The sequence below is a fragment of the Sceloporus undulatus genome, chromosome 2, assembly GCF_019175285.1.
Source record: "Sceloporus undulatus isolate JIND9_A2432 ecotype Alabama chromosome 2, SceUnd_v1.1, whole genome shotgun sequence".
Taxonomy (NCBI): Eukaryota; Metazoa; Chordata; class Lepidosauria; order Squamata; family Phrynosomatidae; genus Sceloporus; species Sceloporus undulatus.
The window spans coordinates 325,530,671-325,598,705 of NC_056523.1; the positions used below are offsets into that span (position 1 = coordinate 325,530,671).

Consider the following 68,035-nt stretch of genomic DNA (forward strand, 5'->3'; position numbering starts at 1 on the left):
CTGGAGAAGAGTTCAGAGAATATCATGGATGACCAAGAAAACAAACAAATGGGAACAGATCAAGCCAGAACTCTCTCTGGAAGCCAAGATGATTAGATTGAGGCTGTTGTATTTTGGCCACTTCAAATAGAAAAATGAATCATTAGAAAAGACAATGATGTTAGGAAAAGTGTAAGGCAGTGGAAATTGAGGAAGACCACATGTCAGATGGTTAGACTCAGTCAGGGAAGACACAGGCCAGCAGGACCTGAGCAGAGAGACTGAATACAGGGCATCTTGGAGATGTCTCATCGACAGGGTTGCCATGAACTGAAGTCAACTTGAGGGCAGTTAACAACAACAAACCATGAGAAGTCCTCCTGAGATGAAGAAGAGAGCTAGGCAATTTGGCTCCAGCATCAGGAATTTCAAGGGGATCTGCAAGTTTCAATTGCTAGTCTCCTTCTGAGTCCTTTGGAAGAAGCACTCCAAGGGAGAGCCATGTCTCCACCATCAAGAAGCAGAAGGAAGTCCCAGTTGCTGAGCTGCTTCGTCTTCATGAAAGACACTGGTGGAAATGACAGCTGCAAAGAGGCTGGATGCAAAAGAATTCCAGGATTCAAGGGAGCTGACAAGACCAAAAACAACAAACAAACAAACAAACAACTACCTCATAGAATCATAGAGTTGGAAGAGACCGCAAGGGCCATCCAGTCCAACCCTCTGCCATGCAGGAAATCTAAATCAAAGCAGCCCCGACAGATGGCCATCCAGCCTCTGTTTAAAGACCTCTAAGGAAGGAGACTCCACTACACTCCGAGGGAGTTTGTTCCACTGTCAAACAGCCCTTACTGTCAGGAAGTTCCTCCTAATGTTGAGGTGGAATCTCTTTCCCTGGAACTTGCATCCATTGCTCCGGGTCCTAGTCCCTGGAACAGCAGAAAACAAGCTTGCTCCCTCCTCAATATGACATCCCTTCCAAGTATTTAAACAGGGCTATCATATCACTTCTTAACCTTCTCTTCTCCAGGCTAAACATCCCCAGCTCCCTAAGTCATTCCCTATAGGATATGGTTTCCAGCATCATCAGCATCATCTTCATGTCCTCAGAGTTGGAGACATGGTTCCAACATTATTCTTCCTCTCTGTGTTATCTTATTTTGACTCATGATCTCTCTTGGCTTCTTGACCCTGGTTTGATCTTTGGATTAGTCTTAGGGTGCATCTACATTGTAGAAATATAGCAGTTTGTCACCATGTTCATACTACAGCTCCATCCTATGGAATCCTGGGATTTGCAATTTTACAAGGTCTTTAGTCTTCTCTGCCAAAGAGGGCTGGTGCTTCACAAAACTACAGAACCCCAGGATTCTATAGGATGGAGGAATGCCATTTGAAGTGGTGTCAAACTGCATTGTTCCTACAGTGTAGAGGCACCCTCAGTCTACCTCCTTGATGACTACTCAAATTGGTAGGGCTTGTCTTTTGTGTCTGAGCCCAAAGCTCCTGTTGACCATCCTCCCTACCCACTCCTTTAATGACTGTTGCTTTGTGACTCCCTGTGATAAACACAACTGGTTTTGATTCATTCCCCAACTGTTCCCTATACAGTATTTGTTTGGAATGGGCATTTGCTGTCCTCAATCAGTGGTTCATGAACCAGATTATATTTTGCCATAGACCCTAATCCCCTCATAGATGCTTAGCCTTGATGTCCTCCAGGTGGTCATAAACAGAACAGCCCTAATCCATCTATTTAAACAAATGTATGTCTTCTTAATGTGTTTCTAAAGGAGAGAATGGGGAAAAAAGGTGAACCCTTCCAGATGTAGCCTGCAGTAAAGCATTTCTGGCTGTTAGTTCCAGTAGGTCATTACTGCATTAATTTGGTGTTTAATTAAATGCCTGTGCAACAGACCATTTATTTGTTATCTAATATTAGCTTTACTTCTTATCAATTAAATGCTAGCTGAGGGCTTGATTCACTAACATTTTATGTCCCCATATGCATTCTCTTTTTCACATTCTCTCTCTCTCTCTTTTTTGTTGCAGGCAACAAAACAGGGATTTAGTGTATATTTAGTCAAACAAATTTCACCAGGTGCACAGTACAAAAACAAAACAAAACAAAAAGCACCCTGGCACTGAGGTACATTTGCAAACTAATGGGCCAGAAAGCTGAGTGCTCCTCCACAAGTTACCTTTCCAGAAGCTCAGGTCCATGTTGACAGACTTGTGATGTCTACTTGCTATTTTTTTAAAGGAATAATATTTGAAGCTACTCCCAGCTACACTTCAACCTTAACCCTACCCCCCAAAAAACCCAACGCCACACCCGTTTATAAATGTATCAGTTGCTCTTCCATGCATCCACAGACAGCAACACACTAACCACGTTTTAGAAAGGCAACCTTTACAAACTACACAGTCATTTTATGAAACTGTACAAAAGGACATTATGCTTTCCTGCTGGGGATTCAAGGAATGGATGGAAAAGAAATTCAGATTAACCTCTCTGTTTTACATATATGAAAAATATATATATTTGTGGTCTATTAACTAAAGGCTATTAACTAAAGTGTGTGCACATCTTCTTATTTGCACATCATTCGACAGAAAACACAAGTGGCAAATTCTTTTTTGTTTTCCTTTCTAGTTATGTGCAAATAAATATGGTTAGACCTCCGTATCGACAGATTTTGTATCCACTGATTCAAACATCCATGGCTTGAAAATATTTTTAAAAATATATAAATTCTCAAAAGCAAACCTTGATTTTACCATTTTATATAAGGGGCAGCATTTCACTGGGATTAAAGTATTCACAGACTTTGGTATCCATGGGGGTTTCTTGAACCAAATCCCAGTAGATACTAAGGGCTCACTGTATGGCCAACAATGTATGACTGAAATTGGGTGTTAGTGGGGCTTACCCTCTGTCTCTGACACTAGCAGTTTTCCTTGTTGCTCTCTCTCTGTTTCTCTGAGAATTCACTATTGTTGTCAGAGAGGCAGTACAGACAGATGGCTCCATGCCCTGTGTCTGTGCTGCAGCATCCCCATGCTGTAGCACAGACGCGCCACAAAAAAAGAGCTGCCTAGAGTGGCTTCTTTTTTGCAATGCTGGAAGCAGGAAGGGGCGCCACCATGCTGCCACTTCCTGCCAGCGACGTCTGGCTGCTGTACAGTGGTGGTGGCATCATGGTGACCTCCATAGGATGGGAGGCCGCTATGATGCTGGCAGCTGTGCATGTTAGGATTTGGGTTGCTGCATGCTCCCGAACCCTAAAATGGCCACCGCCATGCCACCATGTGTACCAGGCAAGAGTCTGCATTGGGGTAAAGGAGGCAGGGCATGACAAATGAAGGAGGGGAGGGGAGGGGAAGTATACAGTAATAAATGTGAATTTTTTTTAAATGAAAAAGAAGGTGGCGGCGGAGGAGGAGGAGGTCTCTAAGAATGACTCTCCAGAATTTCAGGCAGGAGTCTTTGGTGCAGTACACACTGCCCAAATGTGCTGTGCTGGTGCCAATTTTAGGGTTAGGGACCGCGCGGCAACTGCACGGTCTCTAACCCTAGCACAGCACGGTGGTGTAACAATGGCAGTGTCCTGTGTACACAGGTGCCGCCATTGTGACATAAGCGCCGCACGTCACTTACATTGCGAGTGTACCATTGGCGCACTCGTGACGTCCACCTTGCAGTGCAAAAACCATCCAGTTTTTCCGGGTTCTTTTTCCTCTGAAGGGAAGCCGCACAGTTTGGCAGTAGCAGTTTCCCTCTGGATGGAATTAGGCCGCCGCCAAACCACCCTTTTGGGGTGATCTGTCCCATGCCTTTCAGAGCCTTGTCTGGAGATCCCACATATTCCTTGATGGTCTGTCATCTATTGCTAGACTCTGCTGTTTTATTTCAATGTATTATTTGAGGATTTTGCTGTTAATTTCTTTTACTGTGTATCTGAATGGATTCTTTATATTACTAATCTTAATACATTAAAATTCACATTTTTTCTATCTTCTCAATGCCATCAACAAATACCAGAAAAAATGGTGAAAAACACTGTTCCATCAACACAAGTTTTTCTTCAATTTCTTCCATTTCATATGTCTTGTGGTATAATAGTATTGTATTGTATTGTCCCAACTGTACTACTGTTTCAAACATGTACATTACTTCTCCATGGTTTAACATAAAAAATGGTGAAACTGGGGGGGGGGGGGGAGAAGAAAGTGAATACATTAATAAATTATGACCCTGGACACTAGAATTCAACTCCCAGCTCATCTATAAAACCCACTGGGTGACCTAGGGCAGGTCATATGCTCTCAGGCTCAGGGGAAGGCCATGGCAAACCTCCTCTGAACAAATCTTGCTAAGATAATTCCATGGTAGGTTTGCCTTAGGGTCATCATAAGTCAGAAATGACTTGAAGGCACATAACAACAAATATTATTAAAGCGGGTTCAAATGATGTGCAAAGAAAGAAAAATGTGTAGTAAAATATACACACATTTCCATGGAAAATCAACTTTCTTTGGGGGTTGGAGGGAAGACCAGCATGGAAATCTTCAAGCTAACACAAAACACATTGGGGGGAGGGGTGGGACAGTGGTGGTTGATGCTTCCCATGTTAACTGTCATCTTCCGGCCTATGAGGGAGTTGACCAGGCAGGCCCAGCTCCATCAGGGCTAGCCTGAAGGAAGAGACTCCTCCCTCCATAACTGTCACCTTCCGGCCTGCGAGGGAGTTGATCAGGCAGGCTCAGCTCCACCAGGGCTAGCCTAAAGAAGAAGAGCCCTCCCTCTAGTCCATCTGCCTTGGTCCAGGCCTCAGAGGGAGAGAAGAATGCTGGACCGCCCCCCCACACACACCATTCCCTTCTCCTTTTGTGTCGTGTCTTTTTAGATTGTAAGCCTGAGGGCAGGGAACCATCTATTATTTCTCTGTTGTAAGTCGCCCGGATTCCCAGTGATTGGGCGGCATATAAATAAATCCTATTATTATTATTATTATTATTATTATTATTATTATTATTATTGGGGTAGTTAATGTACTCTGGATTTGAATTCAGTCTTTGAAAAGCCATCCACACCTCTTTTGGGGCTAACAATCAATACCCCTTACAGCTTCTTCAAAGTTATTGCAGAGTGGATCTGTGCCTCTAATGATGCAGCAGTCACCAAACATCACTGGAAGAAAATGTAAGTGAGATGCAGAAAAACAGAATGAAACTGAGAATGAGAGATTGTGAGGTGAAAACATGTTAGAGGAGGATAAAGGGACTGGAGTGAGAAACCGGACCTTGTGATATAAGTGTGTATATATGTAATGTGTACATCGAAAGCAAACATAAGGTTCATGTCTTTTTATAGCCTTCCTTTTTCTCCAGACCTGGGACTCAGGGTGGCTTATAAAATATATAATAATGGCGATCATCACACGGAAGATAAGGATGGGAGCAGAGCTGATTGCTCCTGTCCCTATCCCATCCTATTTATGCAATCAGGGAAAAGATTATTACACCCCATGGGCTTATCTCATTCTTCTCCTGTCCATGAAGTATAATGGACCCATCATTTGGTATTAACGGAAACTCCTGTTAATACCAAATGATGGGTCCATTACACTTCATGGGCGGGAGAAGAATGGGATAAGCATGCAGGATGTGATAACCTTTCTCCTTATTGCATGAATAGGACAGGATAAGGACAGGAGCAATCTGCTTTGCTTCCATCCTTATCTTCTATGTGATAATCTCCAGACACAGCTATAGACAATGGGACATTCTGGGTTCTATGAGCACAACACAGAGAAATGCACAAACTTTGCTGCCTCCCTCACATCTAACTGGGCCTATAGTATTGTGAAGAATGCCTTAAGCACACAAGATGTCTGATACTGCTTCTAAATGTTAAAGGACGAAATCAGCAAATCTCCAGTGGGGCATTTTTGTCGAGCCCATTGCTTCCCCCTGAGTCAATAGGAAAGCTGACAGCCAACTTCTCATTTGCCATTTCAAAAGCATACCAATTTATAGCAAATGAAATAGGGAATGTTAGTGGATGAATAGTCACCTTGATCACATATTAGAAGTCCGGCAAGACAGAAATTAAATAAGCAACTGACATTTTAAATATATGTTAGTAAATCATATTTTTGGCTGTTTTGTGCCTTCCAGTGGCATTGGTTTTGTGGCACACAGAAAAAGGGATGAATTTATTCAAGAGCACAGCTTCCTGGTATAATGGTTTGAGCACTGGATCACAACTTTGAAGACCAGGATTTAATTACCTGCTCAGTCATGGAAACCCAGTCGGTGATCCTGGGCAAGTCATATTCTCTCAGCCTCAAGGGAAAGTTGTGGCAGCCCCCCCCCCCCCCCATGAATAAATCATGCCAAGAAAATCCTGTGATAGGCTCAATACACAGTTGCCATAAGTCAGAAATGACTTAAAGGCGCACAACCCCAACAACACAGCTTTCTAGATGACATAGTCCAAAGGGCTGCCAGTCCATTCAAAGTGCTGATTATGAACTATAAAGTAATATATGGCTCAAATCCAGGTTCTTTGAAGCATCTTATTTCTAGGTTGGTCCATCTCTCTGTCCCAGCACTCTCACACATACATGTGGTAGAGACACAGGAAAAGGCCTTCTTGGTGATGGTTCCCAGGCTTTGGTATTCCATTCATAGAAAGATTATATGGACACCTTCCTTGTTTCTCTAAGCAGTCAAAGTCTTCTCCTTCTCCTTTATAGAATCATAGAGTTGGAAGAGACCCCAAGGGTCATCCAGTCCAACCCTCTGCCATGCAGGAACACACAATCAAAGCATCCCTGACAGATGGCCATCCAACCTTGGTTTAAAGACATCCAAAAGAAGGAGTCTCCACTACATTCCAAGGAAGTGTGTCCCACTGTTGAATAGCTCTTACTGTCAGGAAGTTCTTCCTCATATTGAGGTGGAATCTCCTTTCCTGTATTTTGAATCCATTGCTTCGATTCTCCGGAGCAGTAGAAAACAAGTTTGCTCCAGCCTCAATGTGACACCCATTTAAATATTTGAATGAAGGCTATCATATCACCTCTTAACGCTCTCTTCTCCAGGCTGGACATACCCAGCTCCCTAAGTGTCTCCTTATAAGGCATGGTTTCCAGACCCTTTTTGGTTGCCCTCCTCTGGACATGCTCCAGCTTGTCAACATCTTTTTTGAATTGTGGTGCCTAGAAGTGGACACAGTATTCCAGGTGAAGCCTAACCAAAGCAGAATAGAGTGGCAGTATTACTTCCCTTGATCTAAACACTAAACTTCTAATGATGCAGCCTAAAATTGCATTAGCCCTTTTAGCTGCCACGTCACACTGTTGACTCATGGTCAACTTGTGGTCTACTTGGACTCCTAGGCCCTTTGCACTTATAGTCTTGTTAAGCCAGGTGTTCCACATCCTATATCTATGCATTTTCTTCTCCCTCTCCCTCTCTTTCTACTGTTCCTGTTCTTGCCCCCCCCCCCTTTTTTTTCTGCTTTGGTTGGCTTTTTAGGACTTATTGCTCAGGAGGAAATAGCCTTTCAAAATATGCTGCATTGCCCTTATTTCTTGTTTTCCTTTTAAAACTTTCTGCTTTTAACTGTTTTAATTTTATGGATAGTTTAAATAAAAGTCCAATCCTGGGAGACTGAAGAGATTGAGGTCCACAAAAATAGGTTTGGGGCCACATACTATGCCACAATTTGCCAAGCCCTGCGTTATGGGGATTAGTCTCTTGATAAATTGGGACACCGTTTCTGTTCCTCTGCATGAGAGCAAAAAGACTAACAGTTCCTTCCCATCTTGATCATGCAAGAAGCTGCTACTTAAACCAGTCTCCCTTTCTTTTGTTAATCAAAAGACAACATGTAGCAAGAACAGAGCACCAGGATTATTGATCAAAAAGACACAAACAACCCATCTAATGTTTCTGCTTTTAAGAAAGTCTTTTGCAAAAAGGCAGCCATTGTCATTTGAACAACAAAAGTCACACTCAGAACAAAAACCTTTTTCACACAGTTTGCATAATGTGAAATGTAAAAGTCATGTAAATGTGAGAAATGCACAAAAAATCCCTCATATTGCCTATTTTTGCACAGAGGGGTGGCGGGGGTCAAGGTTTTTCCTTTCTTGTGCACAAGAACAAGGTAAATGAAGGTTGACATCCTTACTTGAAACACAGTGCAAAATTGTACAGAGATAGTTTTAGTTCATTTCTAACTCTGAGCTTCTTTGTAAAAGTTCTGGGGCACCAAGAAGGAACTAGGGGTGAGGAAGGATTTTGACATTTTGACACTGTTTAGAGCCAATAAATTTGTCTCTCTGGAATGCAAGAGTTAAGTAAAAAAAATTTTTTGGGGGGGGGGTTCTTTGGCCTGTTGCCAAGACTCAGTTTGGAAATGAAAAAAGTATTGATCATGTTATTTTCTTTTCACCCTCTGATAAAGAAGGAACCCAGCCAGGCAGTAATTCAAGTATTGGTGGTGTTTTGTGAAGCAATTTATTGCACATCCCACATAAGACATTCTGAGAGCTTGCAAGGGTTTGTGGGGTCTTTTTTTTTTTTTTTTGGACTGAATTGGGCCGGCTAGTGAAATAGGGTCTCTTATTTATTCATTTATTCTACTGAATCTGTGAATTTATTCTGTTCAAGGCTGTGTCCTGCAGGGAGTACTGACAAAGCTTAGTGGGATCATGGCAACTCAGTTGCTCACTTATAGCAGGGCCTTGGAACAAAGCATAATCAAAACTTGGGAACTTACTTTTTTGGACTATAAAAGTTGGGTTCAGGCACTGTTTTGGGCTACAAATCCCACAGTACCATCGACCATACTTTCTGGAGGATTCTGGGAGTTGTAACACTTGTCAAAGTTTTGCACAAACACGATCAACAAGCTTAAATGTTGCTTCAGCAGTAGTCTTGAACCAACTGGGTTTGAAGGCTTAAATCAGGCTTAACTGGTTTAAGCCTGAAAACCCTTGGGTTTGGGTCATAAGATATCTTGGTGCTGTTCCTAGGGCAGATATGATAGCAGAGTGGACCCTTCCATGTTGTCATGTGTTCCTAGATAAAGTCCTTGGAATCAGAGAGGCCATAAAGCTGAAAGCAATGTTGCTTTCTGGGGATCTCCTCACACCAGTCTCTGAAGGGATGCTGCTGTCTTGCTGAGGATGCTTCCTGAGCCAATCTTTCTTGTCCTTTGTATTGCCTTTCATCATTTTTCAGTAGCAAGATGCTGACCCCTGCCTTAATTTTCAACCTCTGATGGACCAATTCTGTGTTCGACTGGTGGTGGCTTACAGAATCTGGTTTGAAGAGCACAGTATTAGTGTGTTTAGGAAAGTTAAGCCTTAGCACATTTGCAGGAAATCATGTGGGTTGTATCAGGGATCTCGGAGCTCAAGCTTAAAGATTTAGAAAACAACCCAGGAATATGTTAATAAGTGCTAGCTTCAGAACCCTCATTAGACATGCAGCAGAATATCAGTACATTTCTACAGAGGTCCATTCATATATATAATTGTATGCCGTATCATATATAAGCACGGTGCACTTAACCAAAATGCATAAACAAATCAATTTCCTAGAGGGCTTAAAAGAAGGTTGGGGAAAGTTTGGCCTGTGGGCCACACACAGTCCCTGAACCCCACATTTGTAGCCCCCAAATCATCTCAACTTGCAATCCTACAAAATCCTGGAATGAAAGACCTTTCTCAAGAACCAGTCATCAACTTGTTGACCCTGCCACAAAGGGAAATCAAGAAGTGCTAACTTTCTTTACATGTTCCACAGATCAAAGAAAATGTGGAAATGAGTACATGACTGTGCCCAAAACACCTCCTCGTTCTCTATAGGGCTGAAAACATTCTTTATTTCAGTTAGTGTCAAAGGTGCTACAAGATCTCTCTCCATATTGGTAGTTTAGTGAAGAGAGAGGCCCAGACTCAAATTCTCCTGTTGTTTTCCTAGCCAATGTGATACATCTTCATTTGTTTAGGTCGTGGACATGCTGTGCCATTACACACATTGCCTATTGAACATTCATGTACACCATGTGTGGATATGTGTATGCATCTTGTTTGTGCACCCTTACACATTTGGCATCTTGGTTCAGTTGCACAGTGATGCCAATTGGCCCAAGAGGTGTGTGATATAATTAATAACAATTTCAAGTGAAGAGCCCCAACACAGACTCTCATTCAAAATGTTTGCAAGTGACAAATATTCAGGGTGCAAACAGGATATGATTGGCCATTGTATTCTGTCTGTGGATATGGCCCATTCCCTCCCCCCAGCACTTACTTGGATCCTAAGCTCGCCAAACATCACACAATGGAGCTGCCACTGTCACCACAAATTAATGTGTAGCCACTGTGCCTTTCTCCCTGCAGACTCCTTCCATGGCCCATAAGGGCAGAAGTGGAGTTCCTGGCAATGGGACCTTCAAGGAGAATCATGGTGATGGCAGGTAAGGGCATGCATGACCATCTAAACTACTGGCTGTCATGTAGGGGTTTGTGGGAAACCATGCCACAAAAAGCCAGTTGGCCTGCATTTGGGCTGGATCTGCTGAAATGGCATTCAGTCTACCTATTCTTGGCTTGCATCATCTGAACAGGATGACACCAGGTCAGGAAGAAAACAGACCTTTTGGCCCATATATACAGCCCCTCAGTCATATTCTATAAAAATACCACAATCTTTCAAAATGAGACTGAGAAATCTGTTTGGTTTGCATATTAATATGAAGTAACTTAACTAGCATTTCCCAAATGAAACAGCATGAGGACATTAGCCGTCACTTTTTAAACATTTCCAAATTTTTGGTGCTGTTTTTCATTTAAAAAATGGGTACACGGAGTAAACTGTAAAGGTAACAATTGTAGGAAGAGCTATAATTGATATGTTACAGAAAGCTGCCTACAAAATGAGGGTGAGTTTTCAGTCAAATGAAAATGCATATATTTTTACAGTTCAAAGGTAATGCAAAAACTGGAACAAACCTGTGCCTGGAAGAAATGTTGATGTTACAGAAAGAAAAACGGGCAGATTTGTCCATCCTTTTCTCAAAACCCTGCCTATCACATTTCTATCTCAGCCTTCCTCCAAGAATTGTGTGGCATACATGAGAACAAACCAGACTACAACTGTTTGTAATAAGAGTCAGCAGAAAGATGGCAAGTCCAAGTTTACTTGGAGAGCTTCATGACCACCCATGGATCTAAATCTGGATTCTGACCATTGAAGTCCAATTAACTACCCACTCATGCACAATGATCCATCCATCCATCCATCCATCCATCCATCCATCCATCCGTCCGTCTCTTGCCATTTTTATATGTATGGTATTTTTTAAAAATTAGATGGCATTTTTTTTCCCAGACTGGGACTCAAGACAATTTCCAGAAAGGCAGAAAAGTACTATAAAAACACATATAATAAACATACAAAATTAAGATTTAAACCATACTAAACAACAACAGAATTAAAACCAATAAAAATCTTACTTTTAAACAAATATTAAAACAGAATAATACCACAAAATGTTCCTTTCTTGTTAGGAAGCTTGCTGGAATAAAGGGTCTTAAACTGCCACCAAAACATTGCAAGGAACATTCTAGCTTCCTTAGGTTGGGATTTTCCAAGTCAAGGAACCACCATGAAGAAGGCTTTCCCATTTGTTCTCATCAACCATAACTGTGAAGATAAATAGTAACGCTTCTCCTGCAGATCCTAAACCTTGGGTAGGCTTATATGGGAAGTCACCTTAAAGAAGTCTGTTGGTAATTGAAGGTGAATGCCATGTCTCAAGTGCACCAATATGAAGGTGAACATCTTGGGCAGGGGCTTTAGAACATAAATTTCTGCATGCAGAGTTATTCATTAATTGTGCTACACAGCCCTTGTGGTAACTTTACATAACTGAACAAGACAAAAAATGTACTACTGAATTCATAACCGCATGTGCATCTTACCTCTTTCTGGGTTCTATGGAGCCAACTTTAATTCAATATTGCAAACACAATTTCACTTTAAATCTCAATATTAACAACAATAAAATTATTGTTATTAGAATCATAGAATCTTAGAGAGGGAAGAGACCACAAAGGCCATCCAGTCCAACCCTCTGCCATGCAGGAATGTATTGTTTCTTACCCTATGGATCAAGATCGGGAACAATAACAAATGAAACATATGTCACAGTTAAAAGAGAAATTGTTGTTTGTTGTTGTGTGCTTTCAAGTTATTTGCAACATATGGTGACCCTAAGCCTCATGCTTAGGGTTTCCCCACCAAATGAACCAAACCAACATTAATTGGGGGTGACTGATACACATCCTTGTGCCATGAGCAATGTGCATCCATGCACAGTGGTACCACATGCACAATTCCACTACCACAACCTTGAATTGAATATGGCCTTTTTGCATGTGAGAATCATGTCCAACCACTTCCACAGGGGAGCTGGCACATGCATAAGACACCAATAGGATTCCAGCTGTAACAAGTAGCCACTGAAACACTAGAGAGGGGGAAAACACTCCACAGTTTTGGTAAAGATCTTTATTGCTTCCTCCTCCTCCTCTTCACTCTCTTCTTTCCTTCCTCCTTCTCATCTCTTTCATGAGTTATATAAGTCCCATCTGAGTGAATTTAATTCAGATTGACATGGAGATGAACACTATAATATCTGGTAATTGCCTGGAGGTCTGTAAACAAAGGGTAATAAAAGATCAAGCTGAGAAGAAGGTGATTTCTACAGGATTGGCTCCTATTTAATATCTTCACTAATGGTGTAGAGAAAGGTGTAAACATCACAGTAATGAATACTGCAGGAGATAACAAACAGCTCATTTTTTTGGGTAATTGCCTCTTCTATGTCTTCTTGAACTGATGTGTGGGATCATTATTCCTTAAGTATTTTAGAAAACTGGAACATAGACCCTCCTGGTCCTAATATGCTGTTCTTCTGGATGAGAAGATCTTGTCTTCTTCCGCTAAAATGATAGCCAAGGTCCTACATCATGTAAATCTATATTCAAGTAGTTAAGGGGTGACTTTGTTATGCCATCCTTCTACTAAATACCAACACCGTATGCAACTGACTGCATATCTGCAAATGTGTTTGGTTTTTCTTTAAGTGGTCCACTGAAAGCACTCATGTATAGTTCTGCATCATCAAAGGATACACAACTGCATGTAAAAGTTATGCTTGCAGAATTCCACTTTTGCAACTGCGAACTTAGTACAACCAGCCCCCCATATCCACACATTGTTTATCTATGGATTCTACCATCTATAGCTTTAAAATATTCCAAAAAGATATAAATTCCAAAAAAGCAAACCTTGATTTTGTCATTTTATATAAGCAACACTATTTCACTACCCCATGGTATATAATAAAACATCTTCAGTTTTTGGTATCCACGGGGGGGCTTGGAACCAAAACCCAGTGGATACCAAGGGCCCACTGTACAGACGTTATGCCATGGACAGAGAAAGTACAAACTCATACATACACCTACACATAAAACAACAACAGGGTGCAACCAATGTGTTATGAGAACAATGTAAATATGAACCAGTACAACATGCATCTATTGTTTTGTTTATGTTAAAGATTTCTGTTCCTTTCTATTAGATCTTAGAAATGAACCTTGCCACTTCCTTGCAGTTTTCCTTCTTTTCCTCTGGAGACATTTCTGTTTAATGTGAGCTGCGGGACTTACCAGCAGCACATGCACAGCCATGGCTGCTGACGTCGGGCCTCCTTTATCCCAACAGGTCCTGCAGTTCTCGGGGGCAGGCCTCCCAATAACTAATTGTGAGCAAGCGCCCTGCTCTCGCCTAATTGGCTGCAGGGCTGTGGACCTGAGGGAAGACTACTATGTATGATCTTCTCTCAGGTCCATTGGAGTGGCATGTATTGTTGCGCTGCTAGCCTGCCTAGCCAGTTGCTTCTTGGCATTACCCCTCCCTCCCTGTTTGCATGTCTTGTATGTCACAACTCTGATGGGCGGGGCATGGAATCAGGATCTGGGTAGGATGTCAGTACCCTGGAAAGGGTACAGGCAGGAGGTCCCCTCATGAGGCCTGGGAGGGGAGTGTGCCAGAAAAGGCCGGCCCAGCCAGGGGCTGCAGGCATTTATGGCACACTCCAACTCAAGTGGAGGCACTGGGGGTCTTGCCTGGTTGGAATGCTGGCTAGGTGACCCCAGGGGGATCCATGTCCATTCTCCAGCAGAGGCTGGAGGTGGTTGGTTTCATCGGGCATCAGGTGGGCTGGTTAATACCTGGATCTTATCCCATGAATGTGTCAACTAACTGCAGCTGTAATCAATAGAGTTATGGCCTTTTCTCCTCCAATTTCTGTGTTGGGTCTACTTTGGCATAGCAAACGTGCTCACAATACGGATTCATTTGTTTCTACAAACTCTCCCCCCCCCCCCCCCCCCCGCCCACACACATATCGATGCATGCATTTCTAACCACACTTCTCTCATCGCAGGAGATAATGGACAACAGAAGTAGATAACAGACCAGTTAAACTATGTACAAAAAGCCAATGAAATGAAAAAGAACAATAGAATGAGCCAATGGAACCAATTTAAAAATCCAGTAGAGATTCCATTCAGTAGTCCTGATCCAGTTAAACTGGAACAAATATATTTTCTTGAGCACAGAGGCTTGTATTTTTAAATGCTTTCCCCTTCTTTCAGGAAGCATGGCTTCCCCTTCTTACCCTGATGTTAGGTGGTATGGAAGATAGTACTCCGAGCACTAAATGACCACCTTCCATGTAAAGCTTTATTAAGGAAGGACATAATAGAGAAATAAGAAGGATGGAGTCTACCAACAGTGACCACAAAAGAGAGGAAGAGGTTGTGTATGTCTATGAGAGAGTGGGAGGCAAATCCTGAGATTATCAGTCTGTAGACAAGGAAGCAACAGATTGCAAAATACAAACAATGAACATACTAGGGCACCCTAAGCATCTGCTTCTGTCTCTGCCATCCTTTGTAGGCATATTTGTATATGTGCCATCCTCTGCAGGCATATTTGTAAATGGTTTTCCATTTCTCTACTTCCAACAACAAAAACCCTTGAGCTGGATTGTGCTGGTATGTTTATAAGAAAGAAAGAGAGTGTGTGTGTTTCAAATTCTAGTCCAGTCCTGGTGCTATCAGTTGTGGCTCCCATGTCAGGGAGATCATAGAATCACAGGACCTCTTCACACGGGGCTCGTGGAATGGGCCCGGTGTGAAATGAAAGGGGGCAGGAAGGGAAGGTAATGGGGAAAGGACCCATTTTACTGCACGCTGGAACGCCAGGTCCCTGTTCCATTCCCCATCCGTCCTACAGAGGGTGATTTTCAGGAACTGTTCAGAACAGTTCCTGAAAATCATCCTCTGTGGGACGGATGGGGAATGGAACAGAGACTTCCAGCAATGTTGGCAGCATTTTGGCGTGCAGTAAAATGGGTCATTTCCCCATTACCTTCCCTTCCTGCCCCCTTTCATTCTGTGCCAGGCCCATTCCACGAGCCCTGTGTGATGAGGTCCACAGAATCCTTCACTTGGAAGAGACCTTAGGACCATTAATGCCAATGCCCTGCCATGCAAGAAAACACAATCAACCTTCTCTGCCAAAGGTGCTGGTGCCTCACAAAACTACTAATCCCAGAATTTCTTAGGATGGAGCTATGGCCGTTAGACTGGTATAGATGCAGCCATATTTTTAGACTAAACTTTAAAGGAATTGCCTGAGGTACTCAGACTTATTTTGGGGAAAGAGTTAATGCCTTGGATAAGTCAGTTACAACCCATACTAAAACCTGCGGTGGGTTCACTGTCCTGCTGACATGCAACTTGCCAGCTCCTATCAGCAAATTAACTTGCATTTATTTGATTGAAGTTCATAATTCAAGACAGGCATAATTCGAGACAGGCAAAAAGAGAGAAAGAGAGAAAAAGACAGACAGACAGGTCCTATGGTTTGCTTCTGCAAATAGTCACTGAAATTGGATCTTCTGTTCTGTTTTGGAACTTTTTTTTCTAAAGCAAGCAAAACAGTTTCTCCAGTCTCTACACCTGCCCTCCAATATTTCCCCTTTCCCCAGTTCCTCATCCTGGTTTAAAGACACCCTAAGAACTTTTCCTTTAGCTTGTCTCTCAGACTTCCCTAGAAGTCAAAATACAAACCTTATCTTAAGACAACAAAGCAACAAGGCTACTGACAATTTTCTTCTCTTCGTCCTTTCCCCATGTAATCTAGTAAGTTTTCTCAAGTTTGCCTTAAACATGCTTGCTCACCAAAAGGACTAAAATTACTTTTCTGTCTGTTCTGATTTATTTTCCCATTTTAAGTTGGAATTTATCTTTTTTTCCCCTGCATCTCTGGTGACACATTTTCCTCTCCGACTGCCCCTTTTAATTGTTTGACACATACTCTCTTCCCACTCTTCTGCATGGCTTCAGCCTTCCCCTTGTCATAGGTACTCTTCACACTGACTCTAGCTCCAAATTAAGTTGCAAGTAATTTTGCACAAAACTAACAAACATTTCACCCGGTGTTCCTTTTGGTTAAATCAAGACATTGGTCAATACCTTACATTAGGGTTCAGTAGCTTAAATCACTGCATGCAGAGTTACACATTCATTGTGCACCACCGTCCTTGTATTGAATAGCATTTTCCACTGCTAAATAAAGATCTCATTGTGTAACCAAATTTCATAGAAAGATTTCATGGAATCATAGGCACGTTCCCGACGGGCCCTATTGGGCGCCGTCGTTCCGCGCGAGGGGTGGCCCTTCCTGATACGCCTTGCCCCTCACACGTCAAAATGGCGGCGCCCTATACAGATGGGTGCCACCATTTTGACGTGACGGACGCCTAGTGTCCGCAAGTCTCGGCGCCCTTGTGATGCTGCAAGGGCACCATTGGCGCCTTGCGACATCACAATGGCACTGCAAGAAGAAGCCACTTTTTGCAGCTTCTTTTTACTGCATGGAGGAGCCACATGGTTTGTCCGCTGCGGCTCCTTCGTGCAGCAAACAAGGGGGGCGGCAGACCACCCTTTTGGGCGGTCTTTAAAGCGCCATAGAATCTTAAAGCTGACAGTGATAGCAATCTAGTCCAAATCCCCTGCTGCACAGGAATGCACAACTAAAGTACACCTGAACTATGCCCATCCAATATCAGTTTAAAAACTTCCAAAGAAGGAGAATCCACAACCTCTGAGACAGTGTGTTCCACTATCAAACAGCTCTTAAAGTATAACTTGCAGAGCCAATCATTTCATCCAAATGAAAATAATAAAAATATCCAAACCCAGTTGGCTGGTGCATTTTCACAGAATCATTGAATCAAAGAATTGTAAAGTTGGAAGAGACCACAATGGCCATCCAGTCCAACCTCCCTGCCATGCAGGAACTCTCATTCAAAGCATCCCTGACAGATGGCCATCCAGCCTCTGTTTAAAGACCTCCAAGGCGGGAGACTCCACTACACTCCTAGGAAGTGTGTTCCACTGTCAAACAGCTCTTACTGACAGGAAGTTTCTCCTAATGGTGAGGTGGAACCTCTTTTCCTATAGCTTGCATCCATTGTTCTGGGTCCTATTCTCTGGAGCAGCAGAAAACAAGCTTGCTCCCTCCTCAATATGACAAAGATTTAAACAGGGCTATCATAGCACCTCTTAACCTTCTCTTCTCCAGGCTACACATGCCCAGCTCCCTAAGTCGTTCTTCATAAGACATGATTTCCAGACACGCTCCAAAGGATTAAGATTTTCTTAATCTTACTCACAAATCAAATGACATTTGTAGTCCTTCATGTTCATTGAATAACTGGGAGCTGGGACTCCATTGTCTGGCTTCAACCAGGCTTCCTGAATCCAGAGCTCTTGAACTGGTTAGAGTGAGCCAGACACAAAGAAGTTCATGATGGTTCAGGCTTTTAAAAGCCTCTCATCAGAACCATCTCAAAGGTTCAAGCTTCTCCACAACTGTCCATGTCATTGGCCAGTTGCTATCCTGTCACATCTGTGATGCTGCCTCATTAAAATGTAACAGTATCTCCTCCCACGTTTAATCCTTTGCTATCCAGGGAGAAGGCTCTGATAAATGGAGAGACTCCTATTTATCACAACTTCTTTCTAGTTGGGCTTGCCCAACTCTGAAATCTTCATGGGAGGTGCTTCTCTTAATCCCACCACCTTCAGAGGAATATTTGTTTGTTGGGAACATGGAGAAGTCTTTCTCTATGGTTATTCCTAGACCTTAGAAGTCCCTTTCTAGAAAGGCTAGGGCCCTGTCTCTGTGGGCCAAATATACCAACTTCCCCTATCCTCTTGGTGGGTAAATCAGATGATGCAGGGTCCAGTCGCCAAATCTGGCACAAACAATCTGGACAATGTTCTGGCCATTAAGTGCCAAACCCAGGGTATACACCCAGTTATAGATTTTAAAAAGTTCCTAGCTGCTCCAGATCTTCCTGGAAGATCTAAAGCCCTCCATTCTGACACTGGGCAGCTGTTCATATGGGTATAATGCCCAGTATGGTGGCTACTACAGGTGATAACAAGGCACCCAGCCATGTACTCAAGGCTGGGTGCCTTGTTCTGACCTCAGAAGCCAGTGACTTGCTGAAGTGGTGGATATGCTGGGTGGCACAGTGGGGGGCATGTGTAGATAGCCATTTGGTATCAGAACAGAATGCTAAAGTAATGCGGAGATTAGGGCAGCTCTTGGGCCAGGATACGCCAGGCTGCCCCCAGAGTAACCTGACCACTGCAGACAGGTTCTAGGCTAGCTCCCTATCCTTTCATCATCATATGAAGACCTTACTATTTCAGTAGGTGTTTGGGAGTTGATTGTTTTATCTAATTTGTTGTTTTTGTTGTTGTTTTGGTGCTAAACTATTTTTAAGATATGCTTTTAAATTAATGTTTCATATTGTTTTAATTCTTATAGATAGTTAAATATTATTTTAATCTTAACTTTCTACATGGTTTTAGCTGTATGTATCTCTTGTTATTCTGCAACCCATCTTGAGTCCCACTCTGAGGGAAAAGGCAGGATATAAATGATGTGATGGATGAATAGATGGATCGGTACAACCTCTTTGTGGAAAGCTGCTCTATGTATTAGTGCACACAAGACTCTGGACTACCTACCCCATACTTCTTTTGGAGAGAGTATGATTCTTCCCTTGTAATCAATTGGATTTCAAAGTACAGAACTGTGTCTGGTTCATGCCTCAGTTCCTCATTTTGTGTCCTCCTAGGAACTGAAGCTCCCAAGTTTACTTTGTATACCAAAGTTCCATTGAAACTGCAAACATTTTTGCTATGGATTTGCCTTCGTCTACAATTTGAGTACCAGTCATTTTCTCCCAGGCCTATATTTGATTTCAATTAAAAGAAAGATGGGGTGCTTAATCTTTCCCCAAAGTTGATGTGCTGTATACCTGAGTGAACTGTCCAATTTCCCTTATAAATTATGTATAAAACTTACAACCACAGACACACACTCTCTGTCTCTCTCTCTCGCTCTCTTTCGGTGATATGCGCAAAGAAAATTCAATTTCTCTTTTCCTTTTTTTCCCTCTCTCCCTTTTGGTTCTTGGGATATTCATTTTCAATTTCCCCCCCCACCCCTTGCTCATTTTTATAAACGTCTTATTTATTCAAGCTCTTCATAGAAGGAAGTAATGCCATGCATTGCTGATTTTATTACTTCGGACAGCTTACAATATCTCCTCAGAAGCTAACATGTTAATTGATTTTAAAATTTCTATAAATTTGAGCGCTGCTATCAGAGTCTACATACTGATGCCAAAGCCAACTCATTTGCATGTCCTCTGCAGACCCTTCGGAGCTACTTTTAATAAACACAGTTGAACTTTGGGAAAAGGGAAAATGGTAAGAAGTGAAAAGAATACACTTTCCTTCATTTTGATATCAGCAAAACTATGGGAAAATCTGGCCTCTGTAGGAGACCTCTGTGGCTGCCATTTTGATTGCTTTACTTGTATACACTCCAACTGTCCTGATTTGGCAGGGAGAGTCCCAACTGAACTTAGAATCATAGAATCGTAGGGTTGGAAGAGACCACAAGGGCCACCCAGTCCAACCCCATTCTGCCATGCAGGAACTCTCAATCAAAGCATCCCCGACAGATGACCATCCAGCCTCTGTTTAAAGACCTCCAAGGAAGGAGACTCCACTACAGTCCGAGGGAATGTATTCCACTGTCGAACAACCCTTAATGCGAGGAACGTCCTCCTAATGTTGAGGTGGAATCTCTTTTCCTGTAGCTTGCATCCACTGTTCCGGGTCCTGTTCTCTGGAGCAGCAGAAAACAAGCTTGTTTCCTCCTCAATATGACATCCCTTCAAGTATCGTATTGAGGAGGGAACAAACTTGTTTTCTGCTGCTCCAGAGAACAGGACCCGGAACAATGGATGTAAGCTACAGGAAAAGAGATTCCACCTTCCAGAAAGCTCAGGCAAAAGTAAACTGCTGCAGCCTCCCTTAGGTTATATATTGCTCCTCACAAAATACATTTGCCAACTTGACCACATTTTGATGTTGTTTGGCCACACAAATCCTAGTTTTTGTTTTTAAAATGTTGAAGGGTATGACCTCAGATTGTTCATATGTCCATCAGAGTAGAATGAGAAAGCAGAGAAAAGAGAGTAACTATAATGTTCTTAGGGATGATAATCTAAACCATATTCAGCTCTATCAGGAAGCCTGTACCTCCACATATGAGCATGTCTGAGACTTAATTCTTCATGGGAGAGCTTTTTCTGTATCCCATGTTCCTTCACAGGTTTATCCATAGCCCGAAAAACCCACAAAAACCTTTTTTTATTATTATTTAAAAAGGCCTCCTGCCTTTAACTGATTGGAGTAGAATGATAAGCACTGAACATGCTGTTTTTTAAAATATGTTATATGTACTTTATACATTTTTAAAATAAATATTTTAATTAATTATCAAATATTAATTAATATGTTAATTAGCTAATTAATATTAATCATTATTGTTTTAATTGGATTAAATATACAGTGCCTTTAAAACTTGGTGGAGAGAAAGGTGTTTGAGGCTGTAGAAAGGCTTGCAAGACTGAAGGTGGTTGGATGCAGGTGGAGCTGAAAAAAGAAGGAGATGTCTGATGGTACTGTGGAGAAGAAAGCCAGGATTCTGGTCAAGGGGTACTGTCAAGAAAGGCTGGGTGATCTGTGTGTTGCAGCCAGGGATGAGGATGAAATCAGGCTGGTGCAAGATGAATTAGCTAAAAGGTTCAAATTGAAGGATCTAGGACACCTGAAGAGTTACCTAGGAATTGAGGTAGACAGAAACCCCGATAGGAGGTTAAGGAGGGAAATTGACAAACTGGTAGAAAGGATTGGACTGTGTGATGCCAAGGTTGTCAAAAGTCCCATGACACTGGATTATTCAAGCCTGGAATCAGACGAACTGTTTGATAGGGTGGATCTGTAACATTTAGTGATAGGGAGTCTGTTGTTCATAGCCAACTACATGAGGCCCAATATCAGCTATGCTGTGGGTATGTTGAGCAGGAGAGCTTACAAACCCAGGCTAGTTGACTGGACAGCAATGAAACACATGGTACGGTATTTGAAAGATATCGGGGAGCGATGTTTGATGTTAAATGGAGGCTTGTCAGAGTTGGAAGACTTTGTGAACAGCTCATTTACATTGGAGACAAAAGTAATTGGTTGACCAGCTGAAGCCAAAGGGTGCTCATCAATGGCTCCTTTTTATCCTGGAGATAAGTGACCAGTGGAGTCTCACAAGGCTCTGTCCTGGGCCCAGTGCTATTCAACACCTTTATCAATGACTTGGATGACATAATTGGGGGCATACTTATCAAATTTTCAAATGATACCAAATTAGGAGGAATACCTAATACTCCCAAGGACAGGATCAAAATTCAAAACAACCTGAATGGACTAGAAAGCTGGGCCAAAGCTAACAAAATGAAATTCAACACAGAGAAATGTAAGGTACTGCACTTAGGGCGAAAAAATAAAATGCACAGATATAGGATGGGGAACACCTGACTTAAGGAGACTACATGTGAAAGGGATCTTGGAGTCCAAGTAGACCACAAGTTGAACATGAGTCAACAAGGTGATGCAGCATCTAAAAAGGCCAATGCAATTTTAGGCTGCATCAATAGAAGTATAGTGTCTAGATCAAGAAAAGTAATAGTGCCATTGTATTCTGCTTTGGTCAGGCCCTACCTGGAATATTGTGTCCAGTTCTGGGCACCACAATTCAAAAAGGATGTAGAGAAACGTTCAAAGGAGGGCAACTAAAATGGTGAAGGGTTTAGAAACCATGTCCTATGAGGAACGAGCTGGGGATGTTTAGCCTGGAGAAGAGAAGGTTAAGAGGTGATATGATAGCCCTGTTTAAATATTTGAAGGGATGTCATATTGAGGAGGGAGCAAGCTTGTATTCTACTGCTCCAGAGAACAGGACCCAGAACAATGGAAAAGAGATTCCACTTCAACATTAGGAAGAACTTCCTGACAGTAAGGGCTGTTCGACAGTGGAACACAATCCCTCGGAGAGTGGTGGAGTCTCCTTCCTTAGAGGTCTTTAAGTAGAGGCTGGATGGTCATCTGTCAGGGATTATTATTATTATTAAACTTTATTTCTAAAGCGCTGTAATTATACACAAAGGGATGCTTTGATTGAGAATTCCTGCATGGCAGGGGGTTGGACTGGATGGCCCTTGTCGTCTCTTCCAACTCTACAATTCTATGATTCCATGATAGGAAATCTGTGACCAAGATTAAAGTCCTCTTTGTGAGTACTCAGCAGTCCAGCATTTATTTATCTGGTCAACAGCTTCTGCATGGGAGGAATTTTCCTTTGCGGCCTGCACAGAGCTTCACAGCAGAGACCTTCCAGTGGCATTCCTGTTCCATGCGTATGTCTTCTGCATGTTGCATATTGAATCCTGATTTTACATGTCTCAACAGTTAGAATAGTCCAAGCGTGGAATAATCAAGGCCTGGAAAAACATCAGTAAAAAATCATTATGTTCAAAAGATGGAAATTATATGCCTTTACAGTTGCCCCAATAAAGGGGTGTAGTGACAGATGATCATCCAGCAGGACTTCAAGGTTCCAAGTGACTGAGACAGGGACCAGTGTCTAACCCTTTAAACACACTGAAGGACATGAAAGTCAAGCTACTGGATGTTCAGACTGAAACACTAGGATCTCTGTTTTATCCATGTTCAGCTTAAGACGGTGAGTGGTCTTTCATGGACTACCATACAACTCTGTTGCCTCACTGATCTACAACAGCTCCTCAGCACATACCTGCCATAACTGAAGTGAGGGCTCCTCACCGAAAGTATCTGTAGTTACTATACCTGCTCTTGATTGTTCAGGTTCTGGGGAAGGACTGTTTTATGGAGCTGTAAGTCCTTCCTGGTCTGACTCCCCATGTTTGAATCCTCAGAGGCCACAGAGTGAGTTGCATAGGCTGTGGTGGAGAGGTTGTGGTTCAATACATTTTCTGATCCTCTCCCTTCTTTGGAGTATAGCTTGTGGAAGGACTGGCCCATGTAGAGCTACTAGGGTCTACAGAGGGCTGAACTGGGCTCTCAGGCTGTGGGGAGGTGTTGTGGGTTAGTTAGCCTTCTGCCTATCTCCCTTCTTTGGGAGGGGGTGACATAGATTTGGAGAAGGATGAACCAGATAGAGCTAAACTAGGGCCTGAAGGAAGCTGGATGGGGCTAGTGAGGGTGTTCCTGATTTAGAAGCTGTGATAGTCTCCTTCCTCCTCCCAAGGTACCAAAGATTGGCAGCATGTTTGTGTCCATTGACTACAACTGTTTCTTCTTTTCTTGAAAACTCTCTGGACCATCAGCAATAGCTTGTTGACTACAACTTGGACAACATTGCCATAATGTAGGAAAAATGGTGAGCAATAATCAATCCAAAAAAATAATGCTGATCGACTTCACACAATTTAGGAACTGCTACAACAGCAGCTTTAACAAGATTGCTTTTGGGTGCTTTCCAAAACTTTGCATCTGTAGCAAGTGGGTTGGTTTAGAAACCTTTGCAGTTGAGGTGATTTGATGCTGATCATTCTTTAAACTCTCATGAGAGTTTTAGCTGCCCGGCTGGTTCGGTAATATTCCAGCAAACTTATATCACTACTTGCACTTCATTCAGTAGTCTCAATTTCTGCATTGTGCTTTGCTAGTGAAAATGGAAGAGGGCAATTCCAACATTCAGGCTCCAGTGTCGTTCTATTGTGCATGCTCCATTTAATTAAAACTCTATTTTATCCCTGAACACAGCATTGGCTCTATAATGTCTTGGCAGCCACCTTTAAGTCATAGGATGGCCTTTCCCCCTTCCTATTTCATGGCTCTGCCTTCTCCATTTGTTCCTGGTTGACCTAGGAAATTGCTGAACGCTGAGCTTTCAACTGCCCATAAATATTGCTGGTCATCATGTAGGAGCAGAGAGTGGCTCTAACTGGTTGCAAGTTCTTGGAGTATTAAAAGAAGAAATTCAGTTTCACAGGCATTCTGCTGTGGATTTTAATTTGGCAGACAGTTGCCAGGTATTAGGGGGGCATATTGCCTTCCTGTAGGATCCTGCATGGCCCACCCCTATTGACACCCTTTGCATCCTCCACCCACCAAAATCCTAGGGTTGAAGAATGACTCATAGCTTTCCGAAGCTCCAGAAGCTGGAGATTTTTCAGATGTTTTCATCTCCCCCTCTTACCTTTCCAGACCTGTACAGGACTTTTCCACCACTACCACCTTTTCTTTTCATGCAGCCTACAGATAGGAGTTGGGGCCCCTCTCTATCTGGGACATCATTTCCATAGCCTGCCCTAAGGCTCTCAGTATCTGTCATTTTGGCCAGCTTGTACAACAGGAGCCTGTTTTAAGATTCAAGAGGCTCCTCCCCTAACCCAAAATGATTTGGATGTGCCCATCAGCTTTGGAGAAAAGGCTCTGCTGAACAGAAACAGATCTGAGGACTCAGTAGGGCCCAAATTGGCCAAGTGTGCCTAAGAATGGCTTCTGGCAGCACAGGTGGCTCTCTCTCTCTCTCTCTCTCTATATATATATATATATGTGTGTGTGTGTGTGTGTGTGTGTGTGTATGGAATATAGTGAACTCTAAAATTTCCTTTCAGAGACACATACAGTCTACAGATAGGTTGCTGCAACACTACAATAATAAAGCAATTTCACACCATTTTAATTGCCATGAATCAATGCTATGCAGTTCTAGGATTTGCAATTTGTTTGGACACCAAAGCTTTTTGATAGGGAAGGCTAAATATCTCACAAAAGTACAAATCTCAGCATTCCATAGCACTGAATCATGGCAGTTAAAATGGTGTCAAACTGCTTTATTTCTGAAGTGTGTCAACAACTGCAGACTGAAGATATGAACTCTCTCCTCTGTCATGAGTTTTGCAGTTGGAGATGATATGAAGTCTTTGGTAAAATGCAGGCCATACTGTACCATTCTCACCTTCTGGAATGTGAGGGAAAGGATACAAAGGAGTTAGATTGTGAACAGTTTGGGGTTCCAGACAACTCCCTCCCTGACTCTCAGAAGCTGGTGGCTGAAGCAGCAGAGATGTTTTCTCCTCAGCAGGAGTTGATAGGTGGTGAAGGGACATCCCTCGCCATGCTTTGAGGTCTAGAGAAGACAGAAGTAGAAACTCTGTGAGAACATTGTGTTGAACACAGGATGCACAAATCAAGCCCATGGCATCCAAAGGCAACCATCTATAAATCTCTCAACAGCTGCTGGAAGTGTCCATTGTTTGCAAATATTGAACTCCTTTGACTGGCTGGCCTCTTCGTATTCCTATGTTTCCTTGAATTCTTGACCTTTAAACTGGCTATGTTTGATGACTCATTTCTTTAAATATCCGGACTACTAACTTCATTGAATAACCTCTAGAATGGCTAAGACCTTGCACCTCTATTTCCCTTCATTTTCTTGGACTACCTGTGCATGACCTAGACTGGACTGACTTTCCTGTAGCCGTTTCCCTGAAGTTCATAGACATAGGACACATTAGTGTATATCTAAATATCATGTTTACATTGGTGTAGAGCAGAGACTTGGTGGGTGGGATTACATAAACCCATTCATACTTGCATCAGGGCCAAACAAAAGATGTTCTTCCCTCCAAGTAGGTGGGCTTTAGTTTCTAGGATGCTTTATCTTCTTCTTACTTTACACCAGAATGGAAGATTATCATGGACTGGATAGGTGTATTTGATCTTCCCACCCAAAATACTTTGATGGGCCACTCCTGCTGCCTCAACTCTATATTTTTCAACATATGGTTTTGTCTCAAAATGTCCATAAAACTACTAGGAGATTGGGTGATAATTTTTTACAGAGGAGGTGATTTTCAGGAACGCTTCTGAACAGTTCCTGAAAATTGTTTCCTCTGAGATGGATCATGAAAGAAATGAGAACTTCTGGCGGCGGCGGTGGCGTTCTGGAGTGCGATAAAATGGGTGATAGCCCCCATTCTGTTCCCATCGTATCCCCTTTTGTTCCACCCAGATCTCACCCCTGGAGGCTGTGGAATAAACTCCTAGGTCTTTGTCTGTTACCAGACTGTTTTAGGTTCAGGAAAATCTTCTTCTGCTGCTACTACCATTGTTGCTGCTGCTGCTATTAATAAGAAGTAACCTGTCTGGGGGACTGGGGGACTGGGGTAGTTTGGAGGATACAAATGTGTTGTGCTGTTATTGGGGGGAGGGGGGAAGAACATATTATGTAGGAATTGGGTTGATCACCATTCAGGGAGGGGTGAAAAAAAAGTGTGGGGAATAAATGGTTCCATACTGATCCCCCCCCCCTTTTTTTTTGTTTGAATAGCAACTTTCCAAACTACAGATTAACCTCATCTTTTGTCTAAGTATGCTGACCCCCTCTTGGTGGAGGAGGTTCAGAAAGTCCTGCATATGCATTTATCATCAATTCATATTGAACGTCTCACTGGTATGGACAAGATGTGTATTCACAAGATGCCAGAGTCAAATCTGGTTTCTTGAATATTGGAAAACAAAACGTTTATTGGACAGATTTCCTTCCATCCCTGCAGTGGTACATTATATATTAGGTTTCTTTTCTTTGTAAAGAAAACAGTCAGAGGGGAACAGAATGAATAAGAGAATCAAGGGGATAGCGTCCTACTGACTGGAGCACATCAAAGCCCGATGAATCGTGCTCGCACACCTGACAACAACATTATAGCTGGAGGCAAAGACAACCACTAAGAATGTTTACTGACCCACAAACTGTTTAGCATCCTTGAGGGATGTAGCAACAGCCCTGGAGATAGTTTCTGCCTGGTGAGCCACTAGTTACGGGTGCAATGAAGTGTGACCTGCTGTCTTATCTCTATCCCAATAAGTTCTGGTCAGATTTCCCTTTCACAGGATGATTTGGTGAAGCTCCTTCTTTCAGGCATATCATGCTAGATGAATTTGATCTTTCTGGACAGTCCATCACAGCAGCCATCTCAGAGCTGACATGTGATGGTTGATTTTGTTCATCGCATGGCAACATCGAGGTAGGACCTCTTGTGACCTAGGAGAGATAGCAAGATTGAAGAAAATTGCTGTGGAAGTGGAGTCATCACACGCGTTGCCAGATGTCTAGAAAATAATAACCCGAGATTCCTCTGAGTGGGTTGCCAACTTTTTATCATCTCTTCTTTGTCTCTGCTTTCAGCTGTAGCAAGGAGGGGGGAAGAGACATTATATAACATGGAGACTGGCATTATCACTTGCTCAGCACAGAAGATGGGATTGGTAGAATTGGCAATTCTATGACAATCAGCCTCATCACCCCCTTTCCAGATTTGATCAAACATAGTGGCTGGCACTGACTGTGATATGTATTCAATGGGCTTTCTTCCACCTGAGCCCAGCTTGTACAGAATTCAGTTGCAGTGGGATGGCCCTGTAAAGCATCAACAGTTAGAAACCTGTTTGTGTGTTACAAATTCACAAGTTCCCCTAAGTAAGTAGTTGGGCATTTTAGTACCATGTTCAGTTCAGTTCGAGTTTGCAGAAAGTGGAATTCTGCATGTGGTGGTGTTATACACTGTACACAGATGTGCATCACATATTGTGAAAGTTGTATCTTAATGCACAATGTATATTATCCCTCAGTACATATTGCATATGTCCATCAAGCTACAATGAGCATTTTATTGCACAAAGTCACAACTCTCTGGTGAAGTGATTCTACACAACTGCCACATAACTCTATGTGTAAAGTTACACTTCATCTCATAAATGAAGAATCTTGACTTTCATGTTCATTTCTTCCTCTCCTTCTCCACCCATCCTGCTTTGTAGAAATATGAGGAGGCACAACTGAATCCCATACCCAATTTTATCTAGGAAAGGCTGAGAAGTGTACTGGGTTCACATTTTAATGCAACATTACCCAGTTCACCTTTTGGAAAGCCATATATTCTGATGCAGAGATATTTTTAAAAAGAGTTTAAAAAGTGTTTGTATCATAAAAGGCACATGGAAATATGTATGTCTTTGAGATATGCACTCCTATAGGAGAATGTGTACAAAATATGTGTATTTGAAAAATGAGTACAAACACATGTACAAAATTCGATGAGGAGTGGGACAACTTGCACTGAAGTTTTATGGCTCTTGAGTGCTGCTCTGCCCCCTGGCCACTGATAGTTCATGAGGGTGAACTCAGTAACTGTAGGTCTAGCCTTAAACACTCGGGGAAGAAGAATCATACAGCTTACTACTGAATAAATTAATTTCGAACAATGTGGGGGAGAGGAGGAACTTGTACATCAAAAGATGTTTGCTATTTTTTTCATGACGGCTATAATTTGGTTAGTATATTCTGGGAGCTTTATTAGGTCCCAGTTATTCACATCCTATATGCAACAGAACTGCTAAAATATTTAAACACTGTTATAAATGAGGAAACAGTTTGCAAGTCTATCAGTTCCATGTAGGCAGATGCAAAATCACTGCCAATTTTGTCTCCCTCATTCAGTCTCTGCAAGGCTGAGGCTGAACAAGTGGTTTTGTTTTGTTTTTTGCAACCATTCTGAAGGTCTTTCAGAACAGGATTTGCAAAACTTGTATCCCACCACTTATGCTGTGAGTAGCACATATAGAGCCATCCTACAGGAGCTGGACAATGGTGGTGGGGATATGACCATAGTATGTGGCAAATGGTTGGTTGGATCATGTAGGGTAGCCATGAAGTCAGAACAACATTGTGTAACGTCAGTGTTGGAACACCACTTCCAGCATCACAGGAGGTAAAGGAGATAGGTCCCCCATCCAACTCTTCTACACACAGCCATTAAAGACAGTCTGGCAAGCCTGTCAGGTTTAGACATAGGAAACATTCTACCTCATAGGAATAGCCTTGAGAGTGAAATAGAAACTGATGGGATCTCTTTCATTTAATTTTTTTAAACAGACGCGAAATGACCAGGGTGCTTTGCCACTGGAATGAAGTTGGACAAGATGTTTCTTGTGGTTTGTTCCAGGTTTAAGATTCATTGCATGTGGATGCATCGGCATTGTAAAAATAATGCAGTTTGACACCACTTTAAATGTTGGAGCTCCATCCTGTGGAATCCTGGCATTTGTAGTTTTACAAGGTTTTTAGGCTTCTCTGCCAAAGAGTGGTGATGCATCATAGAGCTACAAATACCAGGATTCTGTAGGATGGAGCCATGGCAGTTAAAGTGGTGTCAAACTTCACTATTTCTTTAGTGTAGATGTACCTTATAAAACCAGTTAAGATTCCTCCAGTTTCTCCAGTTTGAAGTAATAAAGTCCTGGAAAGGTTCTGCCATTTGCTCTTCAGAGGCAGAGTCTGAGAGGGAGAAAATCTGGGCAAGATTGCTTTAGTGGAACCTCTATTCATATCTACTCAAATTCTTCTCTTCCTTCCTATTCCCAATGTCTATTTGATAGCCCCTGTCATGGGTTCCACATTGTACCTCCTGCCAGATGGTAAGGCATGTCATTAAGCAGTTAATGCTACTTCAGACTGTTAGTCCTTGGACAGAGTGAGGCAGAAAGCTCAGGTGAGGATACAGAAGAGGTGGACAACCGTGGGAGTCTAGGGGTTCACATTATCCCACCATTAAAACCTGGAGGGCCATATCAATTCAAAGTGCTGGTTATTTGATGCAGCTTCTGGCCTCTTATGAATGATTGTATTTTATAATTGTATTACTTGTTGTATTACTTGTTATTTGATGCAGCTTCTGGCCTTCTATGAATGATTGTATTTTATAATTGTATTACTTGTTTTTATCTATTTTTATGAGATGTTTTAATAGTTTTATAGTCTGTAAACCGTTTTGATCTAGGGAAAAACAGTCTACAAATAAAATTTATTATTATTATTTATTATTAAGATGTGTGTGTCATTTAAACAGCATACTTCCAAAGTGACCCAAAGCAGCTTCATTTTGGCCTGTCTGTACGGGTCCTATATCTCCATGTATGATTTGGCCCAAGTTCGGAGATCACCAAGAGATGTCCTTCTTCCAGTTGTCTTCAAGGTGAGTTGCTTTCAATCCCAATTTTGGAGGGAAAACAGGAAAGAAAGAAAGAAAGAAAGAAAGAAAGAAAGAAAGAAAGAAAGTATCATCCTCACTACACAACTCTTGCAAAAAAAAAAAAAAAAGTGATGGATTCACCATAAATCAGAGGTGGCTTGAAAGCATATAACAAAGCATGAGGGGGAGGGATGGAGCCCTACAGAGTCCCAGTGTGAGAAGAAGAGTGTGGTTCAAATAAGTCAATCAATGCAAAAAACATATATCAATATATAAATAGTTGGGCTGGAGAGGTTTGGGAAACAAAGGTAGGACTCAGATATATAAATAAATGAAATACTATGGCCTTGAGGCTGCAAAGGCAGCAGTGCCAAAGTAGAATACTAGCACAATATAAACTGTATCACCAGGCATAACAGAACACAAAGTAGTCCATATGGTTTTTGCTTGGGCTGCAAAGAGTGTGTTTTATCTTCACTCCCACCTTCCATCACAGACCCAGAATATTGTCTGCAGTTATTTTTGTCCGGCTTACCTTTGTTAGGCTTCCATAAGGCTGAGGGTGGGGGAGGCAGTTTGAAAGAAGGCAATTAATATTTCACTAGGCTTCCTTGTAAAATAAAGGTTAAATCAGGAAAAAATAACAATATAAATAAAAGATGATTTTTTATCTTGTTCAGGCAAAGCTAGCCCCATGTAAATTTAAAGCTAGCATTGTAGCATTTTCAAGTTGCATTTGACACTCCACTGGGTCTTTTCCTTGACTGCCTAAGTTTGTTTGTTCCATGAAAGAGAAAAACTGAATTCATGCCAAGCAGGGGGGCAGAGTGGCAGAGGGAAAGATTCGCAAAGCACTGAAGGTTTGACAAGGAGGAAATGACTGAGAAGCAAGTTCTCAACCAGGCATAGGAAACTACACTGGGCATGGCTGGAGGAATAAAAGGACGAGTCTCAAGATACTGGAGAAACAAATAGAAACAACTTTATTGATTAAAAAAAGGACTACAGGCAACAATTTAAATAACCACATGATATGCGGCTTTGTCATCAGATGATCAAAAGGAAACTATTGTATGCTAGGTGGCACTGTTGTTACATCTACCCCAATGCCGATGTTATGCAAATGTGCTAGTTCCTCCATTATCCTCATCCTCATTTTCCATTTCGGGATTCAAGTCAGATGAAATAGTTAAAAATTTACAAAATACAAAAGTTAAAAACTGATTAAATTATCAAAATAAATAAATAAATAAATAAAAGCAGTTAAAACAGGAACCATGGCAGGAAGGAACTCATTATATGAAAAACAAGGGAGGTTCCGTTATGGTCTGTTTTTTTTTTACAAGAGTGATATATATAAAACTGATTTATCTAAAATGCATTTCTATGTTTTAATAGGTTTTAGCTGAGGATTTATGCGTGCAGCAAGACCATATGCAATTATTACATGATTACTGCCTTATTTTAGAAGAAGTTAAAGAAAACATATTCAAGGGTAGCTGTGTTGGTCATACAGTGAAGTACAATAACAATCAAAATCCACAAAACAGTGATATCTTTAATCCACCAACCAAAATGCACAAAATACAGAGTACAGAGTTAGATAATGTAGTGTGGATAATGTAGATATTGCTGGGGAAAACAACAATAGTCACATATGTTGCAAGCCATTATTTCCCTGTCTAGTCTGTTTAGTTATGTTTCTTTCTTGTTTTTGGTAGTTGGTTTATTAGTCTTTTTCAATTTCTCCGTGTGTGTGTGTGTGTGTGTGTGTGTGTGTGTGTGTGTATAATGTTTATTTGTATGTGTATACTGTTATGTTACTTTGATTGTTTTATTTTAAAAAATATTACCAAAAATGGAAAAAGAAGCTCAACAAATGACAGAAAATTCAATAGGCCCATCCCTCCAAGCATTCAGTCCTCAGAGACGTGTCAAAAGAAGGAAACCTTCACCTGTTTATGGAAAGAGAGTAGGAAGGATGGTAGTCTAACATCTCTGGAAAGTGCGTTCTAGAGCCTGGAGGCAACCAATGAGAAGGCCCTATCTCCCATGTTCCTACCAGGGGTACCTATGAGTTTGGTGGGAGAGGCAGTAGGATCTCTCTAGCAGATCTCAAGGGCAGGTGCATAATAATACCTCCCATCATGTATTTTCTGGGATGACACATCCCATTCATTGCTTCATAAGTGGAACTGCAGAAGCGGTAACCATTTTGCATATACAGTCAGCCCTTCTTATACACAGATTCAAGCATCCATGGTTTGAAAATGTTCAAAAAGAGTATAATTTTCAAATAACAAACCTTGATGTTCAATTTTTCATAAGGGACACCATTTTGCTATATTATTATTATTATTATTATTATTATTATTATTATTATTATTATTATTATTAAACTTTATTTCTAAAGCGCTGTAATTATACACAGTGCTGTACAAAGTGAGTAAAATTAAAGAGTATATAAAAGCCTGCCCAAGGCGTACATTCTAAGATAGGGACTTGAGCATCCATGGATTTTGTTATCCACAGGGGTTCTTGGAACCAAACCCCAGCGTATAACAAGGATCCATTGTATTTGTTTATTCTTAGATAATGCATAACTATTTATCACTGCCTTCAATGTAGCACCTGATTCATGAAGACCCCATTGCACAGTGGTAAAATAAGCTAAAACAATAGCAGATACACAGATAGCTGTACAACTGTGGTGTAGCATAACCACCACATAACTAGGGGAGTATTGTTATACGCTATGCAAGCATGAAGTTGCAATACTATCTATGGCGGGTTATAGACCGCCCATTTGGGGCGGTCTGGACCCGCCCCTTTCCCCGGAGTATCAGGGCTTCAGTGGGTACACCGGCAGCCGCTGAGGCCCCGATCCGCTGCTTTTCAGGCTGCGGGGAAGCAGCAAAACGGCGCTTCCCCGCAGCCTGGAAAGGGGTGTCCCTGGGGCTTCAAGCCCCAAGGACACCCCGCAGCGGCGGGGAGAAGAGAAAGGGGCCGCTTGGCCCCTTTCTCTTTTAGTCCGCTGGGTGCAGCCATCTGAAAGCTGCGCCCAGCGGACTAAACCAGGAAGGAGCTCTGAAACGGAGCTCCTTCCTGCTCCGTGTTCAGGGCGCACTAAGCGCCCTGGTGCGGAGCAAGGACATCACGTCTGCGCCGCCCCATCTAGAGGCGGCGCGGCCGTGACGTCCTCATGGCGGCGGCCATATGGAAGGGCCGCCACCGTTTAGTGTGTGATGGGCACGCACTAGGGTTAGGGCGGTGCGGAAGCACTGCCCTTTTGTAATCCTAGTGCGTGCTCGTCATGCACTAAAGTGCCGGTGTGTAACCGGCCATGGTCTGTTCTGAATGGCAGTAGCTTCAGAGGTCAGAGGGAGAAGACTTTCACATTTTTTTAAAATCTGAGGTGCCAGAGGTTCAAACTGGAATATTCCCAGGGAATATGGGAAAACTTTCTCTAATGAGAATCATGCTATTCACCACTGATTTCAATATCGTAGATGAATATGTTGTTAATCCCAACTAAAATTGGTGGTGTACAGACTGCCCCTTTGGGGCGGCCTGCACTTGCCCCTTTCCCTGATGGATCAGGGCATCAGCTGCCACAGCGGCAGCCCTGAGGCCCCAATCTGCCACTTTTCCAGGCCGCGGGGAAACGGCAAAAGGCTGCTTCCCTGCAGCCTGGAAAGTGGTGTCCTGGGGGCTTCATGCCCCAAGGACACTCTGACAGTGGCAGGAAACAAAAGAAAGGGGCCGCCCAGACTCTTTTTCCTTTGTGTTGCTGGCGCAGCCATGTAAAGGCTGCGCCAGCGACACAAACAAAGGAAGGAGCTCCATTTCGGGGCTTCTTACGATGCCACTGAAAGGGCGCCAAGATCTCTCATCGTAATGGCGGCGCTCATCTAGAAAGGGCACTGCCATTACAACGTACTAGGGTTGCGGGGCATCTGGAAAGGACACCCCGAGGCAACACTAGTACGTTTGCAGGCCGGCGCAAAGCACTGGTCTGTACAGTGATATAATGTACAGTGCTATAGACTCCTTGAACCAAAAAGATTTAGCTATACGCCAACTCTTTATTCAACAGTTGATTCAATTGATCTGCTCTAGTTGGGACTAACCAATACTTTCAGGCTATGATTTCCTATTATAGATGCAAATCTTCACTTATTTCATTGTTTCACGGGAGAATGGAGGGGGGAAATGAGGGCATTTTTTCCTCCTTACTGGTGAGATTACAGTGTTGGGTTTTTTTTTTTTAAATGCCTCTTTTCAAAATCAAATTGAGTTTATTTGAAGGAAAACAATGTTTTTTTGTACAGACCCCACCGATGTACAAATTGCTGCTGGAGTCCATGCAGAAAATGCAGCATAATGGGGCCGGGGGCGAAATTGTGAAAAGAAACAACTGTCACCAGTGTAATCATTTCACATGGATTGCTTTCGCCTCAGAAATATTATGTTTCTCTCTTACAAAAAAAAGCTAGGGAGGTGACAAAGTTATCAAAAACTCTTACACATGGGAAGAATTTTTTTGAAATTATTTGTTCTTGTGTGTGAGATTGCGATTAACAAAGATTTCCATCCCTATTTACCAAGCACAGTCTGTCCAAGGCCCTGCTTGCTCATTATCTGAGAAGCTTATAAACACGCAAACAAAAATAGAGATAGAGATAGAGATAGAGAGAGAGAGAGAGAGAGAGAGAGAGAGAGTTAGAATCCTGTAGTATTCTACCAGATGTATTCTACTGTGGATGCTGGGGGGATGGGTTGCGCTTCGCATAGTTTGTAGAGATGGTGATATGGAGTACTAGGTTGGACCAGGTGTGAGTTATCTAGTGTCCTTGAGAGGCTGGCCTGCAAAGACTTGGAATGCAGTTTCGTTTCTCAGGGGATAGGGATGGAGGATGGGAACTAGTGCTGGGAAGGAGGGGTCCTGTTGCGCAGGCTTTTGCTAGGGGTGGAGTGCTTTGGCTTGGGGGGAACTTATGCATTGCTTTGGCTGGGAGGGGTCAGTGGAATTGTTGAGAGTGACTGGCAACTGACTAAATGTTTGGATGGGATGTTCAAAAGGCAGATGTGTTGGACAGTCAAAATGTAAGATAAGGGTTTATCAGAGTTAGTAATGAGAGATAGTAATGGTGGGGGAGAGATTTAGTTAAGTTCAGGACAATTGGTTAGGTTCAGCTAGGATTATGAGATAGGTGATGAGTTAGTAGAATCAATTAGGATTTAGAAGTGTTAAATCATTAGTCTTTACTTGTATGTCACACTTCTGTTTAATGCATTATTTTGTATTGTGCCTCTGAGAAGTTTACAATAGTACTGTTGGCTGACACATGGCATCTGTGGTGGCAGCACTGGTTCAAGGAGCTGTGGTGTCTAGTTGTGGGATTATAGGAAGAAAGAGTCTCACATAGGGAACAAAGGTTTTGATAATAATGGGACAAGTGGTGCCATAGAGGTAATCTACCTCACAACTCTCTAGGTTTGGATCCTTTTCTCTGGTCTTCAGGTGGAGAGGAAGGAATCTCACAACAAAAGCATGTTGTTAGACTTATATTCTGTGCAGCTGTGGTAGATGTGTGGAAATTCATGCTTAATGGCATCAACAAGGGCTGGACTGTTAATATCACCTTTGCAATATCATCAGGATCCACCCCCTCTGCAACCCCCAAATCCCCTGGAGGCACCAGATCACATTTTATCTTGGAAACTAAGCAGGGTTAGCCATGATGAGTACTTGAATGAGAGATGACCAGGGAATATCAGGTGCTATAGGTTATATTTCAGAGGATGACAATGTCAATCCACTTCTGAGTATTCCTTACCTTAGCACATTCTATGAAATTCATGGAGTTCTATAAGTTGAGAGATCATTTAAAGGCACATACACGCACCTCACCATCTCCACCCCATGATTTCACAATGGCGCTTCCATGAGTCTTAGGTTTTGGCCCTGCCTTCTCAGAACCTGAGATAGTCCTGACATGGCTACCTTCAAACAGACAAAGGCTTCATCTGCACTCCAGAATTAAAGCAGTTTGATACCACTTTAACTGCTGTGGCTCAATGCTATGGAATTCTGGGACCTGTAGTTTTGTGAGATATTTAGCCTTTTCTGTCAGAGAGCTCTGAGGCCACAACAAACTACAGATCCTCTAATTCTATAATTCTGCAGTTAAAGCAGAGCCAAATTGCATTATGTCTGCAGTCTGGCAGCAACCAGAGACACCTACTTTTCAGAGCAGAAGAGTAAAGTGACTCTCCAGCTTAAGTCCAGTGACAATTTTGTGAACCAACCACCAAGGAATAAGAAAAAGAGGGAACACAGTGAAGAGACAAATTCCCATCCCACTGTGTAAACTGGGAAGTGTCCAGCTAATGCTCCATAAAAAATGGGGCTTAATCTACAGTTATTACAGCGCTTCTGATTTCTGACAGATTAAGTGCTATTAAATCACTTTGTTCTGAAGGCACAGAAAGGTCACAAGATGAATAGATTTGGCCTGTCTTTAACTTAGTCCCAGCACGGTGCCAGTTCTCAAGAGAAACTGGGAAGGGAAGGGGGAAAGGAAAGGAAAGGAAAGGAAAGGAAAGGAAAGAAAGAAAGAAAGAAAGAAAGAAAGAAAGAAAGAAAGAAAGAAAGAAAACTCAACTAGAAATTATGGCCCTCTCCATGTCTACAGGATCTGAGGCGGGAAAGAATGACAGCCCCCTGTCAAAAGCAAGCAGATCAGCTTTTATCAGCTGGAAGGGCAATTTTGTACCTCTTCTCTTTCTCATACTTAGCTAGTTTCTCTATCTTTCCCCTCCCCAACTGCAGTCTCCTCTCTGAACTTACTCCCTTTCTTCCTCTGGAAGTGACTGCTTTCCAGTAAAGCAATCTCATCTATAAGGGATGGAGGGTGGCAAATGTAGTCCATTTAAAAAAGAAAGAAAAAAATAGTTTCCACATGGCTTTCACATTGAAAAAAGGAATAGACACACACACCATCTTAACTTTATTGCTTAGATACTGCAACTGAGATAGTTAATCTGACCAGTAGAACCTACAACAAAACATTGCAGGGGTAACAGTAGAACTAGATACATAAAATGAATGAATAAATGAACTATGGGAGAGATTTGTCAGGTCTGAATATTTTTATGAAGTTGCTTCACACTGTTGCGGATCAGGGCCCTAATTTATCCTTCAGGCTTCTTCCAATTTTGTGACACAGTCCTGGTGGCTCCTAAATTAGTGGAATTGGGAATCCACACTATTGTTGTTGTTTTGTCTGAAATTTAGAAAAGTTATCCATGGTGATGAACTTATTTGTGGGCAGCTCATGTAAAATTAATATGAAAAGTTGGACTGCTTTTGTTACCCCTCTGATACTCTGGAACCAGTTGCCACCAGTTCCTTGGCTAAAAACAACGAGTCTGAAAATGCTTTTAAAATTCATAGGTTGGAATAAAATATGTGAGAAGATGCACACTTTAAGAAAAATGTGTTTTAAAAGTTTATTTAGTGAGACAAGTATGTTAAAGTATATACTTAAATATTTCAGCAAATATTCTACATCAGCTGTTTAGTTAAATATACTTTACTAAATATAGTTAAATAAGGGGCGAAACAGACCACCCTGAAGGAGAGGCTTCTGGCCGCCCCTTTGAGTACTGGATTGGGGCAGTGGCAACTACATGCCACAGCCCTGATCCAGCATTTTCCCAGCACAAAAAGAAGTGGGAAATAGTTGCTCCGTTTTGCTCCAGGAAAAAGGCACCTTTCTGTCCTGGAAGCATTGACCCCCTCTAGTGTCTCATCCATCCAGCCTTAAGGATAAGCACCAAGAGCTATGTGTGCTGGAATTTTGTAAGTTCTTTGACATTGTTTTGCTTTTCTTCATCCTTTAGATCCTTTGCTATATGCCCCTAAGTTTACCCTCGACTTCTCCATGGGTCATGACAAAATCCTTAATTTTGTTCCCCAAACTTACCCTCAACTTATACATGAGGTTGACTTATAGTTGAGTATATACAGTAGTTATTATTGTGACACTATTGCCAGGATCTTAACACACATACACAACTACTTTACTGGGCATCAACTGCATGAGAAGAAGGAGGACCATTCTGCTAATATTTGGAACATACGACTCTGGAGATCAGGGTCTGATTACACACTTGGCCATGGAAACCCACTGGTTGACTGTGGGCAAGTAACACACTCTCAGCCTTAGAAAACTCTGTGATTGGTTCAGCTTAGGGTTCCCATAGGTCAGAAATGACTTGAAGGCACACATGAACATAGTTTTTTGTGGGTTTTTCGGGCCATGTGGCCATGTTCTAGCAGAGTTTCTTTCTGACGTTTCGCCAGCATCTGCGGCTGGCATCTTCAGAGAATGAAGATATCTGAACAACTAGCTGCTATAGAATACTGATGTTCCCTCTTAACTCACTTAAAAGAGAGGGAAGGGGGGGAAGAATAATTCATGAATGAATTCATGGTTAAAGGACCCAGGCTATGGCCACTACCTTGATAAAGGGGGGGAGAGATTGTATCTTATAAGTGCACTTTAAATTCTTCCTTCAGCTCCACGGGGCAGGAAATCTTTATATTTCTGAGCTGCATCTTTGAGTCCTAGTACCAAACATTTCAGAGAATAACCCCCTATTAACTTTTGTGGGGTTGTAATTATTTAAGTCTAAGAAGAAAAAGTGGGGAAGAATGAAGCAGGGTCCTTCACAATGTGGATGTTCTTTCCATTTCTGGATCTATGTCAGAACAGTCACTTCATTTCAATGCAGCCTGGTTTTCCCACCTGGTTTTCCTCCTTGTGCCTTCTTTTGTGGTTCTCAATTTGGAGGCTTGAAAAAGTGGCCTCCTGCTGATCAGCAAAGAATTTCACAGAAGCTTCCAAGAGCCCCTAGAGGCCTATTGTAAGCTCTTATGCTCACTTTCTGTAATTTGGTCACTGGCTGCCTGGACTCCCTTAGTTCAATTTTGTAATTGTTTTGATATGATAACATCCTCTTGGTTCTGATGTAATTAAATTCTAAATTTGGGGAAAGATTATGGGCATGCACCAAAAATTATGGAGTGGGGAAAAGATACACTGTTGTTTAAAACCCCTAGGCTGGCATCCTGTTGGTGACATACCCAGGTATTACTGAAAGTTACACAACATGTTGAAATTTTTTCGGTTGTGGCAGAAAGAGGCATTTACTACCCCCTTCAAGCAATGACTAGAACCTGGGAAGTATTCAGCTTCTACCAGTACCCCCAACCCCCTGGGCACTTGGGAAGCATGTGGCTATCTTCCTAAAGCCAGACACAAAATGGCAAAGGCATCCTTTGGTACCTCCTGGGGATCTGCTGTTGGTTCTGGCGAATGATGTCATTGTTTTGCTTCTGAGGATAGGGACATAGCCACTTCTTCAATGCCTCTTGCTTTCCACTATTAACTAGATGATAATGGAGGGGAGCCCTGCAGGAAGGTGAGTGGGGACAAACTGCGAGTGTAAATTTACTCTCCATCTCCTTGATGTAACAACTTTGACGTTGTTCTTCATATGGAGAAACCTTACATTCTTAAATTGGAACCTTCTTAGGCACTTATGCCAATGTAAATACCATTATATGCATCAGATGTAAACTGAACTTGCACAAGGGTGGCATCTTATTCAGAGCTGGGGTAGCTCTTGGATGTCATTGCATGAGCCTAGAAATTCTGTTTAGAAGTTTTAGTGACTGTGATGGTGGAAAGAGAATTGTGGCATCTGTTAAAAGAGCATACATGGCTGTACTACCCATTGCATGGCTAGTTTTGCAGTGGTGCAGCCCAGTACCACTGGGGGCAAGTCTAAATGATTAAAATCTTCCACATTCTATGTGTCTAGAATGTGCTCCCCCCTCCCACAGTTTATTGGAAGCTTTTGGGGTTTTCACAGCGGGATGCTGGTGCTCAAATTCTGCATAGAATGGATTCACAGCTTTTAAGGGTGTGCATTATCAGATATGTGACTGTCCAATTCGTATGGCAGCACATTTCAACAAATGGCAGGAGGATGGCTGGGCAGATGGGCATTACTATGAACAGATGTTTTTGTTGTTGTTGTTGTTTGTTAGTTAGGTGTGTATAGGGCTTGCCTATTCTCCTTGGCATTTAAATGTATTATTTTTTATACTGAAAGTGGCAATTTGAAATTAGTATTCAGTTTCCATATTTAAATATTTAAAAAGTTAAAGGTCCCTAGCTATGTGGTTCTGACAAGAAACTTCACACTATGGAAAACTTGTGATTATGAAACAATGATTATGGCATGATAGTTTGGCACTCTTGCAATGTTGCAGAGAATGCATATATGCAAGCATAAGCATGCAAACATCACACCAAGTTGAGGTCCAGGGACATACACAAGAAAGGACTGGAGGCTGCACTGAAGAAAGCACAAGGGGGGGAGTGAAATACATTAATAAATCAATTTTGTTTTCAGAAACTTTGGCTGCATAGAATAACAAAAGAGATGCAAATAGTAGGTGATTGGAGAAAAGTACAATGCAAACTTGTTGGGTGGATAGGGAAAGGGACAGTTCACAGGTTGTTTAAATACCAAGAAAGGCTTTATATGTTTTATTGTTCTGAGAGAAAAGGTGAACATTACATTGCTGATCAAAACTTTATTTAAAGCCTGTAACATCACTAGCTATGGTGTCATTGTGTGCAGAGGGCATCGGGGACTGAGGTGGGGCAGTGCCCAATTGCCTCCTGCTAACTTGCTTGCCTACCATCCCCAGCCCAGTCATCTGCTGCATGGCTAGACCCTGTAAGGGTTGTTGGTCTGTGGCATACTTCCTTGCTTACTGTCCCCAGCTGCTGTATTGCCCTGGCTACACAAGTGAGGCAGCAGGATGGGAGAAAGGTTCACCCCTTTTGCTCCTCCATCCCTGAGCTTCCTCCCCAGGAAAAAAAGCCTAGAAACAGAGCAGCTGGGAAGGGGATGTGTTCACCCCTCCTGATTCTCCATTGCCAATTTTCCTCCCCAGGAAAAAAAGCATGGTGATGGAACTGCCAGGAAGGACACACATTTGCCCCTCCTGCTTCTTGATTGCTGATATTCCTCCTCAGGGAGAAATCCTGGCCACAGAGCAGCTGGGGAGCACATATTCTTTTCCCCATGTTCTCCACTGCTGATCTTCCTCCCCAGGAAGAAAGTCTGGAGATAGAGAAGCCAGAAAGGGCATGCATTTGCCCTTCCTGCTGCTTTGTCGGCAGGCTGACTCCTCAGGGAGAAAGCCCAGTAATGGAGTATTCTGAAAGGGTGCACATTTGGCCCTCCTGCTTCTCCACCACAGGGCTTCCTCCCCAGGGAGAATAGCTATGAAGGAATATGTTTACACCTCCTGCACTTAAGGGGGAGGAGGGCCCAACTGGGTGTCATCTCTTCCTCTGGAGTGTCACCTGGTGTGGTCTAACCCTCTCCCCACTCCCCCAGTGATGCTACTGATTGTTGCTTGCAACAGGAACCATGCAGCACTCCAAAAGCTTCTTTGCTAGATAGACACTGTGCATGACGATGATACCACCAATAATAGATGACAGTAGAAGTGGAAGTTGATCGACATCCAAAAAATGTGCAGTGGCCAGATAATTCACTGCTTCTTTCCTGCCCACCATTTTAATTCACAATGGCTCTGTGTGAGGCCGAGAGAATATACATGGATGCAAATAGGCAGCAATGTACTCAGAGAAGTGACAATTGAGTGTTGATGGGCAGGTACAAAAATCAGCACCAATTTGCATAACAGATTTATGGGTAGACTAGCCATTCTTATGTAATTTTATTTTACCCAAAGGCTGAATAGGATTTTGGACTCTGAACCCCCATCAGCAAGACTGATATCTTAAAGTATGGATACAGACTGACCGCCTTAGCCAGAATGAGCTGACAAGAGGACATTTGCATGCTTCTTCAACATCTTATGCTATCCGTGTGTGACAAGGGCAAGAGCAGGGAGACAAAATATTGGAATGATAAGGTGTATCAAGCTGGCAGTTGAGGAATTTCAAAGAGAAGCTGCTGGATATTGCTTTGTTTCTGACAGCCCTGTGCAAAGAAGACGGTCTTTTGAAAAAACAAACAAACCACCAAATCATGTCAGGTCCAGCTATGTTTGAAATGTCTAAGTTCTACTCTTGCTTCTGTTCACTTTAAAATCACACATGCACACACACACACATCTCTCTTGAGGAAATATTTCAAACTCGTGGCAAAGCAAAGAAAGCAAATCAGGATGCTGTCTAGAAGAGACTTTTCTCTCAACACTGTTCTTTTTTTAATTTGGATGCTGTCCAAATTCCAAAAACCATACTCCCTTATTCCCCTTCTTTTTGGGGGGTTGGGGGTAAAGTCTTTTGACACATTTTCCCAATAGGATGGTGAGTCAATTTTGTTTCATTTATTTTACTTTATTTCATTTCATTTCTTTACTTTTGGCTGTTATTTCTAATAACCAGCAAGTTTTCAGTGTTCCTTTTCAGCCAGTGGCATGGGACTGAAGTATTTCGATATGAGAACCTCTAATTTTCTGTCAATATTAACTAAGGATAGCATTTAAAAAGGCAACTCATGTGTGGCTATGTTTTTGATGAGAACCTGGGGACTTCTCCTTTTCTCTTTCCCTCACTTTCCTTTCTTTCAAACGCAAAATGTTTTTATATTACACATCAAATAGTCATGAGCAGTGTGCCTCTGCTATTGGATATACATGCAAAAGGTTAAAATCAGAAATCTTTACAGAGACTGTACAGCAGTCCAGGGGGACCAAACACTCAGAGGAGCTCATTGCTGAATTTCACCTTCAAGATGAGGGTTGGGAACTGACTAGGGAATCAGACAACAGTTGGGAGATGTGCTTTATCTCAGCTTGTTTCTTGGAAGCTTGGTATGTGTGTTTATGCGAGTGTATGTTTTTTTTAGAGTGGTTTTTGCATCTATTCAAAAGAGGTTTAGTTCCCTCCATATCATCAAAAAGAAAAAAAATGTGTAGAAGGGGGAGGCAAAGAAAAAGAAAATGAACTAATGCACCAATGCAACATTTTGTGTGTTGACTTCCTTGTTCTACTTTGCCAATTGTTTTGAAAGACTCTGGAAGATGCATGCACAAAGGTGGATTAAAAAAAAATCTAACAAAGACATAGGATCTTCAAGGCGGTATTTCTCAGAGTGCTGCATTTCTCTCTCTCTCTCTCTCTCTTCCTCTGCCCCCTCCCCATATCCCACCCCACAGTTCCACAGAGAAACATCAATAGCGGATGAAACGGTATCTTGAGAGAGTGCAGAGTTTTGATGTGACTCGCAGAAGAAAGAGCTGGAGTTGGAAAAGGCATCCTGAGACAGATGAGAGAGAGGGTCTGTGGAGACAGAAACGGGAGCAGAGAGAGTTGAATCCATTAAAGTCTGTGTGAAGTGGGACACGTCCCCCAAGACATGGAGAGTCCTGGAAGGCAAAGGCTTTTGAAACTGGCAAAGTAGAAAGCACGGAGAGATTATAACCCAAAGAGGAGGAAGAAGAGGGAAAAAACAGAAAAGACAAGGTCCAGATCTCCTGTGGGTAAACACTGAGTGTTCAGAAATCCAGAGGTGGAGGGACTGAAAACTTTGAAGCAATAGGTGATATATGCAAGGGTCCAGAATATGGATGTTACAACACACATGTGCACATGCAAGTGTGGCTGATATTTCCCTTGCCAGCTGCATTGGTCAAATTCAAATAGCTATTTATCATGATGGAGAGGACTTTGGGGTACACCAGGAGAGAAGGAGCTAAAATAAGGACATTACCCCCTATATTAGTCCTTCCCCCAATAAAATTTCCTTTCACTCCCCAAATTTTAAGCAATACAGTAACTTAAAACTTCAGTTGAGCATTTAGAAAACCAATTCAGGCATCCCAAGAACAAGGGGAGGAAATTGTAGCCAACAAAAGGAGAAAACGACAAATTGAGGAGCTGTAAGTGTGAATGATTTTCAATGCCCTTCTTTCTGAAGTGCTATAAATTTGGGGATTGAAAAAAAATTCATGGGGGGGGGGGGGAAAGAATTCTCACATGGAGAAGAAAAATCATCATTTTCTCACCCTCATAGCTATAGCCCTGATCATTTGAGGAAACATGGAAGGTGGGATTGAGACCCCAGAAGAGCTGGGTTTGGTCTAAGGGGTTTACACACCCTGGCTGTATGTAAATATTGCAAATCCCCCCCCCCCCCCTTTTAATGAATGCTCAGGATCTGGAAGCTCCCCTTCTTATTTCATTACTTCATATTTTTTTTTACAGCTGGGAGCAACTAGAAATAAAGAGGACGGGGAACCTGTCAGTTTCCCTTGCTTCCACATTGAGTTCTTTAAGCCTCGGGTTCTTTTGGTCCCAGATCTCCCACATAGGAAGATATTTATCAATTTGGCTAAATGTGTGTTTACATATGTGTGTGTCGAATGGAAACCAATTTTTTTGAAGCATGAATGCAGTCCCCCAATACCACAAATCATGCAGTTATGTTTCCAGCATTTGAGGAAATCGCAGGGGTCAGCACACCCGGAGAGCAATTGATGAGCCTTAACTTGGGAAACCACCTTTGTGATCATGGTGTCTCCCCTGCCAGGTAAGTATCGGAAACCAATTTTTTTCAGTTTGTCTTAACCAAATTCACACATCTCCCAGCATGAAGTTATATCCACCTTGTGTTGCTATTAAAGATGCAGAGCCCATCAGCAAAAAGAGGTGGCAAGTTGGCAACCTAAATTCAGAACCTCAAATAGTGTTGAATAATCTTGAATTCAAATCCAGGCTTTTAAGCGCTATCTATTTATGATTTAAATATCTATAATTCTATTTTTTTCTATCACATAGGTCCAGTACAGAAAGCGACAGTCTGGGGCCAATTTTAGGGCTTGGGAGTGCATAGTGACCACATGCTCCCGAGCCCTACCACGTGCTGGCGTGCCATCATGGCTCGGCCCCAATCAAATGGGGGCCGCCATGATGATGCAAATGTGATCTAGTGTCTAAACATCGCCACACCATACATGTGTCATCACTGCACGCGAGTGTGCCATTGGCACACTCATGGTACCCACCGCACAGACTAAAAAGAACCTGCTTTCAGTGGGTTCTTTTTAGTTCTGATGGAGACCACACTGTTTGGTTGGTGCAGCCTCCATCAGGAGTAAAAATGGATGGCTCCATCCCACCCTTTTGGGGCATTCTGTTGAGCCCCCTGTTTTTTTGTTTTTTTTAAAAAAAACCCTTCAAATTACTTTTCATTTTCAATGTGAAGTCAAAGGCTTTCATAGCTGGCATCCATAGCTGTTTTTTCCCCCCAGGCTACGTGACCATGTTCTAGAAGAGTTTATTCCTGATGTTTTACTAGCATTTGTGGCATTTTCAGAGAATGCTGGCATGGAAATGAGTGGAGTATATATAGCTGGTGTGACCCTGGGTTGGAAGGAGTGATTTCCATGTTAATCTGTGTATTGTTCTGTTGTTGAATGGCAAGGCCTCAGGGTGGGAGGATATGCAAAGAGGATTTCTGTCTATCTAATTAGAGATCCATTGTCTGCTGGGAAAGCCCTGACCTTGGGTGGTTTTCATTTGCATTTTGCTGGCTCTTGATTTTAATGTTTTTCAGGAATGGTAGCCAAACTTTGCTAACTTGAAGGGTTCCTTTTTCCTGTTGAAGTTGTCCAGGATTTCAATGGCTTCCCTGTGCATTCTGTGCTGATAGTTGTTGGCATGGACCAGAATTTCAGAGATTTCAAACAGCATTTTGTGCCAAGGATGGTTTATAACATGTTCTGATACTGCTGATTTTTCTGGCTGACCAGTCTGCAGTATCTCTCATGTTCCTCTCATGTTTGAACACTGTGTTTGGTGGTCCCTATGTAGACTTGTCCACAGCTGCATAGTATGTGGCAAATATCTGTGGCTATGAGAGGGTCTCTCCTGTCCTTCGCTAGATTTTCTTGGTCAGTTTGTAAACCATTTGGAGGTTGTGTTTCCTTACCAGTTTCTTATTTCTGTCTGTGACTCCTTTGATGTATGGTAAATATACCTTCCAATTGGGTGGTTGTTTGTTTTCATTCCTCTGAGTTTTTCTGGGTCAGGCAGCCCTTCTGATGTCTGAGCTGGAATAACCATTAGCCTCTAGAGCCCAGTCTAGGTGCTTCAATACATCTTCCAGGAAGTGGGGCTCACAGATCCTTTTTGCACAGTTTACCAATGTTTTTATTGTGCTTCTTTATTGTCCTGAGTAACAGTTGGAGTTCTTGTGCAGGTGTCTCTCTTTCTGTATAGTGTGTGGCCCAAATATTGGTTTAGTTTGCCGATGGTCAGGACATCCAAGAATGGCAATGTTACTTCCTTTTCTTTTTCCATCATGAATTGGATGTTAGGGTGGATGTTTTTCAGATGGTTCAGAAACACATTTAGATCTTCTTCTCCTTTCTCCTTTTCATTTTATTTAGGAAGAAATGTAGAAGTGGGTATAAGTTCTTTTTAAAAAGGAAGCATTTTTTCCCCTCCATCACAAATGGAGAGAATGGCAGGGATGTCCTGGCAGGAGGCATCTCTAGATACTTCTTAGACTTTTTTATCTGAGCTAGAGGTATTCCCAGAAGTATGTTTCATATAGAAACACAGCAGGTGGACTCTTCTCTAGACATGCTACTATTTCTCTTACATTTGTTGTTGTGTGCCTTCAAGTTGTTTCAGAATTGTGACAATGCTAAGGCTTATTTCCAGTTCTATGATGCCATGATTCTTGTTGTTTAACCCAATTCCGTTTCCAAACTTCTCAAAAGGTATAAGAGAAAAGAAAAAAAAAAGATAAAGTCAGTGACACAGTTTTGTTGTTGTTAACTGCCTTTAACTGTTCCTTGAAGGGGAAAAATCTTCCTTCCTTTGCAGCTGGGAACGGGGCCAGGAGGGCTGAACTCCTGCAAACTCATACTCATGCTCTCTTTAACAGAGTCCATCCATCTACATAGCATGTGGCCTTCCTCTCTTTCTACCTCCTTACATCTTTCCTAGCATTATTTTTTCCCCAATGATTCATGTCTTCTCATGATGTGTCCAAAGTGCACCAGCCTAAGTTTTGTCATCCTGGCATCCAGGGAGATTTCTGGCTTGATTCTGCTCTAGGACCCATTTGTTTGTCTTTTTGGCTTTCCATGGGATCCTCAGCACTCTTCTCCAGCACCACATCTTGAATGATTTTCTTCCTATCTTCTTTTTTAATTCTCCAGCTCTCATATCCATACATTGTAATGAGAAATACAATGGCTTGTATGATTCTAACTTTTGTTTTTGTTTTTGTTAGCCACCCTCAAGTTGATCTCAACCCATGGCAACCCAGTAAAGGAAACATTTCCAAGACTCCTTATGCTCCACTCCTCTACTCAAGTCCTTCAAATTCATACCTATGACCTCCTTAATAGAGTCCATCCATCTAGCCTTCCTCACTGTCTACTTCCCCCCACCTTTCCTAGCATAATTTTTTTTTTCCCAGTGAGTCATGCCTCCTCATGATGTGGCCAAAGTATGATAGCCTTAGTCTTATCATCTTGGCTTCCAGAGAGATTTCTTGTTTAATCTGCTCTAGGATTCATTTGTTTGGCTATCCATGGTAACCACAGCACTCTTCGCCAGCATCTCAAATGAATTAGTTTTCTTCCTATCCATTTTCTTAACTATCCAGCTCTCAGATCCATACATGGTAACAGAGAATGCAGTGGCTTGTATGATTCTAACTTTTGTGTCCAGTTGTATGTCTTTACGTTTTAGGATATTTTCTAGTTAATGGGGGGGGGCATTTGTGATTGTGGCAATTGTGTCACAGCCATGAGAAATGATCACACAGGGCTTTAAAACCAATATTAAAGTTACAATCATAGAATCATAGAGTTGGAAGAGACCACAAGGGCCATCCAGTCCAACACCCTGCCATGCAGGAAATTGGAGATATTGTCTTTAGCCTGGTGGTGCAGTGGTTAACCTATTTGAGGGATCTCCTGCTTCCATATAATCTGCCCCGCACCCTCAGGTCCTCTGGGAGGAATCTGTTGCAACCTTTAAAAACCAGACTAACTGCTACCTCCCAGAGGGCTTTCTCTGCAATTGCTCCCAAACTATGGAACGGTCTGCCAGACGAGATCCGTTAAATTGCCAGCTTAGACAGCTTTAAAAAAGCTGTCAAGGCAGATCTCTTCCGGCAGGCATTTCCTGAATAAAAGTGCCTGGCCACAGAATGACTGCCCCCCACATCATGTATCAGCCCACCACTCTGTCCTCGCTGTATTTTATTGTGTTTTTAATAGATGTTTTAATTGTAACTTGTTTAATCCTGTTTTAGGGGGGGAATTTGGGACATAAATTTGTAAATGTGGATTTTAACGTGTTGTAAGCCGCTTTGATTGTCTTGTCACAGAAAAGCAGGATATAAATAAAAGTTTTATTATTATTTATTATTATTATTTAAATGCTGGTACTGCAGCCACAATGTTGTGAGTTTGAACCCACAGAGCCTCAGGTTGACTTAGCCTTCCATCCTTTTGTAGGTTGGTGAAATGAGTATCCAGCTTGGGGACAATTGGCTAAGACATTGTTAACTGCTTACACAGTGCTTAGTTCACTATGAAGCTGTAAAGAAATGTAAAATGCTATTGCTATTGCTACCTATCAAACAATGTCATCTCCATCTCATCAGTGCTTTGCTTTTCAGATATTGTTAGAGCATTCATTTTCACTGGTGGAAAAAACCATCAATAAATTCCTAATTGTGCTGCTGTCCCATTAGTCCTCAGCTAAGTTCCTACAGCTGTAGTTCTAATATTGGACAGTCACATGGTGTCAGTCTCTTTCTCGCCCCCTCTGTCCCCTTCCACTCACTATTCCCAACCAGGCTGTTTTTCTTTTCTTTTCTTTTTTCACTTTTCCTTCCTTCCTTCTTTCCTTCATCACATTGCTGTAACTGCTAAATTTTGTTACAAATTTTAAAAAAAATGAAAGGCATGCTGAATATTACATTAATGTAGGGCTAACTGTAAGTTAAGAAGTGGTGAGGAATTGAGCATGAGGGAACGTCAAAGCCAAAAACAACCCTGGTTGTGTTACTGAAGAGACATGTAGTAATGAATGCTTCAAAAGCATTATGTATCTGTTTTGTTTTACTAGCATGATTGCAGTGAGAATGAGGCTTGTGTGATAATGTCCATAACATGAATACTTAACAACTATGAATGCATAAGGCTAGCTTACACATCTGTATCTACTCAGCAAGGTTTCAGCATGGCTTCTGATGATCACTTTTCAGCCATGTCCAGCTAAATCCAGGCACTGTTAGCCCTTTGCTTTAGTTATACTACTATTGTAAACATTTCAACAGGACAGATAAATGGGAACACTTAGACAATGATGCTTTATTTTCCTGACCAGCAAAAGACCTCCTTTTTCATCTTAGAATTTTTCTCTTTTCCCTTAAAAAATAGTTTCCAGACTTCACATTTTCATCATGTTTAGCAGTCTCGATCCTGAAGCAGGTTTGAAAAATGTAGCAGCACAATGGATATTTTACACCTTAAAAGTTTCTTTTTAAAACCCCTCATAAAAAAAATCTGTTATCCCTGTACAGATTTATACCTGGCTTGATGCAAGGTCCCTGGAGCTATAAATAAAACAAAGAAATAACTTGTCATAAAAGTCACCTTTGCCATGCCCTCACTGACTTCCCTCCAAAACATGCTACATTTAATGATCTCCCTTTTGGTGGTGAGCTGTTACTTTTGTGATGCAGTTTGAAAATGAGCTGAAAGGAAAAAGCATCAAATTTTGATGCTTTCCCCCATTTTTCCCAGCTTGAGAAGCATCTACATGTACAACTGGAAAGTTTTACAGAAAATATGGTTCCCAGATGGATGTGTGGCTCTTTGCTGGAATTCTGTGTGGTTGTACGTATGCATATGCTCCCCCAGGGAAGCAGTTAAATGTTTTTGTCTGATGTGGAACATCTGTATTCAGTTCAAATTTGTGGAAGTGAAATTGTGCATGCAGTGTCATTGTGCATATGCCTTGTGCATTTGCACAAAAGTTTGAGTGAGTGGAGATTGGAGAACCAGAGGAAAAGGAAGCAGGCCCCAGAGAGAGAGTCTCTCTCCTTGTCTGTGTATTTAACCTCTTCCTAACTTGGGGGCTGTCTCCTAAATTGAAGTGCCTCTGGGTGGGGCAAAATATGACATTAATGTTGTTCTGTGGAGGGTTCAAAAAGCTAAAACAGGTGCTTAAAGTGATGAGTGCAAAGCTTGTGACTCTGTGCAAAGGGAAGAGGTAAATGTGACCTTCATGCATTGATAATGACTTTTAGATGGTCTGGGTGGTAAGAGCAATGGAGCTGGGAACACGAGACAGAGTTAATTAAGTATAGACATTTATCCTCTTTCAAATCCACATTGCTTGCTTAACCTTTCTGCATACTATTTCACAATGGGAGGGGGGGTGCACCAGTTTGAGTCACTTCAACATGCCTCCATTCAATGGAGGTGGACAAGCACTGATTGTTCTTATCAGTGAAAACATTTCCTTCTCAGCATGACAGGGGATTGGAGGGAAATTCCAGCCTGCATTTTTTAATTTAGGCTCGACTTCTTATCAATTCATGCAGACTCTGGCAACAATGTATATCCTGCCTTATGCACCAAAGTCAATATATATATATATATATATATATATATATATATATATGAATAACTTTTAATAGTAGCTAACTAATGCTTCCACACCCTCCGATGAGTGATCTCCAGTGTGACATAAGCAGGTTCCCTGTCAAAATTCCTCCTTGGACCAGAGATTGCTCATGGGAAAGGTGTGGAAACACCAGTCGGCTGCGTCCCAATTGACAAAAGAATAGACCTCCCATCATTCACAGCAGCTGACATCTGATGAGTCAGGATTAGAGGACTTTTATAATACCTACATATTCAACTTCTGGTCTCTTCATGGAGGTGTGGGTTCATATCCCACTTCTGACATATACTTTAGAGAAAGTGTGGTGTTGTGCTTTGATCACTGGAGTATGACAGGAGACAAGAGTTCAAATCCCCACTCAGCCATGGAACCTGCCTGGGTGGCCTTGGGTGAGTCACACTCTCTCAGCTCCAGAGGAGCTCTGAAGAAACTTGCCAGGAAAACCCTGTGATGGGTTTGCTTTAGTGTTACCATAAATTGAAGACAACTTGAAGGCATAACAACAAGAACAAATCTAGGTTGCACTTCTGTAACTGTAATTATGAACCCCAGCCTATATTCTGCATTACGGGCACAAAGGGTGGGATAGGATCATGTAGCCCACAGGCAACATTTTGATCCACCCCTGGTTTAGCTATTTAAAAGGAACAACTGGTTGGCTTCTTATATAGATTACATAGATTAATTAGGGTCTAATTTTATGCTTCTGGAATTATGTTACATAATAGGGAGTTTGTTCCACTGTCGAACAGCCCTTACTGTCAGGAAGTTCTTCCTAATGTTCAGGTGGAATCTCTTTTTCTGCAGCTTGCATCCATTAGTCCGGGTCCTAGTCTCTGGAGTAGCAGAAAACAAGTTTGCTCCCTCCTCAATATGACATCCCTTCAAATATTTAAACAGGGCTATCATATCACCTCTTAACCTTCTTTTCTCCAGGCTAAACATCCCCAGCTCCCTAAGGCGTTCCTCATAGGGCAAGGTTTCCAGACCCTTCACCATTTTTGTTGCCCTCCTTTGGACATGCTCCAGTTTCTCAATGTCCTTTTTGAATTGTGGTGCCCAGAACTGGACACAGTATTCCAGGTGGGGCCTGACCAGAGCAGAATACAGTGGCACTATTACTTCCCTTGATCTAGACACTATACTTCTATTGATGCAGCCTAAAATCGCATTGGCCTTGTTAGCTGCTGTATCGCACTGTTGACTCATGTTCAACTTGTGGTCTACTTGGACTCCTAGATCCCTTTCACATGTTGTCTCCTTACACATAATCATTTTGTAACCATGATGCCAGACTAGTGTAGGTCTAATCTGCACAGTTTGACATTGCTTTAGCTGTCATGGCTCCATCCTATGGAATCCTGGGATTTGTAGTTTGTTGTGGCACCAGAGCTCTCTGACAGGGAAGGCTAAATAACTCACAAAACTACAAATGCCAGTGTTCCATAGCATTGAACCATGGCAGTTAAAGCTGTGTCAGACTACATTAATTCTGCAATGTATGTGCTGTTATCATTTGTGTAGATTAGCACCATGCAAACCTGGTGTAGGATTTCAGCCCATTAATGACACAATGCATGTGCAACATACTCTGTTTATTGGGAAATGTTTGCTAAATTTGGAAACCACACTCTTATGGAAGTTGCTCTGCACTGTAACTGAAGAAAGGGCTCTAACTAAAAGGAAGATTAGGTCCAAATGTCTGAATGTGAACCTTTATTCTCTTGGAGGTCATAGCCCACCATGATTTTCAGGTGCTGGATCTACAGGGGCAACCAAGAAGTAAAATCTGCAAGCAACATTGAGAATGAGACAGCATCTTGTACAAGCTTTAGATTTTCAGGTTTGTTTTGTGGGCAGGGATGGGATTTCACCAAAAAGGTAGGGATGTATCTTTCCTTGACAGGTGCCTGTCAGACTGGCTTTGTAATACCTTAACAAAAAGACTGCACAATGCCTCCGGGCACCATATTCTATCACCAATCTAATTTTCTAGTTGTGGTGTTCTTTAAAATATTTAGCCTCATTCTTTTCTCCCTCCTCACATTTGCTGTCTGTGTGTATATGGGGAGGGGGATATTTTTTCTCCATATGTTAATGTTAGAATATGATGGAAAAATCTGAAGTGAGGGAGAAAGTAGAAATGTTGGAGCTATATGTGATAGGGACTGGTGCTTTATATGTCACTGGAATTATGACTCTATTCCAGGGTTTAGTCCAAACATTAAATGAGTTATCCAAGTTTCTGACCTTATCCCACCAACAGATTCAGCATTTTAGATATTCCTTTAAACTAGTCCTTTAAAACATTATCATTATTTGGAGGATGTCAAAAGCTCAGTACCTGAAGGCATGATTTGTATGTAGAAAGTTGCAGATTTACTGCCACAAGAGTATATGAAAAACACTGATATATGACTTTATAATTCAATATATGGAAACCTTGGATATATGAAACAACACAGGCGATTGTACTGCTGGACCAAACTAACACTACAACATCCTGTTTCCCATTATAGCCAAGAATATGGAAAAGAAATTCATTCTCAATGCAAGATGAATATTTTCGCCTCCCAAGACTCACTGCAAGCCGAAATATTACTTGCCTTGAGAACTAGAAGATTTGCAATGCTTGTGGGGTATTTTGGAGAAATAGAGTGTGCATAAAATAATGTGCATATATAAAAATAAGAACAGCTGGAAGTGCACACAATTGAAAAATATATGCTCAAGTTTATGGGGAACGTGCTTAGTAAAATGGATAAATAAATGCTCACATTTTGGGAGGAAAGTGTTTAAAATTAAGCTACATTTTTTTCTCTCTTTCAGTATCAACCTGCACCCCTCCCCCAAGTTTTACAACTGGAAATGAAGAAAAGAATGGGAAGGAAATGAAGGTGGAATCAGGATGAATGCAACACAATTTAAACAGAGGGTTTCATATCCCTAGTGCCAAGTACTGCAACCAAAAGCTTCTGGCTACAAGTAAGGCACTGAGGTATAAAGGTTTCACCCATTATTAGTTTCCAACAAATACTGCCTAGCATTCTATTGAGCAGTTCTAAATATGTAAGCTAGACTTACATATTCATAAAAGTTTGGCATTCGAGTACGTTTGTGGCACTATTGCATGATTGCAAATGTCTCCCCAACCTACTTTAATAGCAGCCATACATAGTGATAGAGGGCTGTTCTGTGGGCATTTGGGGCCCAACAGGATGAGATTTTCAGTCCCCTCCCACCAGTAACCTGAATTATGAGGACGATTTGAGACAGGAGTCCTGCTTCTACTCCTCACACAGAGAATGCTGGCAAGAGGTGGAAAGGAAATGCAATTCTGTTGTATATCAATTGTCAGCAGACGAGACCACCATTGCTCAATGGAGCTTCTGGATGTTAAGGTACATATGGAGAGTTGGGTCAGTGGTTGATATGCAGTTACACAGTAGCAATTGAATCGGTGATGTAGAAACTCTATCAATATTTGCAGATAAACAGTTGCTGAAAATGGAGGTTCCACTGGAAGATCATGAAGAGTAGCCACTGACAAGCATCTCCTCCTTGCATTTAGGGTACCAGTCATCACAAAATGTCATGACACTGAGTTGCAAAACTAAATCTGAGATAAATGAGCCACCTCTGGCTCCCATGTGAACAAGGGGATGAATCTATTTTGTATTAGTTTGAACGGTAAAGGAGGTTGTCCTATGCTCCATTTAGCAAATGTCCCAGGAATCAGTTAGTTAGAATACAAGAGCTGCTGAGCAGTTAATTCAGCCCAGGTCAGTCACAGAGTATCAAGCAGGAGGAAGGGAGATGCAAGAGGGTGGTTATCAGTTGGTCTAGACGTTGTTTAGCAAGTGATAAACAGAGGCATAAATTGTACCCAAAGGTCAAAAATACAAAAACTGGAAAGTACTGCTAGACACCAAACAAATAAACAAACAAGAGGTGGGTTGAAAGCAATAAACTGCCAAGGAGTGTCTGGGCAGCTGTTTCAAGACCCCAGGTGCCTAATTAGGTCACTGCCTCTTACTTAATAACCTTTGGGAGCAGCAGAATCTTTCTTTGTCTCATCGTCACTCAATGAATGGTGGCAACTGATCTTCAGAATTTTGAGCTTCCTGCTAGGGACCCCCCCACCCCCCCGCCTCAACACCCCAGTTCCTTGGATTTAGATAGAGCCCTGTTATTGGGAGCCGCAGATTCCTGGCAATCTACTTCCTCCTCACTGTCTGAATTGTCAGATGCTAGAGGGTGACTTATGATAGAGATATCTAAAATGGGTTCAGCACTTTGGATAAGTCTTTGGAATGCAGCCTGAAACTCAGAGTGAATTCATTGATGTAAGAGACACCAGCTGTGGTTGATACCCAGTGCATAAGCAACAATGATGCAAAAAATAAAGAACTAGGAAGATCTTGGTGGGCTGCTTTTTTCAGAACAGACAATAGAGGATCAATAGACCCATAATTTGACTGTGTATAAGGCTGCATCATAGGTTCATAGAATTTTGGTCTTCAAATCATCCTTCATCCTTGTTGCAGATTGTCCCTGTGGTCATTTGTCTACAGCAGCACTTTTCCTGAAAGGTAGAGGTATAAGAACAAATGTCATGCACTGCGTTGTTTTCCAACCAAGCTTCGGTCTTCATCACAGCCTGATGAATATTGGCATTATGTGTCACTAAGACGCAAAAGATCATGGCCTGACCTTCAAGCATCCTCCTACTATGTACATTATGTTGATGTGCCCTTTGCTTCATCTCCTTCTGTTTGCTTGGATGACATCAGCTCTTGGGGCAAAAATCAACCTTGTTTTGCCAGGTTTTAGTGGTGTCTTGTAACCTCTTGGACTTGACTGTAAGGTACATGGCACCTCATGCTGCTTCAGCTCTTTTTAGCTGAAGTAATGGACTTCCAAGTGAATACAAAAATTTGTCCACAAGCAGAAGTCAGAACTGGACAAGTTACAGGATTCAAGAGAACCAGGGAGTCAGTCTTAATAAGAAGACAAACAAAATCCTCAAACTTTACTAGATGTGTTATTGGGACATCCATAGTCAAATCTCCCTCACTTTTTTAAACAGCGCTAGAAGCAGACACTAATCCTCTTTTGTATATCCTCCTACCCGGCCATCAACATCAGAACAATACACAGAATAACATGGGAATCATTCCTCCTTACCCAGGATCACACAATATATATATATATATATACCCACTCTCTTCCAGGTCAGCATTCTTTGAAGATGGCAGCCACAGATGCTGGTGAAACGTCAGGAATACACTCTTCTAGAACATGGCCACATAGCCCAAAAAACCCACAAAAAACTAAGCACTAGAAGAGCTTGATGAGGTTTAGGGCTTTGTGGCCCTGGGCTGCATTTGTTCCCCAATTCTACTTTTATAGCCCATAATATCCCTCACTTCTGAAGGAAAAAGTGAATTACTTCTCTTAGTAACCTGTGGAAATAAAATGAGCTGCAGCTCCTCCAGAACCATACAAAATTATAACCATTTTTGCCAGTCTGTGTATTCCCCATCCTTCTTAGGATTCCATGGGTAGAAAATTGCTCTAGGATCCCTCAAAGTTGCTTATCCCTGTGGTAAAACATGTTTATGCCCAGTTTTCAAAGATATATATCTTGACATGCATTTGTTTATTTGTTTGTTTCAAACACTTTGGAACAAATGAACGGGACCACTGCAAATTTCTAAATCCGTTATGGAGACCTTTGGTACCTATTTCTGGACCTGCTGTGAGCCGTATCGCTCCCCAAATTAAAACCAGAAACAGGAGGTCCCCTTCCATTTTAATAAACATCTTTGGATGGAACAAAATGGGATGCCTGGAGATTAGGGGTGCAGAACATATTTGATTTTTTTTTTTTACATGATGCAAAAGATGTTCTACACAAAATTTGCAAATAGTGGTTTTACCCAAAAAAAGCAATATTTCTTTGTGTAGAAAATAATACTGCAGAGCTGTGTGAGTTTAGATGCTGCAGAAAGAAAAGGGCAGGATATAAATCAAATGAATCTAATGAATGACCAATGAATCTATATCACAGCAACAAGGTATAGGCTCTCATCTAGAATCAGATGTGTTCTGCTGATGTCAAAGGTATCAGCATCAGCATCAGCAGTGGAACAGCTTCTCCAGCATGATGGAGCCATAAACTCTAACCAGAAGTCCATACAAACATATTGTCTTCCAAGAGTTGGCCCCCAGACTGAAAATGAATGGGTCTTAATTGTACTGAGAGCTATCAAGGCACATCCACTGCTTTCAAATTGTTTTATGTAGCCTGCATCAGAGTAACCAATGCAAGATTAAAGTTAACTCTTGTGTAAATCTATGGAAAGGTAGATAACTATATTTACCCCTTTGCACTTGCATTGCTAGTGAAATGCCATGCCAGGGCCAAACAGAGCACTTGAGTTCCACAGTTATGCTATTTGAAATGTGTCCAGCCTGCTGAACTATGCAGTGCAGAGCTAGAAGTGGTGTGCCAGGGAGGACAGGCCAGGTTAGGAAGAAGCCAGGTTAGAAAACTTGTGTTTTGAGGATCACAAGTCTCCAAACCTCTTGGACTCATGGAATTAGCTACTTGGCTCACTGAGTCCTGGCCAAAATATCTCATCAATATTAGTTGAAATGACAAAACAAGAACGAAAAGAATGGAATATGTACAATGAACTCATTGATTAGTTTCATGGCCCAATAGCCACTCTCTGTTGTGTCCATCAATAGGTTTAGGAAGTCCCAGGTGTATTGAGATTTCTTTTTTTGATATAGTCACCATTATGGAAATGCAGAACAACAAGGTGTCATCTATTGGCACACTGTCCATTGCATCTTCTTCCATGCGGTGCTACAATTCTGCTTCCAACCTTTGAAGTCATTCATTGCCTTTCAGATGCCATGCCAGTTTAATCACGTCGACAGAGGGCTATGCAATCAAAGTGACAGTTCAGTGGTGATTTGCATCAACCCTAACTCATTACTTTGTGAAGGATTTGGCATGCCAATCAATGGGAAATGATGTGCACTCCCTTGGAAAAAAAATGTGAAGGTAATCCATTTTCCACCAATTGGCAAAGGTAGTCCTTGACAGAACGGCAAGTTACAGACTAAGCCAAATATTATTTGGCTCCCTTCCCTTGTGCAGTAGCTTCATCTCTGAAAACCCTGGGGAACTTGATCAAAGCAGAAACTTGATTGAGTGTTGAAATGAGGTGAGTGGGTTACAAGATGCACATGCCTGATGAAAGTATCATTTGAATGAAGTTTGTGGCCAAGAATGTAAGCTTTAAACTGGATAGAAAAGGGGTTGATGGAAGAAAGAGATGTGGCACCAATAAGAATTCTTGTTAAGTATTGTTATCTGAATTAATCAGTACCCTGAAAAATAACACTGTCTGCAATATCTCCATGCCCCCAATCCACTAAGCTTATTGCACAGGGCTTGGGAAATGGGAACGGGGCAGAATGGAAGGGAATGAAAATGGGGTGGAATGAGAGAAAATGCATATCATTGCATGGGATAACACTGCCGATGCCTCCAGGAGTCCCCAATCCATTCCCCATCCGTCCCACAGCAGCCGATTTTGAAGAACTGTTCTGAACAGTTCTTGAAAATCGCCTGCTGTGGGACAGATGGGGAATAGATCGGGAACACCCAGCAGCATCAATGGTGTTCTCCAGTGCGACAATGTGTATTTTTTCCCTGTTCCACCCCATTTTCATTCCCTTTCGTTCGGCCCCATTCTCGTTCCCCAAACCCATTGAGCTAAACTTACACTTTAAGCATATGAAACTATGTATATGTAAATACATTTAGGCTGTGTATATGATATTGTAATTTAAAAGTATAATTTTAATTGTGCAACTTACTATGGCATTCAGTGATATATGGGAATTATGATTTATGAGTAACATTAATACAAAAACATTACTAAGGATTCTGTATGGTGTGAATATGGGGGGAGGTGACACCATGAGTTACCACACTGGTTGACACCAACCCTAGTGACATCACTGGACTGCACAACGGTCATGTAAGTCAGCATATAGTTACACTCCATCTTCTCAGTGCAAATTTTTGGCTGTGCTTGTGCATTTCTCTGAGAATACTTGGGATCTTTCACAGAACTGGGAACATGCATCATTCTTGCAAATGGAAAGTGGTCTAAGTACTTTCACCTAAATATACAAAGCAGAGCTTGGCTAGAAGCCTGGGAGCTCCCAGGAGCTCTGATCTTTAAAAAGTAACCTTTCCAAGTTCAGCAAAGAGTAAGAACTTAAGAAGAATCATGTTGGATCATGCCAAAGAACTAACTGAGGATTTTGTTCACTCTATGGCTCACCAAGTGCCCAAGCATGACACATATATAATAGAATCCTCCTTCTCCCTGCAGACCATCCTTAAGGTGTAACCAGTAACTTACTATTACCAGTAACTTACTCAAACTCTGATCTGTATCTTTTAGATGTTTGATCTTCTGTATTGATATTATTTTGCAGACTTTGCTCAACAGTCATGCAAAGTGTCCGGTCATCTAGTTATGGGTCAGAGGAATATCATGGTTTGAAGGTGGGGCAGATCACAATGAGGGAACAAGGAATGAGGCAGTGGTTAATGTTTTGTTCTGGACAGTCAGTTAGTTAGGCTCAATGTATTTCACTAGAAATGAATAAAATAGATTATGTTCTGTTCCATATTACTTCTCTGATTCCATATTCATCATAAATATTGCTTCTTGGCCCTGACTTGCCCTTGAATTTCTCCCCCCTACCCTTTTCTCTCTTATGACATGTGTCATATTACCATTGAACCTCCTAAAATCCATTTTGTAATCCAACGGCCATTATTTAGGGTCAAAATCAGGGACAGTATTTAATGGACAAATGATAAAAAATCCTGCCTTTTAAGTGACTGCCCAGTTTGAAGAGATAAATAATTCATCTGCACCGCAAGGGTAGACCTCACATTAAATTACCCAAGTGCCGTCCATTATGTCATTCGGCCATCGCAAATGCTCTCTGAATATGTCCAGCTGGGAGATGAAGGGATGGCATAGAGGGAAGGGGGGTTGGACAACCTGTACTAAAATTCTTCACACACAGTAATATGCAGTCGTAGATTTGTCACTCACTTTTATAAATTTTTTGGATACATTTACCAGGCCTTTTTTCCCTCTGCTCTGCCAAGGTCTGGGCCAGCAGAGATGAAGTATTCAAGGGCAGGATCAGCCCCATTTCTTCCTCTCCAGAGTTTTATTACTAAACACTTCATATATTTGCTTAGTTCCTTGGCTTTATTGGCCTCTGTATTCCCACTGTGAAATGACAGTGGCTGCCCAAAATCCTTTTCATCCCATGCTTAAACATTCCAGCATTCTCCACATTAGGTTCTGGTTTTGTACAAAGAATAACAAATGATAGTAAATAAATTACATGGTTGTTAATGAACCAATTGCTTCTGCTGATGTCCATTTGTCAAGGTTGTTGAAGAGCTGACACAAAATTTGGATAGGCAAACTACTGTCTTTGGAGAGTCAGGTATTGTGAGATAGGCAGAATTAGGTTATCAGAGAATGGCACCATCCAAGTGAAGAGAAAGATGATAAAGTAGTAAAAATTTCATTCAAGGAAGAAAGTCTTTCCAAGACTTTAATACAGGAGAAAGAAAATGGCAAAAAGTACTTGTTGCTTAGTAAAGAATTACTTCACAATGGGTTTTCATGGCTTCAGCAGGGAGTCAAACGTTTGTCTTCTGGAGTCCTCATCCAACACATCCTACTCTGGCCTAAATTCAGAGCCTAAAAATATTACTTTTGGGGTTTCTCATTCCCAGACCCCCCCCCAGGTAATTAGAAAAAAATGAATTTTTCCAAGCTATATTACCTAATGCTTAGAACAAGAATGACCTCTTGATTTATTTTGTGTCCAGCAGGCCAGTGCCAATACACAAAACCCTTAGGTAGCTGACAAAGGGTCCCATCTAGGGGTGTCATTATGGGAGTGTGGGATGTGTGGCCCATATCCTTAACCATGACCCCCTCCCACCCTGGTCTAGGGAGGAAAACTTGGTGAATCAGAATGAGCCACTACATTTTCTCTCCCTGCAGAGCTGTGGTATGAGGGAGAGGTGCCTGATTCCACAGATGTACGTGGAACACCTGGAGCACTGCCTTGGCCCCATTCCATACATTCCCATACTTCCATGGCCCCATTTGAAGCACACACGTTCTATTTACAACTACATGTACTTGGAGCATATAGTGGCATACCTGCTGACACTTTTCCTAGTGGCACATCCGTGCATATAGATGGATGCACCTACTGTATATATGTATACACACACACACACACACATGCATAGGTGTGTCCATCTATATGTGCAGATATACATGTATAAAGTGCACTTATAATGTGAAGTCGAAGGCTTTCATGGACAGCATCCATGTTTTGTTTTGGTTTTTTTGTGGGTTTTTTGGGCTATGTGGCCATATTCTAGAAAATTTTCTAGAACATGGCCACATAGCCTGAAAAACTCACAAAAAAACCATGCACTTATAATGTATGTAAACCAAGTGCCTGTGCCCACAAATATATTTTTTTATTGCATCGCTAAAAATCCAGCTTACATTTCCCATTTTGAATTCTAATTCGGGATGTAGCCAGGTATTATCAGACACCTTTTTCCAGCAATGCTGCTGGCCAGGTGAATTCCAGGTAACTTCCGTCTAGAAGCCGCATTCCACCAGCCTCTTTTCAAAACCGAGAAACTCCTGGCTTTGTACATTGGCTGGCTGAGCTTGGATTCTAGCTGGAGGTTATCTGGACTGTACAGCTGGGCTGTACCCAGCTGCATCCCCAATTAGAATTAAAAACTGAAAAGGTAAGCTGGGTTATTTAGCAATGCAATAAACTCCCTAGTGAAAAACACAGGCTGAATCCATCTATATCCCTGCCTTGCATCCTCCGGGATCCATTTGCAAAGCCTGTTGTCAGTTGTAGTCCTGATCCTCTCAAACTCATCCCACACAGTTTGAATCAGATGGATCATAGCTTGGTGGCAGAGCACATGATCTGAGTGTAGACAGTTATAACTTGTTCCTGGAATCCCCAGTTACATGGATAAGACAGCCCTCTTCTTGAGACCTTAGAGATCCTTATTGGGGCATACAGGAATATAGAGAACTGCTTTATACTGACTCAAAATATTTGTACATCTAGCCCAGGATTTCCAGCTTTAACTGTCAGAGAAGGCTTTCTAGGATTTTAGGCACAATTTCCCAATGGGGTATTGCTGGTAGGCTTTCAACGAAGTGCTAACCACACTGGGCCCTTGTAGCTTCTGAAATTAGATGACAGTAATCTTTACAGGATGGTATGGTGGTATCAAGGGGGAGCACAAAAACTGCTGAGGTGAGATATGGAAACTTTCTACATCCCCAATATAAGAAGAGGGCCATATATGTGTGGGTGAGTGTTCATATTTTAGGTGTGTTGGGAAGAATAAAACTTTGATGAATATCCTGTTGGCTGGAACCCTGTTGCCATCTTATGGATGTGCAAATTATCATATTGACTTTTTGTGGGGAATACAAAATGGTAGACACCAGAGGACTGCTCAAAAATGGGTACATACTTATTTATTTTTGTTTGGTATGGAACCATCACATTCAGTTTAAGGTTGTGAAAATACAATTGCATGTGACATAGCACATGCCTGTGCATTTCATACTCTTGCACATGCACACTGAGCATGAATATGCATTTTTCATGCACATTAAGTTATGCATTTATTTGCATAATGACACAATGCAGTAAAGAGACAGCATTGCACAACCACTACATAACCCTTGAGTGTAAAGTTGCACTCAGTTTCCTTGACATAAGGTCTGGGTCATTGCCAGCAGAGTTGCACAATAAAAGCCCAGCAGTTTTGTTTTTTTTAAAGTCCTACCGGCATAAACTTTTAAGAACTCTCTGTGGCCTGCCTTCTTCTACACTTTCACACAATGATAGGAAAGCCATTAATGCAATATATATATTTTAAAAAGAAATACCGTATGCTGAGCAAACTCCCTTTTGCACTTTCCTTGCCCTGCTTTCATTAAGTAAAACCATCCATGCTGCCATTGACAGGATAGGAGGACAAAGGTCTTTAAAAATAAGCCGAGAGATTAAATTGAAAGAAAATTGTGCTTTTAAAAACACTTAAAAAGAAGCAGAACAAAAGAATATCTCAATGACTTTAGGGACATATAAGGTTATATCTCTTAATATTTCCCCTCTTATATGGTGCTAGGCTGGGGTGGACAACTGTAAAGTGTGTGGGGTTTATATCTGCCCTATTTTTCAAGCCTGATCCCTAATACCCATGGGATGTACATCCCTTTTTTATGGAGCTCTGGGGGGGGGGGGGCATCATTTTTGGATTGAAATGCTATTTTAAGATCCCAAAGATGTACCCCAGAGATGTCGGTTGGAATCCCTTCAGTGTATTATTACTGTTACTTCTCCTACAGAAGTTGTTGGACATTTTTCATCAGATGTGGAACAACTCTATTTATTTCAAGGTTACAGAAGCAGAATGCTCCATATTATTTCTCATGGATGCATATTGTCCAGTACAAACAGTTGTGTGCTGGTTGAATTCAGTTGCAGAACACTGCAATTCACTAATTGTTGTGTTTTATGTATGTTAGTCGCCTTGTGTCCCACTTTGGGAGAAAGGCAGGATAAAAATAAAAAAATAATAAGAAGAAGAGCCCTCCTCCCCACCACCATCTTGAGGGGAGAGAAGCAGAGTCATGATGTGTTATGTATTGTTAATCTGATATTGGAAACCGCTTTGATTGTCTACGGAAAAGCAGTATACAAATAAAGCTTATTATTATTATTATTATTATTATTATTAGGTAGCATTGCACATCTTCCACATAAGTCTGTGAACATACATTTCTCTAAACAGAAGAATCACATATTTTGGATTTTTCTGGGGATGTGATTCTTCATTTGGGGGGCAGTTTTTTTTATCAGTGATGGGAGGGGCTCTGGGAGGGGACCTAGAGGATGTACAAAAGGCTTTGGTAGCTCACCAGTGACCCATGTCTTTGCTAAACCAGTGCAGTGGGACTGATAATCAATATGCTGATTTACCAATAGAAAAATGTGGATGATGTTTCTTGCTCTCTCATTTTCTGACATTTCTCTTGTTTTTGGACTATCCTCTTCAATGACCCTCTGCTTGGATTTGGACTCTTCATGCTTAGATCTTGGATAGCATGGCACATGCTCTTTTGAACTCTCTTTATTTGATTCTCTTCTGGCTTAGTTTTCTATTATTTCCTCTCTTGAATCTTAGGTCCACTCTATGAGGCTTTCATCACCCTGACACCAATAGGTCTTTGCCCCTTTTTTCTATTCCTGATCAAATTCTTCAGCAGTGCCAGAGTTTGTCTCCTACTGCCATACTCAGTGGTTGTACTTCAGATACTGACTATGCCATGGATATGAATGGGGATTCTTTGTACCAGAAACTGTGAATCAGATCGGGATTAATTTTCTTCTAATCCTGGCATCTTCTCATTCTCCATTAAACATCCAACTTCTCTGTCTATGGGATCCTGCATTTTGTCTTCCGTTTCTTTGTGGTCTGTAATAGCTCCATAATCTAATTGACTCCCCTTTACTGTGAAGCTTTAAAAAATAAAATAAACCAAGGGAGCCATAAAACTATCCTTCTCTACAAATTCAATAGTCAGCCTAATAGGAAACAATTATCTGGAACAATAAAAAAAGAAAGATTCAATAAGACTGGGACATTAATATTTGTATTAAAAAATGCATCTCGTAATTGTGAAGACCAGGTGAAGTGGAGAAGTTGCAAGTATCTTTGTATTTGTTACTTGTTACCCAGCAAATGACAGAAGTCTTCTTTTAGATCCAATCCTAGGGGATTGCAAAGGTCAGGTCAGCCTTTACAATATTTTTGACCTTTGAAGCAATGTTACAGTGGAACACAGAGTGTGGTGGAGTCTCCTTTCTTGGAGGTCTTTAAGCAGAGGTTGGATGGCCACCTGCCGAGGATGCTTTGACTGAGAGTTCATGCATGGCAGGGGGTTGGACTGGATGGTCTTTGTGGTCTCTTCCAACTCTATGATTCTATGATTCTACTCTTATGTGTTATTCCATGGACTGCTGCTGGTCCACAGACCATCAACTGATAGCATATTGAAAGCTTCCAGAAAATAAAGAAACAACTGTAACCAAGGGGCACAAATATGGTGCCCACTGCTAGAACACTGAGGGGGGGGGGGGAGAAAAAAAATCCTGGTTCCCCATATCAGATAGTCTAAGAAACACTGATTTCCAGGTCAGGAAGCCAAAGGCTTGTCCTTAGAGTCAAGGACATCTTACAGTCTTGGGTCTTTAAGTTTGTTAACAAGAATTGTATGCAGATGCTCACTATTTGTGTGGAGGCTGCCCCTACTGTCTCTATTTACAGATAGATAGAAAGATAGATAGATGGATGGATGGATGGATGGATGGATGGATGGATGGATAGATAGATAGATAGATAGATAGATAGATAGATAGATAGATAGATAGATAGATAGATAGATAGAGATAGAGATATGCATCAGCTGAGAGAGGGATGGAACGATCATCATCATCATTATCATAAATCCACCGGATTTAGTATAAGAGACTATGGTTAAGGCTCCACCCTGATTATGATTGTATAACTAATTGATGATTGGATATTTTAAGGAACTAATAGAAATGTGTAATTCAGTATTAGTATTATATAGATGGTTTTTTCTGGATTGTATTGTATTATTTTAATGATGTAATCCCACTTTGATCCTTGGGAGAGGCGGAAAATAAAAATTATTATTATTATTATTATTATTATTATCATCATCATCATCATCATCATCATCATCATCATCATCATCACCATTATCACCACCACCAGCAGCAGCATTTTTGTTTAGATCTTGCCTTTTCCCCAAACCAGGACTCATGATTTACATTCCTTTGGAAGAGGAGACAATACTGGTCTAGATGGGTCAAAGATCTGACCCAGAACCAGTTGATGTCCCATGATCATATGTGCTCCCTTGTCGAACTTGAGGTTATAACCAGCTTGAATCAAGAACCTATTGTAAATTGCCCTGTGCATGATGCTGTAATAATAACACTAATGCAAACTAATTTTTTTTCATAGACAGCAAGAGAAAATAGAATTTGTATGTGTGGTCCTATCACATCCAGGTTTCCATGGTATCTCCTTTAATTTTTTTTTTATAAAACACCCTTCTCATATCCCTGTTTTATAAGGTAAAATACAAGCAATTTTATCTGCATTAACACTGATTGGCTTCTATTAGCCTTTTGCCTTCTAATAAAATTTATGATACCTTTCAGGAATGCAATTTGATAGAACACAAAGCGATTGCACCCTGCTTAGATATCTCTCCGGCATCTCTTCTAACAATAATGTGATAATTTTATGCATGAAATAGCAGAAGTGGTATATAGATAGTTCTAATGCTACTCTCCGCCTTTAAAAAAAAATCTGGCTGCACAGAGATTAAGGGGGTGGGGGTGGGAATAAACTTGAGCTTTATACTTTTGAAAGACACAATTAGGATTTTTGTTCATGCTCATGTGAGGCAGGCTGGAGTTTCACTTTCTTCCACATTGAATTAAAAGTGATAGGGATGCTAAAAATAAAGTTGGAATTTTAAAACTGCCTGCTTCAAAAGGAAACCACAGGCTTGTAAATTTCAGCTTAATAGGCCTATATATGGTAGGAGTATTATGGTCTGGATGTGTGTGTGTGTGTGTGTGTGTGTGTAGAGTTGGGGGGGATCGAAAGGATCATCTAGTCAACCTTACACAGATTCAATAGACTGTTTGTAGGGCATGTTGCTAACCAGCCTCTGTTTATCCAGCAAAGAAGAGCCCTCCGTTCTGGTAGTCAAGGTCTGCTGTCTCAGCCCAGGATTTCCTCTGCCCCATCCCAGATTCGCCCCTTTTCACTTGCTGCCCCTCACTCCTGGAACCTTCATCCCCCACAAGCAAGAGCCATCACTTCTTTAACCAGCTTCAAAACGGAGTTGAAAACCATCCTGTTCAGAGACGCCTTCCCAGGCATTGCATAATTGTCGCTTACTATTTGACGTTCTCTTTTTTTTGTCTGTTTATCAAACCATTTCCTGTATTGCTATGTACTGTATATGCATTATCCTACTTGAGAGTATGTATTTTCCCTGGAAAATGATTAACCATCTATTATGAAGCCAAGCCCTCCCTCCAGTCCATCTGCCTTGGTCCAGGCCTCTGAGGTAGAGAGGAACTGCTGGACCTCTTACCCTTTCCCGCCACCACTCCCTTCTCCTTCTGTGTCATGTCTTTTTAGATTGTAAGCCCAAGGGCAGGGAACCGTCTAACTAAAAAGATTGTATGTACAGCGCTGTGTAAATTTACAGCGCTTCATAAATAAAGGTTAATAATAATAATAATAATAATAATAATAATAATAATAATAATAATAATA

At 41.6% G+C, this 68,035-nt stretch overlaps 1 non-coding gene across 1 annotated transcript; it reads right to left on the minus strand.

Moving 5' to 3' along the window:
- Positions 1-45,162: 45,162 nt before the first annotated feature.
- On the minus strand, positions 45,163-45,321 carry LOC121924488. Its single transcript, XR_006102625.1, has one exon. It is a non-coding gene; the product is annotated as a U1 spliceosomal RNA (small nuclear RNA).
- Positions 45,322-68,035: the final 22,714 nt, after the last annotated feature.